Source organism: Enoplosus armatus, chromosome 11, assembly GCF_043641665.1.
Source record: "Enoplosus armatus isolate fEnoArm2 chromosome 11, fEnoArm2.hap1, whole genome shotgun sequence".
In the NCBI taxonomy this organism is placed as follows: Eukaryota; Metazoa; Chordata; class Actinopteri; order Centrarchiformes; family Enoplosidae; genus Enoplosus; species Enoplosus armatus.
Genome location: NC_092190.1, coordinates 11,963,791 through 12,025,614, shown reverse-complemented (window position 1 = coordinate 12,025,614; position 61,824 = coordinate 11,963,791). Strand labels below are relative to the sequence as shown.

At 42.4% G+C, this 61,824-nt stretch overlaps 1 protein-coding gene across 1 annotated transcript; it reads right to left on the bottom strand.

Moving 5' to 3' along the window:
- Positions 1–11,265: 11,265 nt before the first annotated feature.
- LOC139292105 (FERM, ARHGEF and pleckstrin domain-containing protein 1) lies at positions 11,266–57,591 on the bottom strand. Its single transcript, XM_070914267.1, has 26 exons — positions 57,412–57,591; positions 33,707–33,811; positions 33,548–33,590; positions 32,938–33,016; positions 31,578–31,675; positions 30,872–30,986; positions 28,968–29,115; positions 28,666–28,761; positions 28,419–28,582; positions 28,232–28,300; positions 28,050–28,143; positions 27,072–27,279; positions 21,640–21,827; positions 21,258–21,347; positions 19,185–19,318; positions 18,163–18,244; positions 17,836–18,073; positions 17,607–17,737; positions 17,415–17,483; positions 16,817–16,906; positions 16,443–16,525; positions 15,746–15,858; positions 15,330–15,493; positions 12,578–12,685; positions 11,443–11,594; positions 11,266–11,347 (listed from the first exon to the last, which is right to left on the bottom strand). Exons 1-26 carry the CDS (start codon positions 57,589–57,591, stop codon positions 11,266–11,268), a joined length of 3,123 nt encoding a protein of 1,040 aa, XP_070770368.1.
- Between the last annotated feature and the right edge of the window lie 4,233 nt (positions 57,592–61,824).

Here is a 61,824-nt window from a genome sequence, read left to right as displayed (position 1 = left end):
CATTGTTAACATGCTTATGTTTAGCAGGCATAATGTTTACCATGTTCACTATCTTAGTTTATTTAAACTATTAAACTATAATATTTTCTAAATAGCATGAAACGCGAAGTACACTTGAAGCTGATGGGACTGTCACTTATTTTGCAGGCACTTGTCATAAACCAAAGTTTTGGACACATAGAAAATTTGACCTGATGTAATGCATGAAACACAAATCAACCTCAAGGTGGCGCAAGAGGAAACGTCAGGGGATCACCAGAGTCTTTAGGATTCATTCTCTATGGACCATTAACATTACATAACATAAACAAAATTTAATAGCAAGGCATCCAATAGTTGTTGAGATATTTCAGTCTGGACCAAAGTCGTGGACCGACAGACTGATTGTCATCCACTGAGCATGCCACTAGCATAGCTAAAATTATGACCTATATAAGACCGTATGTTTATCAAGGTTATAAGGTTCAAAAGGTTCAAAGTACTGGAGTGTAGCGTACATCACAGAATTAAGTCAACTACACACTCAAGTAAAAGAGTGAACCTCCACTCAGAATACTGTAATTGGCAGTGATTCAAAAATGGAGAAAATGCCATCCATTGAGTGGAAAAAATAATGACATGGTTAAGAGTGTTGGCATACAGCGTACTCTCCAATCTCTCCTGTCATGGTAACAGCCGTGTTCCCACAATTACAAGTTAATGGTCAGTTGCAGGGAAGGATGGGAGGGAAACATTACTTTTATAGACAAATCAAGGAGGCTCGGAGAGTAAATACACCTCACAAAAAACACACACAGACTTAAAAGGAAATGTGCTTGTCATTAGTCTGCTCTTTCTAGACATTTCTCCATCAGCCAACATGGGTGTGTTGTTCAGTCTCCAGTCAGGAGAGTTGTAGTGCTTAATCCCATGATCTTAATCTGTAGGGCCGGTGCTCGTGTGCAGAGCAGCGATTTTGCCTTTGGCGTTTTAGGCTTGACCAGTTTCACCTGTGGGCTAATACTCTGACGGGCCTCTCACAAAACTAATGAATCAGTGGTGGCAGGCACAGCAGTATCCACCTACATTGGATATATTTCTCTCATTCACTTGCTCAAGTGTGGGCTGATCCATGTAAAGACCCGTTTGTAATGGCGCCATTCACATGACTGCTAGCAGCAGCTTGGGGCTAATGGAGGCCATGCAGACCTGCACTCCCTCGCAAAGGCTATAAACATGGCTAAGTAATTGTGTCATTAGGATAAACTGTGTCTAGATTTCAAAGGTTGTTCTCAAATCTAGATATTTGTATGAAGACAGAAGAATATTAACACTATAAACAAAACTAACAGGGCTTTCACACATAAAGCACAAGTGCAGCATTGCACAGAGTTACTAAGAATGGAGAGAACAGCTATGTGAACCAAAGCGACACACACTGCTCTGGTTTTCTGCCTGTTCAACCAAATTAAACTTTGACCCCTAATGCACTGACCCCCCAAAAATCTCAAGCATGGAAGAAAATTTACCAGAGGATGGGGATGCAAACATTGTAATTGTTTACATATTCCACATTCATTGCAATGTAGCATTGTAGTTAGCTGATTAATAGTATAGCAACATCTGAAAACATTAACTCAACACAATTCACATCTATTTAGACTTTTTAAAATGATAAAATTCACTCTTCTTCATGACGTAATTCTCAAAAAATGCTGATGTTTAGCAGGTATAATGTTACCATGTTCACCATCTTCGTTTAGTGTGTTACTAAGTGGATGAAACGTTAAGGGATCACCAGAGTTATTACAATTCATCCTGAGGGGAACATGAATGTCTGCACAAAACGTCATGGCATTCCTGCTAATAATTGTTCGGATATTTCACTCTGGACTAGAGTGGTGGACCAATAACTGACAGACCGACTGACATTTCCATCCATAGAGCCACAGTGCTAGCAAGGCTAAAAACTGGAGCACATCAAGACAAAGACTCCTTTTCTGCTGGATTTTACAGTCTGCATGAAGATACCCAGGATAAATCTTTTGTGCAACCCGTAAAAGGCAATCTCCATTTCACTCATTCAAATCTAGTTCTTTATTGGATCATAGACGATGATGCCAGAGTTGTTATCAGTTTACAGAGGAAGTCAAAATGGATTAACCGCATAACAATCACAGAGGAAAAAGAAGGCTACAGGAATTGTGACTCAGTACGTCCTCCACAGCTGCACTTACTGTAGGTGTGTGTGCCCTGCTGACTCAAAAATAGCAACCTTAATGGCCTTCGAGGATGGAGGCAAAGCAATACTCCACTTGATTGCTGAGCTGTTGATGATAATGTGCTGCAGTCATGGCTCCATCACAGGATGTATGCCTCAACATTGAGATGTGAGAGGAAGGTTGATTCAGATTGATGTGCTGTAAATGTGTGGAGGGAGGCGTCTATAACAGCGACCACCCAGAGGCTCTATTCTTCCACACTCTCCTCCTTTTGGATGGATAAGAGAGTGCAGAAACCAAACAAACTGTCAGAGTCGCAGAGGTAGTATTCCAGCCTTCAAAACAAACTTCACCTCAGCAACAAGCCTTGACTGGAAAAAATGTTCAAAACAATATCCTCATCATTGCCTTAAGAATTATGAACACTGGTGCCCTGTTGAATTAAAGGAATGTATATACTCTGAGGAGGTGAGTGTAAAACAAGTCCCAGAGCGTGTTGCACTTGCTAACAGGAAAACACCCACTGGCCAGGCTCTTCTGCGGGCTGCCTCTCTGTTATGGTAACCTCTTCTGTGCTCCAAAACATATCTGCTCTATCAGGCAGAACACTCAGACAGAGTGGGCGGTTTAACAGCGAGCCCAGCCTAAAACTTCTGGTCAACCCAAATACAGCCACAGGAAACCTGCTCTATCTAGGAAAAGACAGGCCTCTGCTCTCCCACAAGAAGATGAAGGACAGGAAGTCATGGGCACTTCCTGTTCAGGCAGGCAGACAGGATGGAAATATTTTGGAGACTTAGCTCATGGTGGCAATGAGCTTTAGACTGTGCAACAACTCTGACACTCGTCTATACCGCTACCCAAGCATAGCTGCATCTGGAAATGCCGATATAAAATGAGACAATTACATAACAACCACGAAAGTGGTACATGGACATGGATCCGGGTGCAACCACTGCACCAAAAATCAATGGGTTGTGCATCACATAGTACACAGATTTTGGATGGGGAAAAAAGTAGTTAAATACTTCCTCATTTCTCACATTATCACTTAAAAAATACACTTTGGCACAATGATGGAGGCTGACTATCAGCTGTCCCAAAGAATTCATGTCCATGATATGTCAGTTTTCTTTTTCAAATTCTGTCTGTCTGGCCATCGGATCATTTGAGTTGGCTTTGCTACTGCAGTATTGCAGTATTGATGTGATATAACTTACCAGGGTGGGTCAGGGCTGGATGAAGGAAATCCTTTCACTTTTTGACAAAGTGCTCTATTTTATCTCGACCTTCATGCGCTCAGTTAAGGAATTCTCTCAAACTTCCCACTCCAACTGCAAGAGCCCTGAGTGGCAAATCTGGTTTAGATTATAACCACAACTGCCAAAAGCCATGCCCAAGCCCATGCAGACAAATTTTATAGTGAGTTTGATGGGTGTTTTTATTTCTCACTATTCCTTGAAGCCTTTCGCTCCACAGGCCATGCATCACTGCTTATATCTGGGTCTTGTGGAGTTTAAAGGTTTCCATTCCAGTTACTGTAAGTTGCCTTTAGACACTCAGAGAATTAACTTGCAAACGTTGAGAGACAACAGTGCATGATTACTAATCTATACAACAGCCGACAGGTGGATAAGCAGCAGACCTTATTTGCTTTTGCCTCTCGTGTCAAGTGTCTTTAGATGCCAAGGGGGACGGTAGCCAGGCTACCCCATCCGCCTGTCAGCTGTTATATAGTTTACCTGTCAGTAATACAATTCAACAGCATTTAAAATGATCATAAAGTTGAACTCTCTGAAACAGTTTCAACAAAAAACTGAACATTATAACCTTCATGAAGGCAGGATTTATTACAGGACTTCATTAGTTTTAGCGGGGAGTGTCTAATAAACTGGAAACTGAGAGCATATGGCTCATTATTCAGGAATACTAGACAAATGTGTGAAACAAGTTTGACAAACTTATGAAGGCTGTTGGCTGTTATGTGACATTATCATCATGACTTTATTATTTAATGTTATGAACTGTGAGGTAGCGCGGGGCTCCATGATATATACATGCTGAAGACACACAGTGGTGGAAGGTTTGACGTGTTTTGTAGAATTTTGTAGCAAATGGTATGAAAGTTTTGGGCTTTTCTAATTCACAGCATAGGACTAAGAGAGAGAGTGTCTCTTAATGGGTACATTGGTTACTAGAGCAGCCTCATGTATTATTGACCCATTCAGAGAACTCATCTGCTCTCCCATCTCCACCCCCCTGGGTTTGTTCTTGTAGAATACCATTTACCATCACAGTAACAAAGGCAGCTTATGCACCCTTTTGGTCTGATACCATCAAGCCTTATAGTGACAGATAGACCGACAGCAGAATACAGAGGGAGGTCAAGCTGCTTAGGCCTCACACAACACTGACAGCCGTTGTAATCTTCTGACTAGCTTGGTCCTGCAGTGCCTGCTCCAAACACACAAGACGCAGCATAGAATTTGCCTTCTTTTCTTGCAGGTTTGGTAGACCTTGGATAAATCGTACTCACTTGCCTAATCTCAGTTCTACAAGGTGAATCTGGGAATCCATTTAGCACATATTTGGTTAGTGTCATGATGACTAACAAATCCGGCTTCACTACATGACAGGGCATGACTTTAACTCTGTGAACAATCAAAGAAAGAACATGTTCTGTCAAAACTAGAAGTTGAAAAAAAAAAAATTCCCTGAGACACTTCCTGAACAATACGCAAGGTACACACCTACCTGAGGTATTCCTGGAATTCCCACCATCTAGGGAAAATTTACAAAACTTTGAAGAAGCAAAAAAAAAACAGAGTTGTGGTGCAGTTGTGGGCGATTAGATCGAGAGGGCTGATGAAAGTAGTAGTGTTGTGTTTTATCATTTTGAAGCTGAAGGAGAGGCCACAGTTTGTGCAGTGACCTCACCAAATGTGGCACTGCATCTTCTATGCATTGCAGCAGGAGCTCATTACTGGCAATGTTTGATTTGAGCAAACACAGGCTACAATTGTGAAAAAAATGAGGGCTTTGCTTTAAATGTTGCAGCCGGAAGGAATTGTGGGACGGCATTATCTCCTTTCCTTTCGTGAAGGATGGTCCAGTGTACCCAATGCTAAGGGAGATATGAAAGGAAGCATTGAAGCACCTTTTCTTAGCATTTGTTAGCTCTTATCATGGTGGTCACTTTCACTCAGTTAGGAATCTTCCTAAGCAAAAAAGGACTATTCAATCGCAGCCCAAGTCATGTGACAAGGGAAGAAGCGGCACAGGTATGATGAGGGAATAGGGACTGAAAGAAAAGGGAAATGGGACGATTATATGCATCAAGCGAGGATGAATGACCTCTGCTTGTTGATGTAGAATCTAGGTTTAATTGGGTGAAACCACAAAACAGGAAATGCTGTCCACTTGCCAAACAGATTAAAGCATCAAAATTGTCCATCAGCCATTTTGACGATCACAAACACCCTCAAGGCGCAGAGAATTTGCAATTTAGCTTGTAAATAAGACTTTTTCCACAATGTTTAATGCCGAACAACGAGGCTAAGCAGCAACATGTGTGCTCTGTTGATGTTGTCCATGTTGTCAATATTTTTATGTTCTTTTTCGCAGCACACATGAAACCTCCACTTTCCCCTCTGGTTGCACAGTGAGTCACAGTGTGTGTGTGTGCTGGCCATGGGCGGCTAATGGCATCACTCCTACATAATGACACCCATCTGGCGTACTACAACTCCCTCGGGTGAGGCGCATAGCAGGAGCACTGAGGATCTGAGTATATCACCATTAGGTGGCAGGCAGTTAGGACTATTGATTACAATTACACAACTGCCCCCAAGCTGCTCCATACACTGTATACACTAACTAAACATTTCCAACTGCTATTGATTTGTTATATACCCATCAGCCGGTACATTAATGACATTTACATGCTGTTGCGAGCTGCAGACAGTTAAAAAGAAAACTCTTGGAAAGGCAGCATCCTGTGTTGTATCCAAGTGCATCACCAGCGCTACAAATTCAAAGCTGATGACAGCCATCATGGAGCTAATAGTGTTCTCAGCATGCCTAAAGTGTAGAGAAACAGAGGGATGGCTCAGCTGAGGGCTCTGGCCTATTATGAGTCTCTCTGCTCTCCACTCCAACAATAAACAAAGAGGCTCTGGCCAGTGTGTGCCTTCACTAAAATGCACACAAATTGTTGGGAAAGGAAGAGAGCAGCCCCGTGCACTTGACTCCAAAACAGAGTTGAGTCACTGCTGTGTGACCTGTAGGTACAGTATGTATGTACTATACTCTATGTTATAACCTACATTAAGTAAATAATGTGTTTCTGGGCGTTCAAAAGGACAGAAAAATATGTGTTTCAAGCTGAAACAACAATCAGAATGGGTGACAACAGCTACAATCCCCTCTTTATGTCTCTGGAACAGATCCCTCTATTCCTGCTGATGTATTTACATGTTTCATGGAGGAATTCATTACAAGCTGCGTGGACAGCCGTCTTGTGTGCGGTCGCATTCTTTGTGCCACTGAGAAGCTTCAGCAGACACTTGAACTCAACAACACAGCCATACGTTCACTTGGTTGCCACCCTACCAGAGCCAGAAGGTGACAGGTTGTTGTAGTAGTATCATGGAAGGATTTCCTTCTGTCCCTACCGGGGACAGACTCAGGGCCACTGGACCAGAACCTCTGTATGAAGTGACTGTTAACATTTCTCCTTAAAAAGTCAATCAAACAACTACGAAGAGACCCAAAGCGACAATAAAGAGACGCAAAACGACCAAAAAAAGACAACAAAAGACACTAAATGAGTCAGTCTGGATGTCTTGTTCCAATGTAGAAGGGAATGGGGGGGCATTTTACATGTCTGTGTCCAGAATTCGAAGTTACAAATAGCAGCTATTCATTGGTATTATTTCATATAAGAATATTTAAACAACGCAACTATTAATAATCTACAGTTTATTATTGCCAAGAACCAAAGCTACATTTTACTCATTTAACATGTGTCCCAGTCTGGTCCCCCTCCATGCACAAGTGCAATAAGTTTATCAACAAAAGAACAGCTGGCTGCCTGCTGACACAAAAACACCCATGCATGAGTTTCTGCAAGTTAGTTCAGTCCTCCTTGAACGTGTTGATTTCCCAACATGCATACTTGTGTCCCTTTCTGCTCTCCTCCCTCAGGCGTCTCTGGCAGTGCACCAGAGTGAGAATGAATAAATAATACGAAGGTGTGGTTGGATGTCTGGGATCCTGACTCAGGATTCCATTTCCCTGACAGAGAGCCTGGACGGTGTTCCGTTTCGGTTACCTAGCAACTTCTTCCAGGAAAGCTGGAACAATCAGGCAGGAGCACCAAACACCCGACACACTCGGACACAACAAAAGGGCCGACTCCTTTTTCCTCCCGAGCTGCTGTGGAAAGCTGATACTGAGGAGGTGTACTGCGGGTCCTCGTCGCCCAGATGTTCAAATTTCAGCATTTTGTCACTGTCACTGGACACTTTATATGTGTCTGGAGCATGAAACTGAAGCCACATGCTTTCACCTTGTAAGGAGGTATTGTGTCATCCCTATGGATCCCTATGAAAGTGATGCTCTCATTGACAGCGAGTACAAAACACCTCGGCCAGGCACTGATTCTTTACAGACTCTCCAGGAAAAAAGACACTTAGAATAAATGTAACAAGTGAGCCAGAAAGTTTTCCATCATGGCATTTCAACAAAGCTCACAAGAAGAAGTTAATGTACTTTAAAATGCAAACAATTATGCAAGAGTCCACCTACAATTATACTAAATCTCTCCCTTTATCTCTCTGTCACACAAACACAACCTCATTCATTCACTCCGGTTCACCCCCCCCTCTTTCTCACACTTGTAGGTCAGGGTCAACTCACTCCATATTTTTTCCACCCAGAAAGCCCACACGTGCTCCTCACCCAGCTGACTTTGGATCAGCTGGGTGCCAAGGATTTCAAGATCTGTGCGGCCACTTATCAACGCTCACAAGGGCATTAAATGTTGTGTATAAACTACAAGCAAAAGACAGCTTTTTATATCGTGCTGTCACAGACACACCTTCATTCATTCACTCCAAATCACTCTCTCCCACTCTCTGTCTCACATGTGTAGGTCAGGTTCACGCACACATAATACGACATGTTGTTTTTTCACCCAGAAAGCCCACATGTGCTCCCACACAGCCGATCCAAAGTCAGCCGACTTTTTGCTGAAACTGTGCGTAAAAGCAGGTGATTCCCAGGTCCACAGAGGTTTAAACAGACACGACGACACCGACCGAGGTGGTATTAAAGAGGAAGAGGAGGAGGGGGAGGGTTTAGGTGTGTACTTACAATCAGCACGGACGTCCTCACCACCTCAGACACACTTTGCCTGAGTTCGGCCGCCGTGCCAGGTTTACCCAGACCCCGCGTAAACCTCCTGGTCTCCGGATGCGTTGGAGTAGCCATCGCCGCGCCACCACTTTGCATCAATGACCGTTCAATCCACAAGTTATGTCAGCGAAGTTTAGAGGAGAACCATCCCCCGGGTTTATCCGTCTCTCCGATCCCTGCTAGTGCGCACCACGAGTTTGAAGCTGGCTCATGTTGTGGTGAGGCTGCTGGTTCACTCCCACATCTCGATCTCATACTTGTCGCTTTGAAAAGTCAGCGCGTGCTGCATTATCCCGGCGCTCTGCCTTCTTCCATCGTATGTATTGTTGTCATAATAAAGTATCCTGTTGAGAAGTGTCTCATTGGCCGTCCGGCGCCAGACGGGAGGTGTATAATCTGGTTGCCTCCTCGGCGCACTCCGCCCCTCACCGGCTTAAAGGCCTGCCCACTCCTGGCTGAGTGTGCGCCGCTGGGCCTGGACTTTGGACAGCGAGCAGTTACAGTATGAATCAATGTTTTCCTGTTATTACCACGAGAATCACAACTGTGGAGACCATGTTTCTAAAGCCTTACTACCTTTGTTCCTCTTGGCATCTGAATAAACATGTCTTTAAACCACACTAGAGCTCACTCTCACAGAACAACCAGATAAAAGTGGGTTAATATTAATAATAATATACACAAACATATTTATTATATTTATAGTATATATACTGTTCTTTAAACCAAAACTTTAATGCTAAATGATATAACCTTCTGATACCAGAGGAAAAATAATCTATTAATTATTACAACTTTAATGAGTTTGATTTAAATTTTAATTGAGTTCTTTGGTGTTGTACGGAGAAGAGGGACTATTTAAGACAAGGTCAGTTTTTTTTTCAAAATGAGCTCCAATTAGCTGAATACATCTCTGCACACTCAGATCTCTTTGGAGTCAGAACATTTTACTGAGCAGATGCAGAGCCTCTGTTTTGATTTTTCATACACATATTTTAATATTTCTCTCCATCTTTGTCAGCTAATAGAGGGTGAATATGACTTTCAGACTGTCTAAAATGAGACAGACAAATACATAAGTGTACACACATGCAGTGTCGACTACACACTTTGCTATTATCTCTGTAATTAGGTCAGATTTAAGTAAGATGATATCATAATGTTAAATTGTTTTTGCATGCTGGTACAGGCACTGGTCTTCCTGTTGTCTTAAAGAGCTAAATGCAGATTTATAAAAATGTATAAATGACATGATTTCACATTTTGGCAAGATTACACTCACTGTGCAGAACGAAACAAGGCTTTGGAGCATTGCTTTCTATTGTTACAGACACTGTGGTTATGGCTTGACTGAACCAAACGTCTTGATCACTAATGCCATCTGTAGGTCACAGCGGGAAACACACAGTACATGCACTGAGCATACAGTATATTCCCTAGTGAAAACATCACTGCTGCCTCTTGGGCTTACAAAAAAACCACAAGGGACACAAATCTAAGTTTGAATAAGTTGTTTTTTTATTGCTTTCATTTCCAAAGAGCTCTCTGTTGTGTTGGGGAAAAAAACGCAGCAATTCTGAGCAGAACTGAGGTTTTTCCATTTCATTTGCTTCACTGCAAAACCCTGTCAAATGCATATTTCCGTTCATTTAGACCCATAAAAAGATCTGGTTTCTGTATACAGGAGGCAGCCTAGTTCAGTGAGGGCAGCGGCGCTTGGAACTGAAAGTTTCTATTTTGTTTCACACATAATCTTTCAAGCTTTCAATTACACTCACTGTCATAATACAACGATTATGAACATGTCTCACATTTTTCTCATACAGCTGAAGGGGAACTTTAAAAAAAAAAGCAAAACAGTCTGAGACGTATTCATACAACAAAGATCAGCAAATAGAATATTTACTTGAAATGGCATTAATCTGTGATGGCAGCTACCCATGGCTAACCCTAGGGTTATGTCAACAATACAACAAAATAATTTCATATTTTCATCACCTTTTTTTCTTTCTTTTTTTTTTTAACAAGAACACATTGTGCTGGGCCAGGTGTGAACAGAGCTTTGACTGTTTAAAGGGTGGCCTGTTTTACATGATTTAAAATTTCATGGTATACAGTACAGGAGACACTCCTCGTCCCTAATGTAACAAAATAGCATTAAAAAGTCCAGGACATTGATATAAACCAGTTTGGCACTGAAGTTGCAGGGCATTTTTCAAAGCAGCAGTTTTCAATAAAATGACGAAAGTAGACAAAAACGGTATGACAATGCAGTGATAGTTTAACCATCTAAGAAAGAATGCTGAGTATCTATATCGACATGTTCCTGCTGTAAAAACAACCAATGATCAAATGTAAAACCAGAAAGATAGGAAGTGGTTCAGACCATTAGAAAACAGTATAAAATGACATCCTTAAAAAGAGGTTTCAGAGTTGAGAGTAAAAATGCCAAAAAATGCAGTCTCTGATGCAGTCTAAACCAGCGGACATGTCACCATTGAAGCATTAAAAAGCACCAAATGTGCATGGACACATGTACAAGATGTCCCAGATATGTGTAGAGAAGAAAAAGCAAAGAGTCTCAGGGGGACAGGAGGGGCAAGCGCCACCCGAGGGAGACAGTGCTTGGGAAACAAGGTGAGCCAACTCAGTGAGGATGGGACTCTTTGCTGTTCAGGACACGAGTGCCAGCAGAGGGGACCGTGGCACTGCGGATGACCTCCATCCACCTGCGGGCAGAGAAAGCTTTTTTAATCAGTCCCCTGACACCCAGGACTCAACAAAACTGCAAATCCATTTAGTAAATGTGCATCTAGACGTTTACCTCTCAAAAGTGTATTCGCTCTCCGATCGGAAATAGTAGACATGGGACTTGAAATGCAGTTTGAAGACGTAGTCCTTGTGGATGTTTTCAGACTCTGAGGGGATGGTGACTGAGTAGCCCAGCAGAGGAAGGCTGGCCAGTGGATAATCATCCTGAGGAAAACATTCACATTGAATTAAAATTGATTCAGTCTGTAAATAATTACATAAACTATTTGGGAAAAAGGAAAAACAAAAAAACGGACAAACAAAATAGTACAGCAGAAAACTATGCAACATATCCAGCAGTAGAAGAAGTACTCACATCCTTTACTTAAGTAAAAGTGACAAAACCACAATGTAAAACCACAAAATACTCAATAACAAGTAAAAGTCCTGCATTTAAAACTCTACTTAAGTATTATCCGCAATGTCCTTGAAGTATCAAAAGTGAAAATTGGCCCCTGTGTCGGATATATTATTATATACATGGTAGAGGTGGAGCTAGTTTTAACTACTTTATATACAGGCAACTAGTTTAGTCCAGTGGTTCCAAACCTGAGGGTCGGGCCTCCTAAAGGTGACAGGATAAAACTGATTCATGGGAGAGGAAAGAAAAAAACCCAAAAGTTTGCTTCACTAATCTGGTTTCACCTTTTGGAATATCCTCCACGCGAAGGAGCAGGCAACAACTAGACACTGCTTTATTGTGAGGGGGTCACAAGCCCAACAGGTTAGGAACCACTGGTTTAATCTTTAAAATCGCATTGTGATTTCTAAACTTGTTATGTTATTTGAAGTCAAATCTTAATCTGTAAAGTAACCACTAACTACAGCTGTCACATACATGTAGTAAAAAGTGGAGTAGAAGTACATAATGTAGCATAATTGTAACATTTAAAACTCACACTATCTAAATAGCCAAAGACAGCAAACAGAAATATTGTGGGGAAAGAAGTGAGGTGAGAAACTGCATGGGAAAGCCTGTAAACCTCTTTTATGGCACAAAGATTTGACATTCCACACAGAGATGTGATGCTTTTAAGCCCAGAGGAGGGTAAACACTCTGACTGGTGCACAGTGAGGATGGGAACGACTGTGTGAGAGGCTGCGATGCGTTCACTGGACAAACAGAGTTGAGAGTAAATGTTCATCACCTGGTGAGACTTATAGAAAAACAGGCTGAAGTTGGTGAAGACCACCCAGAGCTTCTGCCAGCCGTTGCTGTTCTTGAACTTCCTCAGTAAGTTTCCTGACAGCTGATTCTATAAAGACAAAAAACAAGTTGGAAATCGAAAACTATATAATATCATACACATTATAAGACCACTAGCAGCGTACAGTACTTAAGAGTTTTGACTATTTCTGGTGATGTACAAGATTTTTCTAATTGTTAACAAATACCCATGAAAAGCCCCAAACCAACAGCGAACTGAAGTGTTGTCTGTGTATCCAAAGCCTGATACATCTTATTCCTATGTGCCACAGAGCACCATTGTTGTCCAAAAACTATTAAAAACACATCAGTGAGTCACACTGTTGCACTGAGTGGCATGTTCCTTCAATATGATGAACATGGGCACTGTAGTTTATTTTGAGTCCTGCTGATGTAAATAACCACTAGAGAACCAAATATGTATTAATCCACAGCTGAAAATAGTCCCCCACAAAGACACCTTTTACTCCTGTTTGAGAAACATTTGCTAAAAACCACAGTGCCCAGCTGTTTCAGGAAATTACTTAAGCATATATTTGTAACCTGATTTTAAAGATGTACGTCTTCAGTAGGATCAAATGGGCCAAGTGCCATAGACAAAGTAGGGAAGTGAGAAAGTGTTGAGAAACAAACTAACACATTGTTGGTCTTGGTCATTTCATAGCATTTGTTGACAATAACAAAAATATAGAATATGACTGGCCTTATTCTTTGAAATGTGCTTCTTTTGTAAACTGTAAACCTACTGCTGCTAAGCACTGTAATTATTATCATTTACTCATTATTAAGTAAATAAAAAAAACGTGCAACATGATCTTTTCCATAGTTTTGTCTACAAAGCACTTCTCTTCCTACGGTGCAGTTCAGGTAAACACATATACAGGGCCTCTCCTGTCTGCCTGGCTCCTTTACCTCTAGACTCCTGCAGGATTCACTAAAGGAGAGGCTCTGAACACGGTACCAGCAGATAACAGACAGAGGCACTGGTCCCTGGCCACTGGGGGGCCCCACCAGGGGGGCCTTATTCTCACTGACTGGACTAGGGTCCTCTACCACGGAGGAACGCACAGACGCATGGGGAAAAGAGAGAGAGAGACAGAGAGAGAAAAAAAAACAGACAGGGAGGGAAGGACAGAAACACAGAGACTGAGTTGGTGAAACACAGGCATGCGGTGGCAGGGATAAACACGAAGGCTGGCAGTGTGTCCAGGCAAAGCTGTGAAGAGGACGTTGTTACAACTACAGAGGAAGAGCAGAACTAGATCAGAGCACAGATGGGTTGTGGAGAGGCTACATCCCGATACAGGATCCGTTCTGTTAGAGTGAGATGAGGACGTTTAGCACATCTACGCACTGCTCTCTCTCTATAGACGATCAGAGATTTCAAGTGCCAGGGGAGGAGAGAAAGGACAGAACCACAAAGGAAAGCCACAGTTTTTGAGTTTAGATAAAGACGTCACGCAGGCTACTGTTAGCCAAAAGAGTGAAGGAACAGTATCCTCACTGAGGCTGCAAAAAAAAAAGAGCTTTAACATACAATGACTAAAGGTAAACATTTATCTGATATAAAAATAGTTCAAACAATATTCCTGCAAAATCCCTAAGGCTCATCATTTTCAGTTTTCAGCAGTTGGTGTAGAAAAATTCCTGGATTTTTTTTAACAGATCAGTTTAAAAGGTACCATGTTGAGTTTTTGTCCATTATAAGTGCTGTTTTTACAAGTGGGTCATCGTTTTTGTTTCTTATTGTGCAGGCGTACCAGCATGCACATGCATGCCTGCGAGCATACAGGCGCCACGATTTGTATCCTTCTATTGGTTTCACATTATCCCGCGAATCGACAGCTGGAGGCGGTAAAGACCAAAAACAGAGCTAAAAGAGAGTGAATACTGGACTGAAATTCGTCAGGTACAAACACGACTCCAAATGAATGATAATGTTGCTCTCTGACTGCTAGATGTGTAAATAAACTACTGTTTGCTAACAAGTTCGTTTGTTCGTCAATGTTGTGTTCACTTGTTTCCGCTGCCCCCAAGTCAGCAAAGAAATCAGTTAGTGCAGGTTTAAATATCGACTTTGCTTTTATAAAGGAAGGAAATGCACTTGTTAGACCTCACTGAATGTAGACATAACTTTGTTACAAGAAAACTCCACTTGGAGCCTTTAAATAAATTTTCACCTAAATTTTATGTTCCTGCGAATCCAAGAGTTGTAAATTTCCTGCTGCTGGAGCAAACAAACTCCTCTTGCAATTCTTACAGTTACTGATGATAAAAAGGAAAATGGGGAGAAAATGTGAGCTACTGATCATCTATGATCTTTTTTCCTGATAGAAAAAGATTAAGTGCTTGCATTACAAATGGCATTCATAAAATGCATTTTCCACTATTCTATTATTTGTTTTATAATCTATAATAATCTAATAATTTTAACCATATCTTATTACATAATATAATCATAAATATTTTAATTGTAAAGTATTACAGTATAAATGATGAAAATAATGAGCCTTAAAATCATTTCAAGAATGTTCTTCAGCATCGTAAGAAATCGTTAAAATGATGGCGTGCAGCACAGGAGGATACTGTTCCCACTGGGAGATAATCAAAGTGAATCAAGGTACAGCACACACTCGGACACAGAGAAAGAAAACAGTAAGGCAGGAGGGGAGGGGCAGGTCTGAGGCCGGTACCTCCACAGCTATGCTAAAGTCCACCGTGGACACACTGGTGTTCCTGTGCCAGCACACGTGCACCATGGTGTTACCACGGTGAGGTGCGGGCCTCTCCAGTGCAGTGTGCGATGCTGTTATGTCGTCTTCAGACTCCACCTCCACCGAGGAGTCCTCAGGGCATTCTGGGAAAGTCAGGAGGTTGTTAACTGCTAGATAATGAGCAGGGTGGTGAGGGGAGGAGGGGGCTAAAACACAGACAACGTCAGATCATTCACAAATAAAAGGTAGTCTCGTGTAGCTGGGATATCAGTCGTGGGGTTTTTACTCAAAATGTTAGTATTTTTTGTCAGTTATTGTAAATCCACTGTTTATTTCTCACCTTCAAACTGAAGTATACATTTTATACTCAACTGTGTGTTTATGTCGTAACTTACTGTTGTCTGTAAGACTGCTGGTCAGAAGGTCAGATGAAGGCCCGTTGCTGGTTTTTGCCATCTCTATCGCCGTCTTTATGTCCTCCATCCACTTCTCCATCTCTGTTAGCGAACTAGAGTGAAAAACATACAAATGGATGAAGTGCTCAGCGTGTCCCATCGTTAGTCACAGCAGGACGGCCCGGTGGTTAGACATAGTTCAGTTAACAAGAATGTCACAAGTTGGATCCATGTTAGTCCAGGTGTCCTGCCAAATTTCTCCTTAAAAGGACACTAAGCCTCCATCTGCTCATTCATGGAAACTGGATCTGAACTGGAGTGAAAAAAGGGGAAATGCTAAAAACTGAGGGCGCAAAAAAACAAATAAACAGACAACAAAGAAAATATGTGACTCCTAGTTCTTGCATTTACATATGTATCAATTTTCTTTTTATTAATATTCTTAGTAGACTCTATGTAGCCTGAGAGGCACAGCCCAGGGCTAAACTGAAACTATAAAGTGAGGGTGACAGAAACACGATTTGGACCCCCCCCATATGTATTTGTTTTTCTACAAGTTTGAGATTATTTGTGAGAACTGCATCTGACGAGAGTTCATGATTCTCAAATGTCGCCGCACCAAAATCCACTCCAGAAGAAAAGAAGCACACGCAGCCACTTTGGGTTAATTTTAGGTCCAGGTTACATGGCGTCTTACCTTGCTGCCACCACCACCGACTGCTGCTGTCCGACCAATGTGAAGGCGTGAGGCACACCCCACTCATCCTCACTCTCTCTGATCTGGAAGAAGAACACAGAGACACAGAAAAAACATTAGAGAGCAGCAGAATCTAGGACAGCAAGGACCAAAATAGACAGAAAGGGAGAGACAGCAGGAGGGATGATGAAAAGGAAGTGAGGGAGAAGGACGTGTGTGGTTCTCCTGAAAGTGTGTGTGCGTGACGGTGTGTGTGGGGGCAGACGTTGAAAGAGCTGTAGTTCAGCTGTTTGAGGCGGCTTATTTGCAGTAATGACAAACTGGTGACAGCCATTTGAAGCACTTTATGTTCTACTGAGAGACACAGGACTTACTGTCATGCCGTGGAGCGGCAGCTGCCCGTGCACTTTGAACTGATTGGTCGCCGTCATCCCTCGACTCGTGTACAAAATGACGTCGTTGAACTATAGCCAGCGAGGCGGGGAGAGAGAGAGGGACAAATCCATCAAACCAAATGCCATTAAGTCTGTTTTTTGTTTGAATTACTGAACTAAATGTATATAATGCAATAAATAATTCTAAGGAAGCACAAACAGCTTGTCATAATGACTGAGAAATTATAAACTTGAACATAGTTGCAGAGAAATGTTAATAATCAGGAGACCTGAATATAAATAAGCCCAAGGCTCCACTATACACACACACACACTAATAAATGTTTTAAAGCCTTGTTTATCAAAGTCGTATTTTCAACAAAACCAAACACACGTGTAAAACACTTGCATGCCATAAGACTATCAAACGTGGTATTTTTCCCAAAAAATAACTTTTGTAGTTGCACGTCATCTGTCAACACCATCTGAGTAATGTATAGCTGGAAAGGATAAAAGCTTTAGATTATTGTTCCCCTGAGATCACTCAATTTAATAATTTGATGAGTGATATGACCTAATCTCAGAAAGTGGGTGTTACCAGGAAAAACATTCGTTGCTGTAGGCCTTTTCCAGACAGTTTGCTGAGGCAGCCTAACCTGATGAACTCCTGAGAAAAAGGAAACAAATAAAAAACATGCATCATGTATTAAATACTATACTGGCAGTCAGTAGATGTCTGGAAGTCAGATGGAGAACTTTGCCAGTCCAATCTTTCAAGCTTTAAACTCACCCGACCGGGAACAACAAGATTGTCAACGCCGATCAAATCCTTCTTCAGCTCCAGCAGCTTCTGGAAGTTCTCCATCTTGATTAGGCTTCCCTGGAGCTGCTCCACCACCTCAGACACATCTGCCAGAGCAGCTACAGACCAACCGAGATATATATATTAATGGACATATAGATTATTAACACCAGAAGACCTAGATGGGCCTCTAAAAACAATGGCCTGAGAGCAGTACCTCTGCAGTCCCTGAAATCCACGTGAGTCGCTGGGTAGTGTTTGCACAGGCGCTCCAGGATCTGCTTGTAGTGACTGAGGCGGTGCAGAGGCCGCAGAATGAAGACATTGAGGGGGACGTAGCAGACCTTCTGCAGCTCAAAGTCCCTGCAGAGACCCTCCAGCCTGCGGAACGACCTGCATGCCTTCTCCAGCTCCAACAGGACTTCAGACTGCTTATGCAGGTTTGCTGTTAGGGGCTACAGACAAAGTTGGAGTACATAAATGAGTATTAATTAATTACTGTAATTAAAGATATGTAAGAGTTTGACACAGAGCGGTGCCTCACCTTCAAGCCTTGAAGGTTCTTCAGCATGACATCTCCAATGCGCTGGTAGTCTCCTTTTATGTGAGCGTTGGAGCGTCCTTCCCTAAAACAGATAGACATCAGCAAGTTTTTATCTCTAAAATATTATGGAGCCATGGCAGACAGTTAATTAATTGACTAAGCTACTTAACACTAAAAAAGCACTTAACACTCATTGATTATTCAGATGAACTTCACAAGAAAAATTCCAATGAAGTTAAACAGGGCTCTTTACACTTTGAGAAAGAGATCCACCAGCAGGTGTCTCCCTCGAGCATGACTTGCATGACACAGGGTGCAGGAGTAATGGGCTGCCATTACTGGACCCATTCAGAATACTTATTAATTTGGTACAGCTTTAGGGAAACATATCCAGTCTGTAAAACACATCCTTCCTAATCTACAAGAGACAGCTCTCTTATCAGGGTCACAATGACACAAAGTGCATCTCTACTATGATATTTGAATATGCAAAGCTATAAAAGAGACATGTAGTGCTAGATCATTTGCATACACATTTGAGTGTGGTTCTTATCAGCAGAGTTGACTATAATACCACTTTCAGCTTTAATTTGGAGTACTAACGATGACTCGCCAAAATGGGCTTTGAAATAAAAATGCTTTATGATCTGCAGTTAATGGCCGTTAATTCTAACAGGCTGACAGGCTTTATGCATCACTGTCTGCATGTCTATGTGTGTGTGTGTGTGTGTGTGTGTGTTAGATAAAGCACAACATCATTAAGGAGATCAGACAGCAGAAACCCACAGGCAAGAAAAGGCTGTGCTGCAGCACTACTGTTGCCATGGAGACAATAGTTCCTTGGGTCATCTATAGGGACTGGGTCACCTCTCAGACTAAATGCCAATAAAACTCATTAAATAGGGGGTTGTGATAAGAAGTTGTGATAAATTGGACTAAAACCAAAACTGCCACATCACTGGACATGTTCTGGACCCTGCAGGGTCTTTTCAGAGCGAGTGTGGAAGTGAGATGAGCCTCACCACAGGGCCAGCCTCTGCTCCACCTCCCTGAGAAAACCTGTGTGGAACTCGTGCAGAGGCTCGAAGGTGGAGAAGACGGTGTTCTTCAGAGAGTCTGGAGTCGCCTCATCTTGTCCTATAGCACTCTGGAAAGACTGACATCACAAATACACACATGCAATGCAAAATTCAAGCACTGAAAACATACTATACTGGTTTACAGACAGACATGGTGACAAAGACATATAAAAACACTCTGCTGTGAATAATAATTTGTATCTGATGGTTTCGCCTCAAAAAAGAAGTTTCTTCATGTTTCACTACTACTGTGCCTGATGTCAATTCTCGGTGTATGTGCATAGGAGGCTTCAAGTTGCCACATTTGGTTAAATTGCATACTGGACTATGATTGGCTGTTAAAGTAGTTCTGATGTCACAAAATAATGGTCATGCATGCACTTCTAGATTTAAGGTGAGAACAGAGAAACTTGTGCGGATGAATGTGAAAACAGCCTCCTAGTGTCAAACTCTGCACACTGAGGGTCAAACATTCATGTGAAGTAATGATAAGCAAAACACATTTGTAAGTGGAGGGGGGGGGACTCTGGTGGTCTGGGGTTTCCATGGCATCCCTACTTTGCGTACAGCAGGGGACCTTTGTTAGATTCTGTCATTCCTCATCTCCTGTCATCTCTTATCTACGGCTATCTAAAAGAAGGCAAAACCCAAAAAGGAAAATATAACCTTACACATATTTACCAAAATATCTCTCAAGCATCAGAGACGAAATCATTGCATCTATGATTACTTTGAGAGGAAAATGGGACACCACAACTGCCAAGAGCAATACCAGAAGTATTTTCCAGAGGTTGAAGATCATTTTCTGGTTCACAACAGCTAAAACAACCATGTAACGAAGCTACGAAGCTTGGAGGTAACGGGTATGAAAACTGTAAAAGTGGCCAAATCAAGTATTAAACTGCAGTGGAATGGTTATCCCTCCATGACATCAGGTGACTCAAGTCCTGATTTTCTGGTCTCAAGCTTGTAAAGAGCTTGTTCAGTGAGAGGAGTGGCATTGATCAATGCTGTGTTAATGCAGATTTTCCCAGGATACAAAAAGACCTTCATCTGTGTTTCTGCTGTTGCTTTCAGTCTTGTGACGTCTCTTGAATCCTTTAATTGCCTGTGGATGAATGAAGGAATCAATAGCCAATCATTCTGAACACTATATCGTTCCATTCAGTCAGATTGAAGTCAAACATCGCTTGTTTGGCCACAGCGGACAGAAAATAGCTTTATTTCGCTGACGTGGTGGGAAAGGGAAGTGAGTCTTAGGAAAAGTGAGTGTTAGGAGGGCTTGAGAAGAAGCGCCAGCTGTTGTTCAGATGACTTCACCCCAAACACCAGCACCAACCAGTGCACGGGAAGAGAGACGACACACACACACACACACACACACACACACACACACACACACACACACAGCTGAGAAAAGAACGAGGACAGCAGCCAACCCAAATATTTAAGAGATGTGTGAAAGGCTCCTCTGAAAATGACAAGATGAGAAAAGCTGCAGCCTTTAAAAAACTCCAGTGAAAAGGAGTGATGCGTTTGATGGCGAGTGATGGCGATTCAGTCCAGACTCAGTAAGAACATGCTTCTTGTTTGCTGTTGAAGGAGCTGCATGTTTAATATCCTGCTTTCTGCTGCATTTCCTTTGAGATGTTATCAAATGAAATGGTGTCCATGTGCCGGTGAAGTCTAAAGGAACGGACTGAAATGGGGAGTTACATGAAAAGGGAACATGCGGTTAAATCCATCCATCTCTTTAAACACAAACACGGTTTAGTATTCACAGCCTTGAGTGAGACAGATAAATGCATTTCAGAGCGCGAGTGTGGGGAATGAATAAAAAATGAAATCGCATCTGCCAAAATATCCCTGTGTCACTGCCTGACTCTTGTGTTTTGGCGGGCGCTCTGCAATGGAGCAGCTAACCGGAATAATCAATGTTTTCTCCCCAGAGGACAGCGCAGGAGAAAACAAACAGCGGAGCAGCATGTTGGCGAGAGCAGACTCTGCTTTTCTTACCACAGTCACCACCTCCAGGTCCTTCACATACGTCCTTTCTGTGGTCAGCAGCTCCTTGGCGATGAAGTAGGCCCGATCTGTTGGGAACCTCTGCAAAGACACATCACGACAGAGAGGAGGCTGTGAGCAAGAGCGTCTCGTGTTCAGTTTCATTGCCAGTTTCAACCTATTTTTCTAAGTAGATTTGCAGGAAAACACTCAGCTTCAGTCCCGGTGGAGAATTATTTAGGACAGGTAATCTAGGTCCAATGCTATTTTGAGTATGTGACAGTGGCTTTGAAGCACACATTTACAAAAACCCTAAAACACTGAAACAACAAAGCAACTTACTGGAGTGATTACTGTGTTTTTATAAACAGAAGCGCCCAATTAAATCACAAACCTTCCTCCGGACCTCGTCTTCATCGTCAGTGCGAACACTGCCAGCGTCGTTGAGCAGCGGGCTGGTGAGGGGGGAAGGTTGTCGGCCGTCGGGACTGTGGCTGCACAGCTCCAGTGACTTCTGTCCATTGACCATGCCGTGGGAGTGACCAGAGGACGCAGACAGGTGAGGGCTGTTGGACACCACGCCTGCTCCGGGTCCAACCAGCAACCGAAGTGAGGGGAGAAAACAAAAACGTGAGCAATTCAAATATACGTAGAAACACAACAGGAGACCAGATCTGGGCAAAAAAATATTCTTAGCATTTGCATTCACCTACTTCAGATGGGTTGAGTTTGGCACATTGTGAGAATTCATATGAAGTGATGATTAGTTGTATAATTGAGGGAAAATGAATCAGCAACTATTTTGAAAATCAAATAATCCTTTACATCATCTTTTAATTATTTCTGGTTCCAGCTTCTTTCTTTCATTGTTGGACTGTTGGTCGGACAAAACAAGACATTTGAAGATTTCACCTTTGACTCTAGAAATAATTGTGGACATTTTTCACCATTTTCTGACATTTTGTAGACTAAACATTTAATTGGTGATGAAAATAATCTTTAGTAGCAGCTCTACAGAAAAGACACTCTGGTGACATTTTGATAATAATTAAAACTTTCCAGCATTCAATTCACAATGATGTTTGCCAACATGGCAAAACATCACCCATTGGGAAACTATGCAGGCTATACCAAACTATTGCAAGTATTTGCAAAACACCCAAGATGTGAGTCTTCCTCAGCCACACAGGAAAACATAATGAGGTCTGGCAGGGGGATCTGCCTGCAGAAAGTGAAATATCAGCCATGACTCACTTTACAGTCCAGACAGCTCTGGCAGTCTCTGTTCAATCAATATGCGAGCTGAGACACATACCGCAGGATGATCAAGAGGAATAGCTTACTTAGTGTCATCTACACCGGCGATGTTCACTGAGCTTACTTACTATGTTTTAGCTGCAACTTGCCCACCTCTCTCTGCTGTCCTGTGGTGTATCGACACAAACACAACAGTGATTACACGCACACAAACCAGTGCAACTTGCGGTTGCAACTAGCTCAACGCACCAGCACAACTCTGGGAAGGATTTACTACAAACTCTATGAAGGGAAGGAGTGGAAACCACACCGTCTACAAGACTGAGAGCGGAGAGAAACTACAGTATATACACAAACATTCACCAACAAACACTACAAAACTACAGGGAGAATGAAGGGGAAAAGACTAGTATCTACTATGACACCAAATTCTGGGGTCTCAAAAAGAAGATTCGGAAGACCTCACTTCATAAAGGTCATCTTTATTGACTCTAAAATAACATATATACATTGTTAAATGAATTTTGAGAAAAGCAGCATAAAAAGGTCAAAGCCAGGTGAGCATGTAGAGGGACACTGTGAGTGAATGAGAGACAGAAGGGAAAGTGTAGTAAAAGAAGAGTGAAATCATGCAGTCTTCTAGGCCTTACCTACTATTAAATATAAAACAGATATTTATGAATGTTAAGGTTTTGGATAAACAGCCTTGTTATGATTTTGTTATTGCTGCACTGAAAAAGTCAGTTGGTAATAGGGAAACATACATTATTCAGTCCATGAATACAAATCAGTTTTACATCAATTTACTTGTAATAGTGACACAGTGAGCTGTAAAAATACTGTATATTAATACGCTGTTTTACTTATTTACTAGTCTTAAAATCTGCTCTAACACCACATTCTCCAGTCTGTGATACTAAATTATGAAATTACAGTGAAGTGACTGACTACAGACAAACAGTACAGAGAGCAGCCAGGGCAGAACAGCATGATGTGCAACACGCCTCCGTCCTGGTTTAGTGCAGCATGCATCGGAAACACACCCTGAAGGACACCAGTGGTTGAAAAACACACGCACACACACACACACACACACACACACACAAGTCTCGTCCACAGACCTGGGACTTTCAGCCAAACCAACATGTGTTAGATGGTTTGGAGTAAAATGTACAAATTTACAGGTATTTTCTATCTGCTCCAAATGACTTAGTCTTTGTACAGAGTGTCATTCCAGGTCTATGGAGGACCTTCGTGCACCAGAGAGGGTTCCCTCACACTGCAGTGATCCAGTGACTCCCACAAATAAACTACTATAATCTAATCTACTATATGTCATGCAGCTTTGAAAGTTTTGCCAATAATAATATAAATAATCAGGAGGCACATGACACAGCAGATAATTTTTTGCCGGTGTTGGGTAACAATAATCTGCATGAGACGAAAAAATACCTGCACACTTCTGTCTCAATTTGTTGTTTAATCTACATGGACATGACAGTGTTTTGCATTTTTGTATTGTTTGCTTCTTTTTTTTGCTGCCTTTACTGGGTAGATGATAGTAGAAAGGCAGACAGGAAACAAGGGATGCAACCAAGGGGGAAGCTGTGGTGTGTGGTATGTGCCTTAACATTTAGACTACTAATGTTGTCATGTCCATGTTGAATAACAGAAGAATTGGGAATGAGCCTTTGATAGTTGTGAAATATCAAATAATTTAGAAATCCAAGCACCTTTACTAATAAAGAATAGATATCGATCCAAGTAAACCCATAAAATCTCACTACGGATGTGCTGCTTGACGTCAAGTAGCTAAAAATGTCTGGGAGCACCGCAGAAGCAGCCGACAGTGATGGATGAGCCAGGAGACTCCGCGCTTTGAGTTGTTGCCCTTAAACTGCCTTTCACACATACACTGTTACTAAAATCTGCTTCTATTTTCCTGCATATTCCCAAAGCTCCTCCCGTCATCCTTAACCCGACGTTCTATCTGCTCTGGAATAATCAGCCGTTAGCTGGATCACTGCCGAGAAGGGAACCCAGATACTGGTAATCTCGCCTCTTTCCACCACACAGACTATAGTGAGTGACAGAACAGGTTTACATGCAGTCGACAGCTGGGAAAAATAAACAGAAAAGATATGACAGTTTCATGCTGACAGACAAGTGCTTACATCGGACAAAAAAAAAAAGAAATAAAAGAAAGAACAGGAACCCTCAAACAACCCAGATGCACATGAGGACAGAAGTGCAAAAGAAAACTGAAAAAGTGACCAAGAAAATAAAAGTGCAGTGCCATTTTGTTAAGAAGATTGGGTACATTGCAATCTTTGGAAACTAGTGGATTTTGTGGACACCATATCTGTTCGAGGACTTAGCTTGATAACAAATTGCTGCCAGAGATACTCAAGCATGAGTCAAGTGGGGAGCATAAGAGCTATAAGCTGTTGTAGAGTGGCTAAACTATCACTGCAACAGACATTTACCTTTCACCTCAGCCTGACCAAGCCACTGCTGGCCTTTCTAACGCTATTAGACAATACTCACAAAAATATTGTGAGGTTATGTTTACTCCTGTTGTGGTATGTCTTGCAGATTCCCACCACCTTTGTGAATAAAACGTGACAGGCGAAAGTTTCTGTTTCAAATCAGAAAAGGGCAGAAGGTACTGTAAACATAAACAATACTGAATACCAATCAGATGTTCAAAGTGGCATTTGCAGTATATTCATTAGTTTCCACTCTGACACCAAATACTCACTACTCTCATAACAATCACGAGCCAGATGCAGCATCCGCAGCATCAATAAATCACACAAAACAGGATTGTTCCCAATAAGTGCCTACAAAGTCAACAATTACTGCCACAACATATTCATGTGTCTTTTAGGACTCCACAATGGACGTACAATGAGTACAAAGTGTGTAATGCAGAAAACTGTACAAACTCTCACCACCTTAATCAATCAAGAATTAAAAATGTCTACGGACAACAATGACATGATATGTGTATTTCCCTATCGAACGTCATAAGGCATCTGAGACATAAACTGAACCAAGCATTCAACGACTCACTCTGTTGTAGACTTTTGTTCTAAACGTCTTATGAATGCATAGAACGTGAGAAAAAAGCGCAACTGTACCAATGAATTCTCTTTTGATCATTCTCAAGTTTAAAAACGGAGCCAGTAATTCTCTGTAGTTTTTATTAATAAGTAGCTATTCACTAGCTATAAATCCTAACATGGCACTTGTGTATTTCTGCAGGGATGTGGTAATACAATCAAAGAACTCGGAGGCTGAAAGATAAACTCCCTCGCTGTAATAAACAAGAAAACCCTGAACAGACTCCTTCCTTCATGAAATTGTGCAAAAGCGAAACGCCTCCCAATGAAAGAGAGACTGATGCTGGGCTCAGAAAGTGCATTTAGTTGGTAGTGCTGTGCTTAAGAAGACGACTGTGAACATGAGTGTGGAGATTCGAGTTGTCCTCTGACAGAAATAATCTGTCACCCACATAACACTGCTTTTATAACACCATCTGGACACAAACTAAACCCCTTAAACTCTCCCATGGAGACGATTTGAAGCTCTCTGTGCACTAACAGCTGAAAATCTGTGCGCCATCCTCATCACTGAAGACATGGCAACCGTCCTCATCTGCCTCCTCGTCCAGCTGGAGGCTGCCGAAGGAAAACTTGTTCCTGGGTATAGGGGAAGTGGGGTTGGCCTCCACTGGATTATCAAACATCTGGGGGCTGCTGCAGTTGCCCCTGTTGGCCTCCACCTCAGACTCACTGGACTCTGAACCACTGGTGGTGGAGCAGTCGTTCATATGAACTGGTCCCACATGTGTGACACCAGCCTGCCCTAAGCGTTTCTGCCCCAGATTGGCCCTGGACCTTCCTGCTACTGAGAGGCCATTGGCCACCATGCGGCGCTCAAGAGCAGCCATACGTTCAGCCCGAGACAGGATCGGGCGCGATTCTTGCCCTGGGGAGGATGTTCCCTGGTTTGGGTCTGTGTCAGAGTGGGGACGCACTTTGTGGGGCTTTTGCAAGCGAGGAGAGCGGCTTGGGGTGGAGGAGAATCTGCCCTCGTCGAAGTGAGGGGGAGCAGAGCTGTAGCCATTCTGCTCAGAGTAACCGAGGGCCACAGCAGGACTGCTGACGACACTCCTTGAACTCATATGTTGGACTGTGAGAGGGCTGCTGCTATGCGTCTCTCTATTATGGGCACTGATGTCTGCCATAGTGCTATGGACAGGACTTTGTTGCACATTTTGGTATGACTGTTTGGAAGACTCGTCCAACTCATGGCTCATGTTGAGTGATTGCTTAGAAGATGAAGGGGGCTCCCTGTACCGCATCCTACCAAGAGAGTGCTCCTGCTGGGCCTGCAGAGCCCCGTTTATGCTCCCAGAGCCAGACCCACGGCAGAGCATGGCCTGCTCCCTGTAACTGTGATTCAATCTTATAGCCTGGCCCATGTTATATTCACTATCTACATCACTGCAGTCAATGTAGGGAATGGAAAAGCTGCTGCCTTTAGCAGACCGAGATGCTGGACCTGTATTCAGCTGTTCTGGGTGGGTCTGTCGTGCTGAGCCTCTTGTCTCTTCGGTCCTGAACACAGACCCCGTTCTGCTGTCGTGGCCGTTTCTCTGGTGAGACGGGCTTGCCCTTGTTGTCCTAGAGGCCGAGGGATCTTCTGCACTCACCAACACCGACTCCTTCCAATGACGCCGAGGAGGAGAGTCTACTCCGGGAGCACCACTCTGACAGAAAGAGACAGAGGAAGGGAATAAGAGCATCTCAAGAGTACATTTCATTCATGACTATGTTTTTGACCACCCGTGGGGCCATGTGGCACTGTTTTGATGAGTGGGTTTGTTTCTTTCGCAGAGGATGCACATATACATGCATATGTGCAGGGGGGCGAAACAACACACATCCTGCTGACCATTTCGCTGATCGACAGTGGTGGAAATGTGCCAATAAATGAAGCAATACTGTAGCAAAAGGTGGGAAAGAAGAAGACTCCTAGCTGATGTAAACAACTGCACGTAAGTAATGCTGGGGTCCAAAGACCAAAAGGTGCAACTTGGAACCAAAGGTGCAGCGACCAGAAGTATGAAGCCGTCTCTGAATAGGCTTAAAGATGTGGTTTAACCCGCATTTGTTTGTACACCTTGGCAGGCTCAGGTGCCAAGATCTGATCCACACTTGGACCACAAGGACCATGAAGTGCGAATCTGCATTAAAAAATAAAGGAATAAATAAATAATTTTTCATCCCATTCACAAGTGTCTCCTAGTTTGGGTGCTGTCCTCTTATATACACTTGAAACCTAACAGACAACAGTAAAAATAAATATACCAAGTTCTTTTTGAATTACAAAACATTATGTACAGGATGACATGCGATTAGTAACTGTTACTACTGAGGCTTTCTTTGAGGGAATGGAAGCACAATATAATGACCATAATGAGATTCATAAGGACCGTATGTGGCTTTGCTGTAGATGCACTGAAAAGCTGAGACTCACTTCTGTTGGCACTTCATGGTGACGTGGAGAAGGCAACGGCGACAGGCGGCTGTTGTGTTGGACCCGACTGTTGTGTTGGACCCGACTGTGTTTCCTGGCAGACAGGATGTTGAAGGTCAGTGTTATACACTCCGAGCACCCTCGCCCAGACCATATATGTCAAATGTGTCTGCAGCCTTTACCTTTCAAATGGGATCTTTTTAAACTCAGACTCCTTCACATAATCAATCACCTGCTTCTGCGTGCGGCCACTGCAGAGACAAGTACAGGAGAGTTAATGATGAGCTATACTTGGAGAGCTGTAGTAGACTGTTAAGTGATGGGGAGACCCTGCTGTGTGACTGCAGTGCAGTGAGAAACTCTCTCTACCTGAATCTGAAGGAGGAGCCTCGTGTGAAGAGCACAGGCTTGGGTTTGGGCTTAGGTTCCTCAAAGAGGCGGAAGAAGGCGTGGTACTCGACACAGATCTTCCAGAAGACTTTACAGCAGTCTCTGCTGACCATCAGAAACTCCAGAGTGTCCTGATATGAACTCTGGGGGACACATAAAAACATAACTCACAACACCAAACTCTGAAGGGTTTTGTATTTTAGTGTGATTAAGGGACACAACTTACATTTAGATCTGGCCTCAGCTTGATGAGGAAACGTTTCCTCTTGAAGCTCAGTTTACGCACTTTAGACCAGTTGAAGGCGTTAATCTTTGTGTGTCCCTGCAGTGATGAAAGATGTATTAATCTTTATGCCTAAAGCTTAAAAAAATATGTAACACTTTACCACCAAACATTTCTACTGAAGTGCATTTCAAGCACAAATGACCAAACCCTCAAGTTTTCATAATCACATCCGTACCATGCAGACGTCTTCTTACACCAACTGCCATTAAACACAACAAATGTTGACCTACAAAGTGACTGACCTGAATCACCAGGACACCAGTGTGTGCCACAGCCAGGCCTAGCCTCGTGCCCTCACGATCCTTGGCAGGGTGGAGACGAATCCCATACATATCCAACCTGCGCGCCACTTCTAGTAACTGATAGTCCGATTCTGCTGGTGTGTGACCTCTAGCAGCACAAAACACAACAGTAACAAGTTAAAGAATAAGTCTGGTGATATTTTATATTTATTATTACTATTCAACAAATCTCATGAAAAGACCAAAACCAACAAAGAATTTATGCTGCTAGGAAGAGTTGTCTGTTGTAGCCAAAGCCCGATATAACTTATCCATCTGTGAAACATTCCTTCCTTCGCCACACTGCTGCACTGGATGACATATTTCCTCATTATCATGAACATTATTATTATAATAATATATTTGAGTTAATCCTATACACATCATCCTGCTGCCGTAAATACTCCCTTGAGCACCAAATGTGTATTCATCTGCAGCTAAAAATAGTCCTCAACAAATACACTATATAAGTACGTTTGAGTCACATTTGCTTTAAACTACAGTGACCAGCTGTTTTAGGAAATTAAAGTCTTTAATTAAGTCTTTAAAAAAAATAAACTATTTATTTGTGATGGGTTTATTTACCTCTGGTAATAATTGGGCTCATTATGGGTTTTGGTCTAATTTCTTAGAGAGAATTTCTTCAGAAACGATATACAGAATAACAGTGACCCTGTCCTTACATCTATATATTTGTATTGAACAAAAGTAGAATGTGTTTTGAAAAATAGACCAGAGTAGGGAGGGTGAATGAATACACAACAAAATTAAAAGGGCTAATCTTACTTCCAGGTTTTAACACTTTGACTTAAGTGCAAACTGTGGCATTCATTATCCTCTCAGCACATTTTTTGGACAAATAAATTAAATCCTGGCTTATCATCCTGCTGTGTGTCTCACTAATTGAGGTGAAAAGACCAAGTCTGAGTGGAACCAGGTTTCTAATGTTTATCTGAGTTTTTGGAGCAGTGGTGGGAGGTTGGGGAGGGGTTGCAAACGCTAACTAACTTTCCTAATTCTTATCAGTGGATAAGCCTTCCTGTTTCCCGTGTGTGGCACTTAATAAGAGATTTAACTCAGCATGGCACGCAGCCAAAAGAACTGCAGTTACAGTTATCAACTGAGAAAGCCTTGGGTGGAAAAAGGGCAAGTCAAAGAGAGCAGTCAAATCTAACAGAGCTCTTTTCATGTAGCAGCTGCCCACTGTGTGTCCATCTCTGGACGGCCCACTGTAATGTAGAGGTGAGACAAAGTATTCACATTTGTGCACTGATGAGGACTTTTTGAGGGAGGATGGTGAAAGGAGATCTGGAACGTTTCCAGTAATATACTCCCAGCAGCACACCACTCTTAAACTAGAACCAGCCTCACTTCACACAAACTCCTGCATTAGACACATGAGAATAGACTCTGAAAATCTGTGTTTTTAACCTACTAACCCAGCTTGCAACAGCTGTGTGAGTCATTTGGTGGGTTGAAGGAAGATTTCAATGCAGTCTTTTGTTGACAGAGTAGTGGACAAACTCATATCCACTTTTGGCCAGAAGCTGTAAAACAACTTACAAAGACTAGCTTTTCTAAGTTCATGTATGATAAAGAACTACACAGAGCACTCTTGAGAAACAACCCATTCATTCAATGGCTGATTTCCTGAATGTGTCACCTGTATAATAAAACCTTCCTGCGGGACATGCACAAGGTCTGAAACAACTTTTCCTGTTCATGGGTGAAGAGAATAATTGCTGTTCAGCCGTGGCTTCAGTGACCTTATGAACAGAGCTAAAAAGAAACTATGACTGGATCACAGAAATGCCTTATGTTAAGAGTGTGCACACCACACAGTGCTCCAGGTCCATTAAACTCACATATTATTTGAGTGAAACTCCATGATCTTGTCAATCAGGGGCATTTGATCTGGGATGTAGTTGTTGTTGAGGAGGTGTGACCGGCACTGGCTCTCCTCAAAGTCCCCAATCTCAGCTGAACAGTTAAGGAGAAGAAAGGAAAAATGTCATGTTATTGCAGAAATACCTGCCAAAATACAAAATAAAGATATAAGAAAAAAACAAGATTAAACATTTTAGTAAGCCTCCAGAATATCTTAAATGCTCCTTGACACAGATTCTCCAAGTCTCTGAACTCTACTGGAGGGATAAACACCTTTCTTCCAAAAGATATTTCCTTGTGTAGTAATAAAAAAAACGACACTCTTTTGCACATCTACTGTATAGACACAGCGTTTAACTGATCTCCGCCATCATGCATGTTGTCTTTGACCACTTTTGGGTAATAGACTGTGCCTCTGTGCCATTTTCTGGCAGGGCACCATAATGTGTGCGGTTGTTCTGAAGCAGTCCTGCAAGATTATGTTCAGGCATCCGACTGAAAGGTATCCATAGCAACACACAGATAATCAATTTGCAATGGTGAGCAGTGTACTATATGACAATGTTTGATGATAAGCTCTGTGCGGAGAAAATAAAAGCATAATGTGTCTTCAAAGACAGTTATCTGATCAGTCGACGCTTTGGTCTCTTGAGCTAAATGAGGAAACAGCCATGAGGAACTCACACTGGATAACATGGGAGACCATCAGTGCGGCACTGCTGTCATTGCAGGTCAGACGTCCACAGGAAAGATCCTGTTTGATCTGGAGAGCAAACAGGTACCTGGACACAAACACAAGCAGATTTCACAGATTCACAGTAGATGTGGTGGTGGTTTCCAGTGCAAGAGTGAAACTAAAACTAAAGAAACACCACGTACTGCTGAATCCAAGGTAGTTGCTGTAACGACATTTCTGATAAAATACAAAGTACCCTGGCTCTTTTCATTTTACACAAGGCTTCCAAAAGAAGTTGAGTGAAGTCATTTATTGAAGATTTACTGACTGTCTTGTGTTATAGTGCTGCTTCTCTTACCAATATGGTCTCAATAAAATGTATAATAATTAGTTTAATTAACAAAAATTAAGTGATAGTTTAAAATACAAATGAATGAGCCAGTGCACACCCAAAAGTCAGAGGTCCACGGATAAGAAGTGTCAACAATTTCATCAATGGACCTGATGAAACTGTGATGCCAAATGCTGGTTCTGCTACCTGACGTCGTAATGGAGGCACGCTTTGTTTGTTCTATAACATTTCTGAAAAAATGGCCATCAAAGTTTCCCAGAGTCCAAAGTGACGTCTTCAAATGTCACATTTTGTCCCACCAACACTAAACCCAACCAGTTTTTTTTAATCATATAAAACAGAGAAAAGCAGCAAATACTCATGTTGGAGAAGCTGGAACCAGAGAATGGTTGCAGTTTTTGATTGATGATTGACTTAAACGATTAATCAATTCTAAAAATCGTTGCTGATAAATTTTATTTTCAACTGATTGTTTCAGCAACCACATGTTCGTTTTGTGTATCTGTATATTTTCCAATGTGAGTCACCAAATATGTGCAGACTGTGAAATCAAATATCCCCCTGGGACAATAAAGACTATCCATCTAATATGTGTGATATAATAAAGACAGATGTCTGGTATGTGCTATTATTATTATTATTATTATCATTATTACACACAGACATCAGAGACATTACTTTCTGTATGTCTATTATTTCTCCACTCTGACAGTGAAAACATGCAAGTCGTGAGCCTCCTCGACAACGAGGCAACAGAAACCAGAAAATCATTAGCTCCACGCTAATCTCCAGAGGACTAAATCAGAAACATGGCAGCCATGACACGTGAATTTCGTAGCTGAGGAGGAGAATAAATCTTTTGGGAACCGGAGCACATGTTTCATTTATGCCTCTACAATCGCTTTCGGTCACAGCTGAAGTCATTTACATTAGCATATCGTATTTAAATGCACATTTTAATGCCGACTGGAAGACAAACATGATGTAGAGATGAAAGGATTTGGAGAAAAGCTCACCTAGTTAGCTCCTCCAGTAGCTGGGCATGGTCTGGAGGAAAGAACTTCACAGCAAACCTCAGGATTGTGTGCTTCGGTCCTGTGTGGAAAAGATGAGTTTTGTAACAACACAAAACACACTCAGTTGCCAGTTTATTAGATACAGCTAGATTAAACCAATGCAGTGCCTTCCTGAAGGAATTTTGGAGGCTGCAGTTTGTTTATACTGACAGGTGTTTTTCTGTCTACCCTCATTGATCTAAATGGGTTATACATTATATAAGAAACACCTCTCAGTATGATGCAACATAATTTAAGGCACAAACTAAATCCTCTAATCCTCCTAAAATAACTGTAAAGTTGAATTAACACCTCTCTAAAACGGGTCCAAACCAAAGTGAATCATTGTAACCTTCATGAAGGTAGAATTTATTGCAGGGATGTTGCATTAGACTGCATTAGTTTTAGCTAAGTGTTCCTAATAAACTGACATCCTGTGTGTGAGATTCACGTGGATCATACTGTATAGAAGCTCTCAACTGATTTGACGGCCATTTTGTCTAGATAAAACAGTGAGCCACTAAAAGAAGAAGATGCCTTGAGAAAATATGGTAAAGCATTTAGCACTTACGTCTGAGCTGCTTGATAATGGGTTTGATATGGTCTAACCAAACCTGTGGATTAAAAAAAAGATTAAAAAAACATCACTAAGTAGTTGGTCTTAAGCAAAACGAATTCTGAGATGTACAAGAAGAGGCTCCGTTTTATTTTTATTTTCATCCTCACTCACCATCATCTTTTGATGGTTCTGAAACTCCAAGCCAAAGTAGTCGCCCTCGATGAGGTTCATGTGGGAGCACACCAGGTCAAACAGCACCTTGCCTGAGGCTTTTTGCTGTGAACAGGAGGGAAAACAGCAACAAAGAATTCTGGTTAAAATAACACTCTGGGCTTTTATGATCATGTACAGTAACCATTTCTATTTTTAATATGATCTTTTGTTCTCAGCAGTTCAATTCGAGTGACATTTCATTTTCTTATTTAAAACAAAGGACAACCAAACTTCAGGAAACCACAGTGATAGGACTTTGACACAAAAGAGCAGTGAGAAACAAAAGAGCCTTGCTGTGCAGGCCTGTCAAACCCCGTGCTACTTCATGTCCCCCAAAAAGATGACAACTCTGTCTGTCTAAATTCCTCTGCTATCTTCCCTCTTTCCATCCTGGCATTCAATAGTTTAGTTGGCCACAAAAAGCTACTGCAGCTACATCCCCACCCCATCTTTGATCTGTGTTTTCAGTGTCATTGCTGTCACAGATGATGGACCAGAGGCCTTTGAGGCTGATACAATATCAGGATGGGATTAAGGGTCTCCGTGACCACCTCTGTCCTCACTCACCCCACGTACAGTACACACGCTTTGAAGACCGACTTAACCGCCCACTTTCTGACTATTACTTGCAATGTGACGAAACACAAACCTCAAAAAGCCACCACATCTTTGGAGCAAGAGAAACATTCCCATGCAAGGTCAACGAAATGTCAGGGATTTCCACTGAAACACTTTGGTTATAGACGCCCTAAGGAGACACAGACAGGCACACAACGAGAGAATTTCTGCCTGGCTGCTTCCTCGTGACTGCTTTGCACCAGTGTATCGTAGCTACAGAAAGAGAGTGTTTATAGTAACTCGGATAATGACCCAGCGCCTGAGTATGTTTCAAGGAAGCAGTTTCTCCTCTACTTTTGCACAAAAGGACAGTGAGTTGCTGAGGCACAAGCTACTACAAGAATTCCCTTCATACAGCTGAACTGTGCTGACATCCTCTTTTCATCCGACAATAAAAGGGGTTTGCCTGCCTGTAAATCTATGTAGTGTTTCAAAGGCAAAGAATGACACTGCCTGTGTTCCTATTAATGCTTAGAGAATAAAAACTTAAGCTCTACCAGCTTAGTGAGAGGGTTTACACTTCCACAACCGCATCCATAATCTTCCCCAAACAAGCCTCCCACCCTCACTGCTCCTCCCTGTGTCGGTCCTTCCTGTGTGTAGCACCACTATCTCTCTCCAGGCTGCCTCATGCAGTGCAGAGGGCATCCTCTACCACCGAGGACCAGCTGTTTCCATATGGTGACGGCGCTGATGAGGGAGGCCACAACCCCTCGAGGCTGGAGGGAAAGAGACCCTCAGTCAAAACACACCCTTCCCATACTCACACAGTGCTTCCTAACGGACTGTTGCAACCACCAGGCAAAACAACCTGAATGAATTCTGTGTCTCCTGTTTTCGGCACCGCTTTCGACAAATGTGCTCTGTAGAGGCTCCAGGAACAAGATCGTCAGAGAAAATCGAGCTGAGCACAGTGAAGAGTGTTTCTGTCTCACTGGAGCACTCTCATATCCAGCCTTATAAATCTGCTGTCAGTGTAAAATGACCACGAGCCAAGCAGAGATGGGTAAGGCCGAGGCTGATTAGAGCCAAGCAGTGCTTGATTAAATGCAGCTGTTGCAGACTGGAGTTATGGCGCTGCCATTTGACACTGCTGCAGCCGGCACAATAAGAGCGGCGTCCTTAATGAAGTACAAGTCTGTGCTGCCGTCATGACGCAGGCACTCAGAGGACACTATGTGACCCAGTCTTCCCTTTAAAGTCTTTGAAGTCATAATAGCAACGTCTTACACAACTGAATTCTGGTCATCCGGCCTGATTACTGAACAAAATATGTTCAGGTGATTTAACATACACTACATGGGAAAAAGTACGATGGTAGCACTTGAACGTGTCCCAACGCGAGAAAGCCGCTCCTTCATCACAACATAGCATGTGTTACAGTACAATGTCAGAAGGCTCAGCTTACGTACAACTCCCCAGAAAAAGCCATGTGGACACCAGAACATTGCGTGATCGTTAAACATCTCATTCCAAAACGTTTGGCATTAATATGTTAATGTGACAGCCTCCACTCTTCTGGGAAGGTTTTCCACAAGAGTCTGGAATCTGGCTGCAGGGACTTGCTCCCATTCAGTCACAAGAGCATTAGTGATGCTGTGTGATAAGACCTGGCTCACAGTCGCCATTCTAGTTCATCCCTTAAGGTGTTGGATGGGGTTAGAACTAAGGGGTCTAGCCAAAATTATAGATCCATAAGCCTTTTTTACAGCAGACATTTTGACTTGTAGGAAAAGCACAGGTGTTACTAATAACATTAACGGTGGCTCCGTTCACTGCACGGGATCATTTCCTGTAGGTCCATCACTACCAGGCACCGCTTTCAGATCGTAACATGTTTTGACTTTGTCATTGATACATTGTTAATATAGAAATATTGATTATAGACACTTTAAGTAACTGAAGCGACACCTCAGAGAGATTTTAAGGCAAACGATATTTTACCGTGTTAATTCTACTTTAGCCCTTATTATAAGAGCATTTGCAGCAAGACTTATCTTTTTATTTCTCCTTCTAATCTAGAATCTAATCTAAACTATAACAATCAGTAACCTTTCCACCATGACAACTGGGCAGAGCTGATGATATTTATCAGCAAATGGACAATTACACAGTTGCTTCACACAAAGCAGAAGCTGTGACTTCTTCACCCTGACATGCAGCTGACACATGATTTCTCATCATTCATGCCATGCGGCCTCCTCCCACTGCAGAGAGATTTCAGTCTTCAGCAAACATCATGCTCAGCAGCTGACATTTCTTTCATCACCTGCAATGCCAAGAAAATGTCACCAATCTTCCTTTTTATGACCTCTATCTACAAAAGCACCGGATCTAGTTTATATAGGAGCAGCCAATTCCCGAGTGAGACGGTGCATCCTGATTCAGTCCTGGGCCAGATGCGCACGGAGGGTTGTGTCTGGGTTCAATAGGTTTGAACATTGGCTCATAGGATGCTACTACTGTTAACATGTGTATGAGCACTAGCGTGCTCGCATCGCTACACTGACCTCCACATGCTCCGGCTGACAGAGGAAGGCTAAATAAAGATGACAGCGATGTCTGCACACATGTCCGCTTGGGTTTCCACTTGAGGGTAGACCAAATAACCCCCTCCCCCTCCTTGCCCTCCACAACCCCAACCTCTTGTTAGTAAGCTCCTGTCAGCAAAAAAAAAAACCTTAAAGGTCAGGTTTAAAGTAGCTTTGTGTTCCCTCTACTGTTCCCCTCCAGGAAATGTTGGTATGGTCCACTTCACTTGCAATAAGTCAGGCCGGGCAGTGCTGACCAAACTTCTCCTGGGGGAGTGTGGCAGGTGGGTGGCATGGGTGGTAAACAGACTGCCAATGCCTTTAGGCTCCAGATAGACAGAAAGAACAAAGGGAATCATGGCGGGTTGAATATGGGAGTCGTGGTGGTTGCAGTGCAATGGGGGAGGAGTTGATGATGTTTTTCAAACCAAATGGTAAGCCATTATTGGACAGGATATCAAGCAGGTATTTAAAAATTTGATTCTATTTCGTCTTGTCTCGTGTCTTCGGCCATGCTGATACAATGGCCCCTGCCGGTTCAGTTATACCGCGACAGATAACGGAGCAGTCATCTCACAGCAGGAGGTTTTCAGCTGTGACATTCAGCAACACCACAGGAAGCTGATTGATGTCAAAGATGAAAGAGATTTAAAGAGAGAATAAGCAAATGGAGAAGTGGGAAAAGGTCACTTTTGCAAATTCAACTACCTCATCTGATAAGCAAAGCAAATACTCAAACTGACTTGTGGAGACTAAAGACTGACTTCAGGAGATGTAGTTTCACTTCTACCGCTGCACATGTGAAGTAGTAGCAGTAGAAAACCCTGGGAATGATTTTGGATACTTTCAAGTGAACTGTGTGAACTTCTGATAACACTGCTCAGGGCTGGGCTGAGAGAGTAGCGGGCAGATACATTCCCACACTGAACCCTCCGTTATTGAAAACATATGTGAAGACCGCACTGACTGCCTGTCCTATATTGCCATGGGTTCTGTCACAATAAAGCAAAGTAAACAGCTATTTAAAGTACCTCGCAGCACATGTAGGCTTTTTTTTTTCATGCGAGTGTGTGACTTGCATGAGCAGGTGTATAGTGTGCACTGTAAGGGAAGGGTAGGACAGAGAGGTCAGTGGCAGCTAAAGCTCATTGAGATTCAGGTCATGTGCTGCAGAGGTTCCCAGGGTGACTCGACTACAGTGGGAAGCTGACAAAGGGAGAACAGTGGAGGGAGGCAAACCCACTGATAATCCTGTCAAATTACACTTACAGCACATACGGATATGTAACCATGCACATGTTTGCAGTAGTGTGTTCATAATTGGGACAGCTTTAATATAATTATACCTAAGCTGAATCATGACGTGTTTAACACAGCACCAAACTCAGAAAAAGAAGATCCAATGTAGTAATTCAATTGTTAGTATCAAGGCTTTCCCTCCTTTGTTTTTTTTCAGAACTCCCGAGCTGCAGATGAAAAATATCAACAACAAATGAAAGGAAAAGTGATGATTGTGCTGCCACAGCTGTCAGAGTCATTCTGTCACAGTAGGCCAGCCTCCAGGCCCTGAGAGGACAACCATGAAAATAATGTCCCCTGGACTCAATAGGGGTTGAGGCTGAGATGGAGGCTACTCCCCTCCTCCTCCTCCTCCTCCTCTTCCTCCTCTTCCTCCTCTTCCTCCTCCTCCTCCTCTTCCTCCTCCTCCTCCTCCTCCTCCTCTTTCCCCTCCTCCTCCTCTATTGGATATTTTTCCCCACTTTGCCTGCATGTCCTCCTCGGAGCCTGTCTGGGCTGCTAGAAACATATTGATTTTGCATAAAGAATAATTAAGCGTCCGTTGTGCTGCTGAATAGCCAACAGTGCATAGCTCTATGCTTTTGTGCGAGGACCTCCCACTGTTAGTCCGAGCGCCATAAATCAGAAGACAGATCTAATAGTAGTGGTTTGCATCGTTAGTGCAGACACTAAACAAGCAGCAACAGCAGCAGCAGCAGAGATTCAACATGCCAACATGCTTTGCTGTGCTTGCAAGTAGTAAGTCATGGCATTATGTTAAACATACACTGATGCAACACGCCACAAAATTCTCTCATTCCTGAGCCGAACTTATCGTTGAAATAAGGAGAGGGCAAGTGAGGGTTTTATGACAGCTGGAATTACCAAAAAGATTGGCCTCTTTTTTTTCTTCATCTGTCTGAATCCCTTTCAGAGCGCCTCAAATTCTGGACCCATGCTGGTTATTCTCCACTACCGCCCCTTCCCAGAGCCGGGGATTACTGTCACTCAGGGGGAGGATGCGTCACTTCACATTAGGCAAAAACTCCACATTTAGTTTAGCGAGATAAAAGCAGACTGAAGGACTGAATAATACATTTTAAACTGCTATTACCATATTATCAAAAAAATATTCAAGAATTAAATGAAGTGAAAAGACTTTTGTTGCAAAATGAAATACACACTACACTCTCATTGAACTACTTACTGTGGTTAAGTTATAAGTTATGTCAGGATATTTTCTTTTCAGTTCATCTTTCTTGTCCAGAGGTCCAAAAACTATACAGTCATGTCTGTATACTGTAGAAGGCTCCCTTTAAAATGTCTTACTTTATTACATTTAGAAAAAGTACAACAGTACAGGTATTGAACTGACTCAGGTGAGTGTCATTGAATAAATAGTCTTAGTTCCTGACATGGATGTGGCTACAGCTGCAGGAGCAGTGCACATCTCCAAGCCAGATGCAAAAGATTGTGAGACATATCATGAAAAAAGGGGACAGTTTCTAATAAAATGTTTGATTAAGTATAAGTAAATGTGCCACCGTGACTGAATAAACAGGCAGCTTGCTAATATTGGAGCAGACACTATTATTTTTTAGATTAAAAAAAAAAAATATTACTTGCATGTAGCAATTTTCTAAAATTAATATATATAATTTTGGAATATGCAGCAAATGATCTGAAGGAAAATGAATACAGTTTTCTATCTGTGTGTTATTTTTGTGCAAAGGGAACCTCCACCACCTGCAGAATTAAGAGACAGTGAGTTCCCTCATGTAGCTGTGAATACTGTAGAGCACTGTAACTGTGAAAGCAATCAATAGGTTAATTAAGAGATTAATTAAGCGTAACTGCGTGAGACAACTCCCACAAGGTCAGACAAGCCTTCCATATATATTCTGAACACAAAACGTGTCAAAGAGGTAATTCCTAATGATTTGGATTGATTAAACGGTCAGTAGGCTCCAACCATGCCTTGCTCGACCCTCAGGACAGATGGTCTTATTAGAGAATACACCAAAGAGATTATCTAGTGGACGATACTCTCGTGACACTTAACCACACGAGCAGCGTGTGTGCCAAAAGATCAAACAGTCAGTGTAAACAAATGCAGCATGAGGTTCATCTGAGAGAACGACAGTCTAAATTAATCTCAAGATGAGAGCGCAGGCCACATAACCAAAAAAACAAGGAAAAACAGGCCTCGTCAGTCCTCAGCTTAACAAGCTGGAAAAACTGCAACCCTGAAAAGTCACATCCAATCAACAATCTGTCACAGTCTACCAAACCCAACAACCGAGCAGGGACACCCATTCCCAGTAAACCAAGCCAGTACACACCAGGATCATTTACGTCTCCACTGAGCGTGTCACTTCCCCCAAGATCTCAATCAGTTGTGGGGACAGTAAGCAGAAATGCATGCGTCTGTAAATTGCGTGGGCACGTTTCTAAACCAACTGTTTCAATATTTAGTTTCCTCATTTAAGTATGTGACACTGCTGGGACTGTAAGACAATATCAGAAATCTCAAATTAATGTCAGAGTATGTTCAAGAGGCAGACGAACAGCTGCTGAATTAGCGATGTGGGCATAGGCTCAGACAGATCAGTGATGGACCAGGTAGACTTCACCACACCTCAAACCTCCACATATTCATCAGATGCAAAGCAGATGGGACACATTCTTGTAATATACAAGGTATGTTGATTAAGTATAAGTAAATGTGCCACCGTGCCTGGATAAACAGGCAGCTTGCTAATATTGGAGCAGACACACTGATCTACATAATCACTGTGATGTCTGCTCATGTGCTGCGTGTGTGTTGGAGAGATCAAGAGAGAGAGGGAGCAACAGGGAGAGCAAAGTAATAATATGGGATGTCATTAAGATACGGTGCATGAGCATTATTAGGAGCATAATTAATATGTAGATCCTGCCTTTCCAAATTCACAGCCAAAGACGTTAACAATCCAAACACATGGAAATGCAAAGGTAGCAGCTACAACAAACTGAAGAATTTAAACAAGGAAGAGGTTGGTAAAAAAAAAAAGTTAAGACTGTGATTCAAGAATCGTTACATGTTTTGGCATCATTGTGCTGAAGTACTTTAATCTGTCAGGTATCAGTTTAACTAGCCAAAAACATAAATGTCTGTCTGATCGTTATCTTATCCTTCAACAGTGTCTTTATTTTCCAGAAAATTCACCATATTCCAATATATATACTACTAAGGCTGCAACTAACAATTATTTTCATTATTGACTGACCATTCAATTACTCCCTCAATTAATAATTACTTGTTTTTTTCTATAAAATGTGAGAAAATAGTTAAAAATGCTCTTTATGGGGTGCCCCGAGCCTTTCATGAATGTCATTCTCCATCTCTCTTCCCTCTATTTCCTGTCATCTTTGTACTGTCCGCTATCTAATAAAGGCACAAAATGCTCAATAATAAGTAGCAGCAGGCTTTCACATATTAGAAGCTGGAACCAACAGCAAGATTTTTGCTTGACAACTGAAAACATCAAAATAGCTGCCAATTCAATTTCAGCTGATTGACTAATGGATTAATCAACTAATTGTTTCGGCATTAAAGACGTATACCATGACAGATTATTTTATCCATATCACCCACTCCTAATTAGAGCTGAAACTAATAATTATTTTTTCAATTTATCTGATTAATCACAGTCCAACTCACAGTCAAATGAACGAGTCAGTTCGGTTCAATACAGGTTAAACTGACATATAACAGAACACTTAATGTGTAGGATGAAGACAAATACATAGTGTTGGTTTTTTAACTGCCAGAGAAAAGCCTTTTACTGACTGACAACATCATTCTGCTCATGATTTCACTCTGACGGAACCAACTGCTGTCTGAAGACGATGTGTGACATCAACACACTCAAAGGCTGAGAGAGCAGCTTTCTGCCTCCAGACCACCACAGGCTTTTTGAGTGGGACACACTAGGAAAAAGATGAGACTTGGGAGCTTCTGTGGTTTTAAGAGATTCTTAAAACCGCAGGCAGGTCTCTTCAGGAATGTGTCGCTTGTTGGTACTGTCCTGCCGCACGTTCCCTTACCCATAATCTCCACCAGTAATAAATAACGACAGCTGCACATGCTGCTTTACTGATGAGGCCAATCAATCGGCCTCCTCGAGATTAGCCTTAAACTACTTAGCCTGCAAATCCAGAGGCCCTCTGCCCTGTGGTGAAGTTGAGTTACTGTATAGATGATAGCTGTGGTGGCTTGGCATCCCAAACGTCAAATATGGCTGAATTTCATCCCACACTCACGCAGGAAAATAGCTACTTTTGATACATAGTAACAATTAGCAACACTATTGTTAAAGTTCATTTACTCAAGTCTGTAATCTGTGACGTCCATTGGGGCAAAACCTGCATTGACAAACAGTCTAATTTTGTAGAATATAAAGAAGTTATAAAAAGCAATCAGATCAGACCAAAGCTGCAAAAACACCACATCTCCAGGGATGCCCAGAGGCCACAAATCAATAAGTCAAAGACACACGCACACACACACACAATATATATATATATATATATATATATATATATATATATATATATATATAAAATGTATGTTAATGTATTCACAATGAAGCTATAATTATCACTTGGCCAGTGTAGGGGTGTGCTGGGATATCCCTGTCAGAATATAGTTGACCTTAGAGCACGCAGGTGTAGAGACAAGAGCCTCACACCAAGGCTACACTTCCTGAGGACGAGGATTAAGGTCAACAACCAAGAAAGCACTCTCGGTTTGAAAAAAGCACCCATGATGTCGCTGTTACAACCGGTGTACAGTAAGTCGCCCGTTGAATTCAAAGTATGTGGTCATTAGATCTTAAAAAACACCGTCTTAGTGTCTCTGGACACGCTGGATGAGACGGCAACAGATTTTAAATCTGTGTCTTATTGCTGGACAACCAACACACACACACACACACACACACACACACACACACACACACACACACACACACACACACACACACACACACACACACACACACTCCTTGTTGATACCCTTGATGCTGATGAAAATTTAAAAAAATAGTTTATAGAGTTTAAAAGACTAAAGTCTACAGCAGCTCAGTGAGGCTGTACTCAAGCACAGTCCTTTGAGCTAAATGCTAACATGCTGATGTTTAGCAGGTCTAATGTTTAACATGGTTACTCATTACCACTAAACACAAGTAACCAAAGGTACCAGATTTCATGACAATCCATCCAACAGCTGTTTTCCCTCAAAACCACATCAACCTGATGGTGGCGCTAGAGGAAAAGTAAGGGGATCAACAAAGTCAGTGGGATTCATCCTCTGGGGGCCATGACTGTCTGTTGGTTGGCTAAAAAAATGTTTCACTTTATGTGTAGTGTTTTTCCTCTGTTATTTGCTATTTATTTAAGTAAAGCCCCACTGATAAAATGAGAAATATGAGATTGTGATTCAGAAGTTTGGTCCAGGTGTCAAGTCACTTTGACACACGGCATTCACTGCAGCGTTACACTGCACATTTTAATGTAGCACAGTTTAAACCTTCAGCGATGTGCCTAAACCACCCTGTGGCGGAAGCATTAGCGCTCGTTCTCCAGCGCGTGACAAATGTGGACGCTGTCCTGAGGTGGAATCTCACATTTAAGGTTGTCGGCGGGGAACTCGGGCACAAACACAAGCCAGCAGACAAACGCGAGAGCAGGCACAGCCTCTGTAGAAGCAGCTGTTGCTCCGTGTCTGCAGGCCACAGGGTCCAGCAGGAATTTAGGCCTCTGTGACTACAGAATACCAATTCCTCTCCACTGGAAGACAGATCAAGACCAGTAACCATGGCAACATAAAGAAAAATGTGATTCCTAATCTCTGAGGAAAAAAATACAGAGGAATCATCTGGAGCTGAAGGGAAGCATGTGGTTAAGGTTAAATAGTAAGTAATTATCTTCACGTAAAACGATGCCATTTTAATCATTCTAGGGTGTAATGTGTGCTCTACTTTTAGAGGCACAGTGTTTAGCTCCATTACTCTGTGTAATAATGTTGCAATTACTGTGACCATAACCACGGTTTTTAAAAGCAAAAATACATAGGGTGCAAACGCCACACCCTGTCCATGGCTTCTCAAGCATACACAAAACCATTTCTGTGTGCTTAAGCTTAGTGTGACTTTAAGAAGACTCGCAAGGATGTGACTGCTACACACACACACACACACACACACACACACATACACATACACACAAATCTGGCTGTGGAAATGGGAACATTGGCTTTAGAGAGATGGGGTTTAAGGGTTTTCAGAGGCTAGAAACAACCCAGTCTGACTAATTTAACAACACATAAACAATAGATGAGAAGAGAACATGAGTGTTTCTGCGAGTAAGAGGTTCAGGGCACAAGCAGTTCTCTTTCAAGTGTTTTGGGTTTGAATGCAGGCCTGGGGTTTGTCTCACCGAGTGAGGTTAGCAAGCCAACGCTGGGTGCAAACCAGGCTTTCAGTCGCACAATGCTGGCTCACTTTTGAACCAGGGAGGATCTCCATGGTAACCTGCAGTACGCAGCACAACTACCCTGCTCTAGAGGAGGTTCAGTTCAGAGGATCAGATCAGAAAATGTGTAAAGAGTCTGTCTACTAATCAGTCACCTTTGTGAAATGATTTGTCCTGGATGTCCTGACATGGATACAAACGCTGCCTTCACAACTTGATTACACTGGCCACAAAACTGAGCTTCTACTACATAGCAGGCAGCAAGTGGATCTTGTTATCCCTGAACAACAATATACTGATTTATATTATACAATTACACATCGTCTTCTGGTCTGCAACAACACTGAAAATATAAAAATGGTCCATGATGCAAACAGAGTTGGGAAACCCTGGTGTTGGCTATTAATTATGCCTTCATTAATGATTTCTTCATCAACCATTTTGCAGCAAAATGAAAACATTTGTATGTGTTAAATGTTAAAAAGGAGCATCTGTCACATATTATTTATTTATTATAATACAGTAGTTCAGAGATTCAAAGCACAATGTCGGCATCTCATTTCTTTCCTCTACAGTAAGTATGTCACGCACCTCAGCAGTTTAAATTATTTCACTGTTTTGCATAACTATTTCTATTACTTGCCTTTATATTAGTTGCATGCCGTATATCCACCTTTTGCTGCTGTAATGACCTAGTTTTGTTTCATATTATCATACTAAACCCACTGCTCGGCTGTGTGTTTAAAACCCTGCCTCTTTCACATGAACATGCTGGTTTGATAAATCCTGGATCCTAACAGGGTCACAATGTTGCAAAACTAATTACACAATCATACTACTGGTTACTCAGCATTAACACTACTCGACTCTACTACTAATAATGATCTTATTTAAACCACATGGTTCACATTTGACTGTGCAGCGTAATCACTTATGCTTACATCACAGTCATTCAAGTGTATTTTCACTAACCAAATATATCTGTATTAGGCTAAATGCATCCATGCTGCCTCTCAGGTTTAAAGGAGGTCAACTCAGCTTATGTGAATGAGCTCCCAGACAACATTACTATGTAATGGATTTAATGGAAATAAAGCAAGTGAGTCACGTCATTAAGACCACAAGACCTTTTCTCCAGCAGAAAAACAAGATGAGTAGACAATCAAGCCCTAATTCCACTATTCTAGCAAAGAGAAAATATCTGTAGAATATGCATGTACACACAAAAAGGAGAATTCATAAGAAATTCAACCTTTGCATACGATCACAGTGTGCATTAAAATGAAACCTTCATCTTTAACTGTAAGGTGAGCTGCGTTATGTGAATCAACTGAAGATATGTCAGCACTAAACATGGCTGACTCACCTACTCAACATCTGCGTCTCACGAGGAGACAAAACAGGAAGGATTCATTACAACTTAGACAACAGCCTGCGAGAGCTCGCTATTCTGTGTTTCCTTGCAATGACAGATACTCTGAAGCAGTCATTTGCTGCTGTTGAGAGACTCCAGAGGCCTGAAATGCCCACAACAGGCCAACCCCCACTGGTTTTTGTGACAGTGGACATCCCCTGGGACAAATCCTTTGATATCTATTAAGGGGCATTCCCACACTGGCCCCCACTCACAGAGCTTTGATTCTTTTAGCGATGGACTTCCGCGCATCACTTATCAATAGAGACAGCCAGAGAAAAGCTCAACAGTTAAGATGCCCAGAGTAAAGCTCAAAGGAGCCCAAACATGCCTAAAGAGAGGAGGAAACACAAAACTGAATTCAGCTTTGTGAGTTTGGCTGTGCTGTTTCTCCAGGACAGACAGAATCTTCTGGTTTGCTATTCTTTATGGTATCTTATTCAACAGTTCCCACTTAATAATGAGGGGTAGACGTTGTCAGGTCAATACTTTTCCAGCAGGCATATGTGCAGCTGGGTCTACTGGTTTCTCTCTCTCTCTCTCTCTCACACACTCACACACACACACACACACACACACACACACACACACACACACACACACACACACACACACACACACACACACACACACACACTCTCTGATGTCTCTCCTTTGCCTCATTCACCATCGCTCTACCTCCCACATACCTCCTCTATCTACCCAAGAGACCCCAAATTCAATTACTGCCAGGCAGCAGTGGGAAACAGACTCAGCTGCACAGGTACCGCTGAAAGGAATTCTGAAATGCAGCATGTCAAGCAAATGCATCATGGGAGGGACTTCACTGCAGGCGGAGCTAGGGCACTGACCGAGGGTGAAATGCAGCAATTTCTGTTTTAATTACCAATGAAGTATGGCAGAAAATAACATGAGAAAAGAGAGCGGCATATGTGGTGCAGCAGCACACCTTTCTAACTGAAAAGAACATTTCAGGAGATGAGAGCAGGAAAGGTGAAGCTCGAGCACCTGCAGTAAAATAAGGCACCACAGGATAAGGATAAATCCCATGATATCACACTGCTAGCCGGGTCTGACATGTTAATTAGCCCTCTGAATCTCAATGAGAAATTCATAATTCATTGAAGAGGGGCAGTGTTGCTGTGAAGCTGCTGAGCAGCTGAGGCAAACCTGTTCCCACGAGGGTTTCACCCTTTATTTGAGACCAGGAGGACATCACAGAGACAGTGAAGGCTAGCTAGAAGCAGCACCGCTGCCACACCCATCATGTACTCTGATGTCTACCTTCCCTGCTGCTATTAAGTCAGTGGGATACAGCGCCACAGTTCAAGAGCTTAATGAAAGGATCAGAACGCTGTCATCAAAGGGCGACGTTGAATGGAATAATGTATGTGCATGGGCATGAAAAGTCAGAGGATCCACCTTCATGCGTCTGTCACAAAGAGATCACAGGTTGTGTTTGCATTCGCCTCATCCTTTCTTTTTGAATTGACACAGGCAAACGGTCGCACAGAGAGACAGAGTCGACTTCATTGCTGTCTGAACCAAACAAACATGAGGATCTTCCACAAAGAGACATCCATCTTGGTTACCATAGGAACAAGACTTATTATAAAGGCATCGCTTTTCCCAAAGCACCTGTGCACAGTATAGAAAGCATAATGTTTTCTGACATGACCTGACAGCATTAGTGACAGCTTTCATCAGTAGCTCTGTGCAGTTTCAGTCTCTCCTTCTAGGAAACAGCATGAATGATGCAGAGTAAATGAGCTTCTCTATGCAGGATTGTCTTGCTATGAATTGTACTACTTGAGCTGTGTTTACCACAGGTCTGTTTCCTTGTGCTTTATGGAAAATAGAGAGGTGACATATGATGGAAGTATTTACCATTCAAACAATGGTCAATTGCTAACATTCCTGCAATAGAAATACCCAGGCTCTCCTCTAAAAATGGGTTTCTTTCAGTTGCAGTGTCTCATCCAGGAAATATGTAACAAATATTTCTGAGAGGGAATCACGCCGTTTAGTTATGCTAATTTCAGCACGCTGTTAATACCCCCACAGTCTGGGATCGCCTGGTGATGGACAAGCATTCACTCATAATATTAATCCACTGTTACAGAAATGCTGTCATTCTGCAAACACTGATGTAGACCAGTGGTTCCCAACCTTTTTTTTGTCGGACATAACCTCAATACCATATCAGATGTGTTCAGGTACAATTCATGGAATTGTAGGATTTATTGTGGTACTCTCCATATACAATAAATAAATTAAAAAGTGCTAGCAGTATTGCGGTTGAGTAAAGTGTGATGAATGAAAAGTGCTGTCACACATGTAAGGATGTGCCTCATTTCATTAAACTGTTCAAATGGATAAAATGTACATAATCATCATTAGGTTTGCATTCATACTGCTACAACTTGGAGTGGCAGAAGCTGGACGTTTCAAAGATTTATACATTGCTTTTAGCCATCTACAGTATTTAGACTTATTTTCTCGCAACAATTGCAACTCTTTGTTAAGGTGTACCTGAGTTAAGTCGGTGGGGAACTGAGGCATGTCCTGTGCAGTCGGCTGGAAGGTTACTTGTGATAATTAAGATACTAAAGATTAGCGTCACACCAATATGCAATCCCATGGGTGTGCTAATTAACCTCCTAAACATACATATGTGAATATATTTTATAGCTCTTTTTTATCAAATCAAAAGGTCCATTTTTTTAATTCAACAATCTTTCCAAGTGTGCCCGATTTGGAATCACTGATGTCATCGATTAAATAAATCGTTTATCTGTATGGCTGAAATGAAAGTGTGCGGTTTCCAGCATCCTCTAGCATGTTAGTATTCTTAGCCATCAGCCACCAGATAATTCCCACTGTTGCTCCTCTTCTGTGTCTCTCATCCTCCTCGTCCCAATTACATTTCAGGATGTGAGGGAGGAAGATGGCTGTACGTGGGAAAACAACCACGGCCTCATCCCTCTGAGGGATTTCAATTTTATGCCATGAGAGAAAGGCAACCAAGGGTTCAGAGTTCATGTGAGGAAAGTACGAGTATATTTCCTGGCCGTGCAAGAGTGATGCATGGCACAGGGATGACACGGTCACATTGCTGAACACAGCTTCAATGTGTATCATTCACCAGTGGAAAATCTGGAAAAGGCTCTCATCTTTGTACTGGGTGCGTGAGCCTTCAAGACCACAGCACTCTACAGTAGCACACAAATCTTCCATTTATATTTTTATGGTGACACCAAGCATATGACCCCCCCCCCAAAAAAAATCCTTGCCACCCCAAACACAATGCGATCTTTCAGGGAAACTGGGTCAATCAGCAGTGAAACCAAGAAGAGCTAATAATCCCTCGGAACTTATTGTCAGTCATATTTTAAGTCAAGGGATTTGAATGCAAAAAAGCAACTTGCACACGTACCCACAGCACCCAGCGAGGTAGGCTGCGTCTCCTGAATATGTTAGTCATAATTGGTGTGCAGCAGCGTATCCCCATGCTAGCGCACTACACTCACATTAATGCTCTGCATGGAGACCCCCCCCCCTCCCCTCCTCCCTTCCCCGGCAGATATCAGTGGAAGACAGAACTCTGCAGCACAGCAACCAGCTCAGACGCTCCTCATCCACCTCTATGTGTAGCCATGGCAACCCACACATAGACCAGCGCAATTCCATGTGGCCTTTCAAAGATGAACTTGTGTAGCGTTGAAATTCATAGAGATGTATGTTCACAGAGGGATCATCATCTAGGGATCCAAACTACCACCTCAGAGGGAGTATATCCTGCGGCTTAAAGTGCTTTCTAGCAGCAGAGGGTTGGTGATAAATGACAAATAATTCCTTTCCATGGCAGGAGGCCACAGAGAATAACAGACAGAAGAGAGCTGGGGGGGGGGGGGCTGAAGCAATACTATTGGGACAGCAGTGTTTAAGAACAGTAACAAGAATCGTTTCTATTTTAAGGCTCCCAAAAGTGAACAAATGTAAAATGTTAGCCGAACAGACAGCAGTGACAAACATCTGATGCCTGGATGCTCGTAATTCCCAGCCTCCTTTCTGTATCAAGGCCTCTCTCTGATTGTCTCTCCAGTCAGCCTGCAAACACTTTCTCAGGGTGACATGAGAGATAAAATCTGGGAGGCGGTATTTATCTGTACACTGTCTCTAACAGTCCTTTCATTCACAACTCTCTTGCCATGGTCACCATCTCCTCCCACCTTTCTACCAGTTTTCTCCTATAAATCCTTTTAAAAATTCATTCTCCACACAGAGGCACTGTATAAACCCAAAAGCGACCCTTCGCATTAGCTGAATGCTGCAGACACAGCACAGTTTATCTAAATAGATCTTACCATTACTTGTGCATGACTCATATTAGAGAATTGGGAGTGACAGTAATGGGTTTAGAAAACTCATTGACATGGGGTAGAAGGTGGGAGAGAGTTGGATTCGTTGCTTTGGGCTGCACGGCTGCTGCCCCATTCTCCCGAATGCTCCGACAGCCAATCAAATCCCATTTGTATTCATATTCAGCCAATGACAGCCCATCAAGAAATATTGGTGCCAAATCATCCGCTGAGCCCAAATCATTCAACCACCACCTCTGTCAGCTCTCCCCCCTAAAGCGCCGCGAGGCTGGGGGAAGCAGACCGTGTCCCCACCACCGCTTCAAGTTTAACAGGATTTAGCACACTGCTTCAAGACTAGACTGTCTTCCTCCCTCTTAGCTCTGCCTTCCTTTACAGTTGACATGTCATATTTGAAAATACACAACATGAAACAACTGAGAACATCTGGTGGTCTGTAATGTGCACAAATATGTGGTTTAAATTTAAATCACGCTGACCTGTCTCACCGTGCAACAGCAATGTTGCAGAAGACGAAATTCCTGAGAATTTCTTTACATACCTGTGAGCTTGAATTGTATAGCTATATTGATTTAATGCTGCCAGTTGGCATTCATGCTGATTATCACAAGATTAATACTATCTAATAACAGCCAAAACAAACAAAGTACCATAAATTCAGCCACGCAAATGATTCCTAAGCAGGAGTGATTTCCCCTTTCAGTACACAACTGTTCTTGTTTGACCAACAGTCCAAAACCAAAAAAAAAAAATCAATTCACGATCACATAAGACAATGGGAAGTACCAAATTCTCACAATTGAGAAGCTGGATTAGCCGATAAATTTGTCAACTAACTAATTGATTAATCAACTACTCATCTGTATTAGCTCCTTTTTGTTTACCGTAACTTTAAATTACTATAAATGATACTTTTAATAAACTTTGACAGAATAAACATTTACTGCTGTGTAGATTCTTCACAATGTGAGTGTGAAAACATCACTGATTCACAGATTCATGTAATTAATTCCTTGTATTGTATACTAATGACAATAGCATGAATGTCAAATTTAATAAGTACTCTGATCAGCATGCGAAGCATTAGCCAATCCAATTAATTAAGTCATTGGTATTCAGATCAGTGCTGAAAATCTAGCTATTTATGCACCTCTAATAACCAACTCTCAGAGTACATCTGGACATTGATCCACAGGTGGCAACAGAGCGGCTCCTCCTCCACACTGCTCAGTCAGTGAGCAACCATACTGAGGACAGACCTGAAAGAAGCCCTTGATCATGTTTCTATTCATTAAGTCAGGACCTCATTGCCATTCAGCTGACAACAAGGCACACTGGAGCTGTTCTAATTGCTTCCCATCACAATGAATGGCTGACAGCATATGGGGGATAGAGTGGCGAGTGGTGGGATGATGGTAAGCCCTCTGGACTGGTGTGAGAGTCTATGCAGGTCCTTCCATTTGTGACATAGCCCCCTTTAGCCTGGGTGGTCCCTGCTGCCCTGGTTTCTCCGTGCACATTCTGGCTGTGAACATGCTTTAGTTATGGGAATGGGGAAAAGAAAATCTCCTCAAGCATCACATGCCTTTTCTGTGGCCTCAAACAGGTTGAATATTGCTAATAACAGGCATAGGAAGATAAAAAAAACCCATCTCGTCAGGAGCAGATTCTAGGTGATTTTATCTCATATCTCACTCAGTGCACACCTCTGTATTTGCTCTGCTGTGACAAATGCTAGAGATGGTAGTGATAAACCATGGATCCAGCCATGGGAATGATGCATCAAGATCGCGGACAACGTGGTCAACTTCGCAGTAAGAGATGAATTACCGCCTGTCACATGAACTCTGTAGATCATATGATTGTGACTCAGTGGGTCGACCTCAGACATGCTTCATGCCAGATGGGGAAAGGGCTTTACATTGTGCATGTATTTAAGAAGCTCCTATAAAGTCATGTAGGCTTCGGTGTTTTTTAGTATCTGTACACAGATCAGAGTGTTATATGTTATGATGATAGATTAACAGAGGGCAACTGCGAGTGCAAACACAGCTAGCAGGGACGTCCAAAAACATTCTCATCTTTATCCACTGATTTGTAATCTGAACTGGCTGATCTAAAGCTGATGCTGACATATCAACACCCCCACATACAGCTCTGATGCTCCCCACCTACTACATGCTGTGTTCAGAAAACAATACTGAGAACATTATACTCTCACAATGTCTTGTGGCTTTGCTGTAGAACTAGACTGAGAGTCTACAGCCATGATAGCAGCTCTGACTCAAATACAGTGGCACTTTGGGGTAAAAGCTAATATCAGCATGCTAAAAAGTTCACAATGACAACGTTGATGAACACACTAATGTTTAGCAGGTATAAATGTTTCTTATGTTCACCACAAAGTGTTAGCACCAAACAAAAAGTAAAGATGGGGCTCATGTGAATGTCATTAGTTTTGCAAGTTATTACAATTCACCCTAAAAGGGACATGAATGTCTGGACCAAATTTCATGGCAATTGATCCAATAGCTGTTGAGTCATTACACTCAAAACCAAAAAGTCAAGGGATCAACTACGACACCAGGATACATCGTCAGGAAACCAGGAATGTCTGTAAAAAATGTTATACCAATCCAGATAGATGCTATTTGCTGGTGGCGTCACAGGAAAAGTTAGGGGATCCCAAAGTCATTCGGATTCATCCTCAGGGAACGCTAAATGTTTATTGTAATCCATCCAAACAGTTGTTGAGATATTTTAGTTTGTGGTGGACCATCCGAGTGTGGCTAAAAATGTGTTTTACTTGTGCCCTGTCTATTAATTTGCTCTAAACTTAATCGGTAATTAGGAAAGCAAAAGCAATATATTGTAATCTAATGAGACTGTGCTGGGTAAAAATCTCATATGGAAAGCAAATGAAAATGCCAAGGGATGAAGGAGTCTGTAATTAATGAATTGAAGATTTTTCTCTGCACAGTACCCTTTTAAAAAGGGGCTCTGCCATGACTGTAATGGACAAAGCGATGGCTGGAGAGGACAGACTGCGGTCCACAGTGGCTCATTATGGTTAAAGAGGAAGAACAGAAGTAGCAGTGCAACATGAGAGAGAGACAGACTTGTGTCTGAATTTCTAATGGTGAGCGCCTGTGTTGCTAATGTCACTATTAAATGGGAAGTGGAACATTCCATGTTAGGTTGTATTCGTTAGTATTCTTGCAGTAAGGTTTGGCTAATGGAGCCTGACTGTTTCCTTCATTCACAGGACTGAGCATGACTCTCCTCCCTCCGCTCTGCCTTCATCATCCCATCCCCCATCTCCTAACCTCTAAATCCATGCTACAATCACACTCTTCACAGGCAACTTCTGCAGAGCTTCTACCAGCCATCAGCAAACATAAGCGTCAAAACATCAGCACAGACAGCGTCAGTGTATGTTAGCCTGAGGACTGCAAGACAGACTGAGGGCTGCAGTCTGGATTTCCTGCTCTACTGAACTCATCACGAGCAAAAAGGACAGAGGCAAGCTGCGCTTTTTAATTTGAATATAATTCCATAAAAATCAATAACGAAAAAGGCGCAACCAGACCTTTATTTTGGCTCAAGTGTGCTTTTTAATCAGTGCCAGTCTACTGTTGTCCAGGTTTGTGCAGCCAAACATCATCAGCATCAACACAAGTGTGTTCACAGTCAGAGTGCTAAGTAGGCCACAGCATGGTATGTGACCCACGAGATGGCTCCATGGCCCCTTTTTGTTTCTCAACCATCTGATATTCTGTCTGCTGAGGTGGAAACTTACCCCTCTGAACCAGAGGAACACAAACTGAAACCTTCAGTATCAGTTACAGGGTGATGTCAGACGTTTTATGTTTTCTTAAAGAGACACATAAAAAAAATCCTGCTTTGAGTCACTTTGACTATAAAATCATCTGAGATGACCAATACTGTATGTTCCTGTTGTGAAATAAAAGTCTAGATAATTGCTTGACAAATGTGTTTTGTAGACCATGCAGTTCTCTCACTCTCACTGCTGCAGGGGGGAGATTAATATCAGCAGGATCTGAGCTGAAGGTGACGTATGTCTTCTGTATCCTCCGTCTCAACTGGACCAAAAAGGGTGGAGAGTTTTGGGATGTAACTGATGTAAACGAAAGGAAGTTACTGCTTAAGTTAAGCAACTCCTTCCAAGCATCCAAACATCCTTGCTAGATCAAATTCCCACTTCTGTCTTTAGAAGCTTAAAGCACTCAGTAAACAAAACAATTGTGACACTGGACTAAATGTGAAAACTTGAGAACGTTTCCTGTTTTGCATAGTTTTTTGTTGAAAAGATAACAGATCTTTAGAGCCAGCCAATGATTGAGGAAAATGTACTCCTTGGACACCTCTGGGCAAAAAGAATATCAAGCCCACTGAGATTTTTATCTCAAGAGCTGACTTGAGATAGAGGATGTAATGTGTGTTAAATTGAGCATGAATAAAGCTCTCTGTTTGTGGGGGCCTTTTGTTACCCTCTCCTGAGCAGCATCTTCAGCTTGTTTCTGCCAGGCTGTCTGCTGCAGTGACAAAACTAGCTCACCCTCACTACAGCTCAACTACACCACCATAGCCCTGCTACGTCCACAAGAGGCCATGTTTGCATTACCCCTGCTATGCAGCATTTGTCCACACACACGACATTTCATTCTAGCGACAGTGCTGTTCTCTGCATGTGTATCAAATTATAGGAAACCTGACAGCAAGTGGAAACAAGAAGATATATACAGAGATAAAGACAGATGAGACCAAAGCTGCCACATATACAACTCTGACATGTATCATGTAAAAAATACAAAGCATCAGTGTGTGTATTCTTTGGAGGGCAGAGCAGACTTTGGGGTACTAAAACTCCATAAAGACCTACTGTATGCTATCAAAACTCTGAGGTTGATATCTCCTTAGAGAGCCTTAGAGAGCAGAGCTTCTCTGCAGGCTTGTACATATTATGAGCCCTGAAGCAGGCTGAATAAAATCCCTTCCTCACCTGCTCCACCCCGTATCAGATGTAGGCATCACTGGTTGGGTGATATTCAATTTTGAAAGGCAAGATTGTTCTAACCTGAGGACAAAGCCAAAAGCAGATGCAGCACACGCACTTGATGTCTTAAAAATAGTGCACTGAGCGAGTTGAACTTTCCCAAGAATCTCTGTAGTCTCGTAAAACAAAAACAAATGGGGCTTTAATGCCTCACCTAACCCAAAGCACACAAAACATAATGTGGGTTAAATGAGGGCAATCACACAGGATCTCACTGTGAGAATCCAGTGAGCCTTAAGTATTAAGTACAACACATGATACCACTAGAAAGATTAGTAGTCATGCACAGGGAGTGCCACCGCCTGCTTTAGGAGCAACATTTACCCATAGTGCCTTGAGAAACAGCCAGAAGGACACATCCACCCTGCAATGCAAACTCACTAACTGTCAGTAAAGCTCAGCAGCTTCAGTGCCGAGCCCCATTCATACACATTAAACAGGTCCTCTGTGGCTGCTGCTGTATCTGTTTCGCTCCATCACCACTTTCCACTTTCCTCTATCTACTCATCTCGTTCTTCTCTTCCAGGCAAGAAGGACTGTGGTCACAGAATGTGGCTAGTTCTTCTATTCTAAGACAAATAATAGTCTTTTCACTCACTCCACCCAGTGGTACTGCCATTAAATCAAGGTCTGAGGACACCTTTCCAAAACACCACAAGTTCAGAGGAATTCTGCGGGAAAGTGTGCAGAATATCTCATCATCTTTTCATCGCTTTAAAAAGGATAATGCTGGTGTTATTCTATATTTTGCTTTCTATCAACTAATCCCATAAAAACACCAAAACCTACACTGCATTAGTCCATCTCTCACTATGTTCTGACTTACCACCCTACCCTGTCTGAGGCACTCAGCCCCAAGCCCACTGGCTCCTAATGAAGATGTAAATATTTTAAAATAGGTCACACACACACACACACACACACACACACACATACATAGTTTGATTTTAAAAAATAAGGCTCAGTAATTTCCTAAAACAGCTACAGCACTGTAGTTTTTAGCAAACGTTACTCCAACATGGTGTATTTGTTGGGGACAACAGTATGCTGTATGTGGGACTGACTCAAAATAAACTACAGTGGCCATGTTCATCATAATGGAGGTACAACGTTGTGGCTCATTTATGTGTTTTTTAATAGTTTATCTGCAAATAATCTGCTTTATGTCAACACATTCAATTTGAAGAGCGTTAACATATCTTTATTTTGCATTTAACGTATTATCATCTTATAATGAAATTCACAGTTAGTAACAAATTAGTTGCTAATTTGCTAATTTTAGCTCAACTTTTTCATAATCTGTGCAAATGGCTTAGACCAGAATGTCTAAATATAGATCTCCGTGATGAGAAAGTTAATCCTCTCAAATCATGAATGGAATTCAAACGGCAGCTTTTCTCATTCAAAGACATTACAGACATATTGTTGTCTCGTCTTTTGTGTACCTGCCTGCTTTCACTACATTATCGAAGAAAGCATGAAGATTGTCACACCTCATTAACACACCAATGTGGGAAAGAAGAACTGTGAAATATCATGACGTCCACAGCACAAGAGAAAATTGTCTTGTAATAGACGTCAGCAGTAGGACATGTTTGAGACAGTTTGGGAGATTAGGAAGCTGTGAATAAATACTACCACAATGAAGTGGAAGAAGCCCGACATTGCTAAAAAGATCCATCCAGTTTCATCCATGCATTCAACAACTTAATATCATGCAGTTGCCATGCCAACCTGTTACCAGACTGCTGCTGCTATGATGAAAACGGGAAAAGCTTCTTGTCCGAATCCGACATTAGTATTCCTGTCAAGAAATGCGCCTGGGCAAGAAGGCTTTAACAACTCACCGAGATGTCAAAGAGCTCCTCTGTGTCGTCCAACATACGGACCCTGATGGTGACATGTCGTCCAGGGGGCATGGCCGGGGGTCTGTGCCCAGGGTCCAACGTACTGATGCCAAGAGTCTCCGGGGCTCCAAGACGCTGTCCTGCTCCAGGGGCCATTGGCTCTGGGTCTGACTCTGCCATGATGCACTGCAATGCTCGCTGCCCAGCCTGCACAGAAGCCAAGAGAGGAAAGTCAGGGAGACAAACACATGTACCTGCAATCATTCACCTGCACCTGCACACATGCAGTATGAACACAAAATAATGCAAATGAGCAGTTACAAAAATGTATCTCATAGTAATAGATGTCCTCTTAGAGAGCATCAGTGGTGCAGAAGGTGAAATATAATGAAGGCATCAGGGCCCAGAGGACAGGCTGCACAACCTTCCGTGTCACACTAACAGAGCAATTGCAAATGCAGTATTTGCACTCGCCGCTAATGACTGATAATTGCTGCCTGTGGGAGAACCAATTACAGTAAAAAAAAGATCCAGGCATGTTCTTGATTTCAAAGCACAAATCAAGCATCCCTAATTTGATTTGACAAACGAATCACGAGGGCAGAGTGTAAAATCAAAGAGTCAATACAAAGACAATTGATTCGGGAAGTCGTAAAAGCAATGCATGAGGGCAAATGTTTTTCAAATACAGTAATAGAGAATACTGTATATATATATATATATATATATACTATTCCGATTCAGCTGTGATCATATGTCCAAGTACTGGACAGTTGAAACAGTTGAAATGGTTAACCAAAAGTAATGGATAAATGGTTTAAATAGTTAGCTAACTAAAAGTAACAGATAAACAGTTGCAAGTAATGGATAACTAGTTAGCTTAATATAATGGATAAATAGTTACACTGAAATGTATTAAATGAAAATGAATAGTTAACAGTTTGCTTGAAATAAATGGTGGTGTCAATCCTTGAGGCGATCTGACAGGACTGTGGGGTACTGGGGACCTTTTCTTGGCCACATCCAGCAACAGAGGGTCCCATCTGATATTCAAATTAAACTGGAGGAGCAGAATCTGGAATAATGTGCAGTGTGACTCTGTGTTTTTGTCCCAGGTGGAGGACACATTCATTCTGGGTTGACACATGAGCAGGCCACTACCCACCCCCCATGTATCCTCAGCCAGATCCCCCAAGGCCCCGCTGTCCTGCTTAATTCTCTCTTCATTGCACATTCCAGCAGGCTGATGTCATCCTGAGACCTCACCAAGTGTTTCATCAGAGCACTGAGGCCAGTGAGCAGTTGTTGAGCCGCTGCAGAGGTGAATGACTGCTGCCAAGTTTAAGCTGAAAGCTGAATAAGGCATTTCAAAAGGAGTAGATAATGTAATCCAGCAGAGTGGATGGAGAAAATAGGCCAAGGACAGTACACCAAAATCTGTCTGGTGATGGTCTGCCTGATGCTTAGGAGGGGCACATAAAACGTTTCCGGTCAAACACTGCAGACCGTAGTTGGAGTGGATTTGGTGAATAAATTAAGATGCCACAATGGCTACAAGTAAGTATGACAAGTTCCCTAAGAACTTATTCATAACTTTAGTAACTTATAAATACTTAAAGCTAGACCAGTATAAGGGATTCAAAAAGCAGATTCATGTTTGAAAAGTTATTAAACACCAAACACCAAACACAAGGGCCAAAGTGTTTAGAGAGCATGATCTCATCATTTGCACCTGTCTGTACACCGTCACCACACAACAGTGGTTGCGAGATGTTGGAGTTTTCCAGCTAAACAGCGGACCAACACTCCCTCGGGCTGATGGAAACCAGGCCAAATGCTGTCACCGGGGGTGTGAATGGAAACGGGCATATTTCGAGCCCAGTCATTTATGACATTTGATCCTCACACCGTCATCACTCAGCGGCCCTCGCCTTGATTACTGGCAAGTGTCTCATGCTGAGTCTGTAAATTCATGTCTTATATGACCTGCACATGCACGCCGCGTAACCAGACACTCTTCAAACAAAGCACCAGTGAAACAGAGGACAGTGAAAGAGTAGACAGTGATTATTTCAGCCAACACGTACCCTCGCCTGCACCAGGGATCATTTATCAACCAGTCATGAGTCTAGGTGTGTGTGTACCTCTGAATAGGTAACTCAGGTCCAAACAAACACACAAAACAACAGTCACCAGTTGTACAGCTGGCACCTTGTCCCAGGGGCCAGAGTGTGACATAAAGCATAGTTGCCCATACAGAGCCAGAGGGACATTTAAAGACCTCTGAGTGTTTCTTAGCCTTTGAACTTGTTTGCTTGAAATTCCCCACAAGTGTGTAACGTGGAGCTGTGACTGCTGGCTTACAGAGTCTCCGGGGTTGTAACAGTGGCTCCTCTGTATGCAGGGGCACACAGGGGCACACAGGGCCCCTCAGTGCGGTCCAACCCAGCACAGCTGGAATCCTTTAGTGCCTCTGGCCGGGGCCGATACAGCCAGCTGTCTACCTGAGGGAACCTCCGAAACAGAAAGAGCTCAAGTTCCTCTGTGTTCTGCCACAGACACTGATACCTGGGTGTGGCTGACATTGCATGAATCACTATAAGTTCCCACTGTATTATTGGCAGCGTGACATGTGTTCATTAAGTGAAAAGAATGACAACCAACAAGATACATGCATGTTGTAACCAGAGCTTGGCTGCCATTTAAGTCTCTCTAAAACAGCCTGGAAGATAGTGGAGAAAACGGTGAAATCCAGCACTCAGTGGGGTCTTTCCCTTCATGTAGACCCACCTCACACAGCCTGGCAGTGTCTTCACACCATTCATGTAATGTAGGTTAATAGAGCAGACTGGTGTAATCCTCAGGACATTAGCAGCCAGTACAGTAGATGTGACATTAATGCACCGCCTGGACTCACCTGGACGGCCCCTGGAAAGTGACAGACAGAAAATGCACACTTCCTGGCGACATTTGACTATTTAAATGTCACACAGAGGCACGAAGCATTACAGAAACTGTACGAAACATCAGCGACTGCGGCGTCTGCACACACATCCATACAGCTAAGGTATATCTGTGCAATGCAGCCCACACTGGAGGACAAATAGGACAGCTGCTGGCTGCAGATGAAGATTTTCACACAGAGTGATAGTTATTTTCCTCCCTCGAAATCCACAGGATCACAAAACAACACGGCAAAGATACTCCCAGGACTTAACCCTAATCTCCTCAAACAAGTTGAATCACTTCCCATAAGAGCTCACAGGGTGAGCACTTGGGCTGCACGATTCTTACCCCTTCTCTCGAAATGCACGCTTATCCACACGTATGTATTTCCCAGCTGAAAGGAGATATTACATCCACGTCCAGCGGTAGAGACTAAAAAGAAGCCCGGTGGAGTTTTAGATGCTGCTCGTGCCGGAGAGGGGACTTTCTGCGGTCGCCATGGCGGACGACTGAGTGAGTGAGCCGGGGAGAGACGGGATTACATTGAACCGAGCGGCGGATCCGCTCCCGGTGCCTTCACTCAGACAATGAAGGAGGTGCAGCACCTCCACCTTCTCAGCACTGTGTCGCAGAACAACAGCACCATCTAGCGGCGTCAACTGGGACATCCCAATCCAGAAATTACAAACCAGTGGCTCCCAAGCTTTTTGGCTTGAGACCCCTTAAAATGAAGCAACAGTGGTGGAAAAAGTATTCAGATCCTTTACTGAAGTAAAAGTAGCAATAACACACTGAAAATACTCCACTGCAAGTAAAAATACTGCACTTAAGTAAAAGTATGTAAGTATTACCAGCAACATTTGCTTAAGGTATCAAAACAAAGTAAGTAATTGAAAGTAAGTAAGTAATACAAATGAAAATCTACCAAAATAGTAAATATTGAGAGAATGAATCAAAATTAAAACTGTTCTGAAGTTCTAACCCCCCCCCCCCCCCCTTTCAGTTAACCCCCCTGCAGCTTTCCTGTTTAATTTGCTCTTAAGTAGCTTTGAGGTTTAAGATAAATCATCTTGTTCCACACTGCCTGACTGTATAATATATGATCCATTATTATTTTTACAGCTGAGCCATTCAGCCTGAAATATTTGATATCTTTGGAAATATTGGAATCTCCACTAGTATTAAAATGCGTTTCAACAAAATTTGTGAATCAGTGGTTTAATAGGTAAACTGTATTCGCTCTATTAAAATGTTCTTCCTTTGGTGTTTCTCAGAGAGTTGAAACAATAGATGTCAGTGCATCAGTCAAGATGCGAAACAGTTGTGGCAAAAGAAACGTATTACAGGAATGCAGAATCTCTGGCTAACGTGCACACACAAGGAAAAGCAGATATATATTTAAAATACCATCAAACAAGTACCTGCCTGGATTAAAACAGATACTCTATGTCTTCTTTATGTTTAGGA

What these genes read in the sequence shown, in the direction of transcription:
- LOC139292105 (XM_070914267.1), bottom strand. Translation starts at nt 57,591, where the DNA reads ATGGCAGAGTCAGACCCAGAGCCAATGGCCCCTGGAGCAGGACAGCGT. An exon ending in GGTCTCCCATGTTATCCAGT is followed by an intron (nt 30,987 to 31,577) that starts GTGAGTTCCTCA and finishes TTAACTGTTCAG; the next exon opens with CTGAGATTGGGGACTTTGAG. An exon ending in TGCCGCTCCACGGCATGACA is followed by an intron (nt 16,526 to 16,816) that starts GTAAGTCCTGTG and finishes TTCTTCTTCCAG; the next exon opens with ATCAGAGAGAGTGAGGATGA.